This window comes from Cornus florida, unplaced genomic scaffold (genome assembly GCF_030987335.1).
Source record: "Cornus florida cultivar Cherokee Brave unplaced genomic scaffold, ASM3098733v1 CherokeeBrave_3.0.0_Hap2_Chr05, whole genome shotgun sequence".
Lineage (NCBI taxonomy): Eukaryota > Viridiplantae > Streptophyta > Magnoliopsida > Cornales > Cornaceae > Cornus > Cornus florida.
Window position 1 is genome coordinate 78776512 of NW_026775575.1, and position 72089 is coordinate 78848600.

General features: G+C 38.2%; 5 protein-coding genes, 1 long non-coding RNA gene and 1 pseudogene across 6 annotated transcripts in view; 1 reads left to right on the forward strand and 6 right to left on the reverse strand.

Annotated features, from left to right (window-relative positions):
• Nucleotides 1-8189: 8189 nt before the first annotated feature.
• LOC132307008 (protein NRT1/ PTR FAMILY 2.7-like) lies at nucleotides 8190-10829 on the reverse strand (annotated as a pseudogene).
• A 1590-nt stretch (nucleotides 10830-12419) lies between these two features.
• On the reverse strand, nucleotides 12420-17830 carry LOC132307009 (protein NRT1/ PTR FAMILY 2.7-like). Its single transcript, XM_059804659.1, has 4 exons — nucleotides 15511-17830; nucleotides 15194-15411; nucleotides 13817-14355; nucleotides 12420-13716 (listed from the first exon to the last, which is right to left on the reverse strand). Exons 1-4 carry the CDS (start codon nucleotides 15635-15637, stop codon nucleotides 12876-12878), a joined length of 1725 nt encoding a protein of 574 aa, XP_059660642.1. The 5' UTR covers nucleotides 15638-17830; the 3' UTR covers nucleotides 12420-12875.
• Nucleotides 17831-19653: 1823 nt separating this feature from the next.
• LOC132307010 (protein NRT1/ PTR FAMILY 2.6-like) lies at nucleotides 19654-20440 on the reverse strand. The gene has a single exon (XM_059804660.1). The coding sequence runs from the start codon at nucleotides 20190-20192 to the stop codon at nucleotides 19743-19745; it is 450 nt and encodes a 149-aa protein (XP_059660643.1). The 5' UTR covers nucleotides 20193-20440; the 3' UTR covers nucleotides 19654-19742.
• Nucleotides 20441-22143: 1703 nt separating this feature from the next.
• Nucleotides 22144-27990, reverse strand: LOC132307011 (uncharacterized). Its single transcript, XR_009482152.1, has 3 exons — nucleotides 27457-27990; nucleotides 26411-26458; nucleotides 22144-22466 (listed from the first exon to the last, which is right to left on the reverse strand). It is a non-coding gene; the product is annotated as an uncharacterized LOC132307011 (long non-coding RNA).
• A 16364-nt stretch (nucleotides 27991-44354) lies between these two features.
• On the reverse strand, nucleotides 44355-47223 carry LOC132307012 (protein NRT1/ PTR FAMILY 2.7-like). Its single transcript, XM_059804661.1, has 4 exons — nucleotides 47079-47223; nucleotides 46773-46990; nucleotides 45564-46102; nucleotides 44355-45236 (listed from the first exon to the last, which is right to left on the reverse strand). Exons 1-4 carry the CDS (start codon nucleotides 47212-47214, stop codon nucleotides 44396-44398), a joined length of 1734 nt encoding a protein of 577 aa, XP_059660644.1. The 5' UTR covers nucleotides 47215-47223; the 3' UTR covers nucleotides 44355-44395.
• An 11222-nt stretch (nucleotides 47224-58445) lies between these two features.
• On the forward strand, nucleotides 58446-60065 carry LOC132309528 (uncharacterized). The gene is made up of 2 exons (XM_059807826.1): nucleotides 58446-58908; nucleotides 59044-60065. The coding sequence occupies exons 1-2, from the start codon at nucleotides 58446-58448 to the stop codon at nucleotides 60063-60065; spliced, it is 1485 nt and encodes a 494-aa protein (XP_059663809.1).
• Nucleotides 60066-70623: 10558 nt separating this feature from the next.
• Nucleotides 70624-72089, reverse strand: part of LOC132307013 (protein NRT1/ PTR FAMILY 2.7-like) — a 3469-nt gene continuing 2003 nt past the window's right edge. Inside the window, exons 3-4 of the mRNA XM_059804662.1 lie at nucleotides 71665-72089; nucleotides 70624-71590 (exon numbers count right to left, since the gene is read on the reverse strand). The exon at nucleotides 71665-72089 is cut by the window's right edge and continues 120 nt beyond it. Of these exons, the coding sequence (XP_059660645.1) occupies nucleotides 70750-71590; nucleotides 71665-72089 (1266 nt within the window). The 3' untranslated portion in view covers nucleotides 70624-70749. The remainder of the gene's footprint in view (nucleotides 71591-71664) is intronic.

Consider the following 72089-nt stretch of genomic DNA (forward strand, 5'->3'; position numbering starts at 1 on the left):
CCTTATGAATTAAATCCTTTAATTTGAACCATTATATGATTTGAATTAGGCTTTCTTTACAAGCATGTTGTGTAATTAAAATATGAAATTTTGTAGCTTATACAGAAATGATGTGTTATGTGTTTTAAATATTGAATTTGAGCTCTTATAAATGGTGTTTGTGTTTATGTGCATAAAACTGAAATTCTAGTAATCACAATGGTTGAATTGTTATTGTTTACAAGCTGAAAATTATATATTTAGTTTACCTCAATTATGGGCTGTTTTGTTATAAGTTTGGTATTGTAATATGGTTTAAAAACTGAATGGTACATTGTCATTGAAATATGCTACCATGATAAAATTGCTGCTAAAGTATGTTCATAGAATTTCTATATGTTTTTTTGATTTTTTTTATGTCTAATATAACTTACATGTTGTATAGATTAGATGACAACATGCTTGTGTTGATTTCTTGAAGGCTGTGATAGTATGTCATTGTGAAGCTTGCTGCCATGATAAATTTGTTGCCAAAGTATATTTATAGAATTGAATTTCGATGTGAATAATGATGTGGTATTATAATATTGTGACGCATGTGTCAATCATGCATTACATTGGGAAGCAATGGGGAAAAACTGATTTTGTTAAGGAGGAGTTTTGGATAGAAAGCAAACTGAAATTTTGGGGAAATGTTTTGAACTAAAGTTTGTGAAAACTGAGTGGCAAGGAGTTACCTTGTGTCTGTGTCGTTAATGGGACCTGAAGGGGACGTAGGGAATTGCCTTGCACATAGTTGAGTTACTAGGCCCCAAACGACGCTAAGGAGTTACCTTAGGTCAATGATAGTAACCAATCCTCCTTTTGTGGTGCCGGGGAGTTACCTCGATTCGGGTTACATTAACGGTTTGACGATTGAGGCATTGGATGGGAATTTTGTAAAACGGGGAGTGACATTACATTTCATTACATTGCACTTCATTGCACTGTATTTAATTATATTTTTAGTTATTTTTCCCGGGCAAACATGACCTTTACTTATAGCTATTATTTGTGTGGATTCACATAAGTATTAAGGAATGCGATTTAGGCAACTTTTACTGAGCCGTTGTGCTCACTCCATCATTATCATATCCTTCCGCAAGCTTAAACGGATTTGGACTATCATTTATGGATTTTCTTTTGTATCACTGTATATGTTGTATTTATATGAAGTCTTGTATATTTTGATCATGTGATAGTAGTAGTACCAGTCTTTAAGGCATGTAATGTTGGACTCTAATGACTCTAGGTTTAGATAAATGTATTAAAGGGATAAAGCTTATCTATTCAAACCAATTATTGTCATTTTATTTTCATTTTATATCGTAGGTGACTAATGGAAGGTAGATCTTGAAATATACGTTTAGGACAGGTTTGGGGTGTTACAGCTTTGAAATCGAGGGGTATCACGGGAGTTGATCTCTTAAAGTTCTGAAAGTAAGGGTAACCCAATCTATCATTCAAATGTCAAAGACTTTATTACTCCAACCCTCCATTCTCAGAGAACTATCCATTCCATCCCGATTGCTTCTCTCTCTCTCTGTGCTAAATGATTCTGTAATGTTTCCGATTTTCGTCATTTTTTATTTTCTGGAATTTTTTGATTTTTGGAGGGTATTTTCGTCTTTTCTCGTTTTGCGTGCTAGACACCGTGGAGTGTGTAGGGTGTGTTCGAGAGCTGCTTGAGGTATTTCATTGAGTTCATGAGTCTTTGAAATGCAAAGGTTGCCATTTCGGCATTTTTCCGTTTTTTGGGCCCGAAGGTCCCGGGTAAGACCCGCAACCGGAATTATTGCGTACGGGGATTTTATTTTGGGTCCATTGCATTCCATGCATAGTTATATGGTTGTGTGTCATTTTGTTTGGTTGTAATATAAGTAGCCTATATATATGGATTTGTGGTGGAAATTAATGTTAAAAAGAAAAAAAGAAAAAAAAAATTTGGAGGGGGCCCACCATCACCCATTTTAGTGGTCATGAGACCATGTTTGGTCTTATTTTCTCCCCTTCTCCCGTAAGCTCTCTCCATCCTCTCATTTCTTCACTTTTTCTTTTTCCTTTTTCTTTATAACTTCAATCTTTGATTTCTCTCCAACCATTTGGAGATTTTTGGTGCCATTTGCCGCAAAACGGAGAACACATCAAGATCTACACATTGATGTAAGCAATTTCTCATTTGGCCAACCCTAGAAATTTTGAAATTTGGGCTTAATTTGGGGGTTTTCTCATTTTTGGAGGCAAGGGTGTTCTAATCCACTCAATCTTTGATTCTTGTGACTTATCTTCTTATAATTGATGTACAACATGCTAAAATTGGGGTAGTTCTTTGATTAATTGCTATAGTGTAGTATATAAATATTGTGTATCCATGTGAGCTTGCATGTAAAAGTGATTTGTGAGTTTATGGTTGTTAAATTTTAATTGAGAATCGTGCTTAAATGGTTGTGTTTTTAATTCCATATGTTTAGTTGCTGAAATTTTGGGCGTTAGTAAGCATGTTATATTCTAGTAGAATTTCCTTGTTAAACATTGTAATACCCCTAATTTTAAAAAGGACTTAATTGAAATTTAATTATTGTATTTTAGGTATTTATGTGGATATGTGTTTATGTGAGTTCATGTTATTTGTTTAATTGTTAATTGTTTAAATTGGTAATTGATTTTCTTTATGGTTATTGAATTATGTGTTTATGTTGACGTTCGTTAATGGGTTAAATTAATTTGTTTGTTTGACTGGCATTGTCTGTTTAATTGAAATTATAAAAAATAAGTGACTTATCTTGAATGGTTAAATAAATTATTTCAATTAAGATGTTTAATTTATTAAGAATGGGATTGGATGGTATGGAGTAAATGGGCACGGTTAATACCCATGGATGTGTACATGTATATATGGGTATATATGTATATGTGGATTAATAATTATTATTAACAACTGAATTATATTTGTATTCATTATATAGGGTGTAATATAATTCTAGGGTTTTGTATATGCTTACGGGTTAGCCGACTTAGTGTAGCTTTATTTTATTTTTCTTTTCCGTCTTCCCTAAGAATTAAAATTAGGTTTTCCTTAAGCCTATATAAGTATTACATTAGACGTCGGCTTACGGTTAGAAATCATTAAACCCTTGTGCACAAATAGAGAGTGTTAAGAAATAAACTAAGAGAAGGGGATAAGGGTTTTGACCAAAGAATTAGGCTGGACCAAGGATGAAGGTTGTGGGCTGTTCAAGGGTTAGAACCAGAGCAGAGGAGTCCTTGACGGCAATCACGATTGCTGGAAGAACCTAGGAAGAAGATGGTTAAGGTTTCAATTCAAAACTAAGAGATAAGTTCTTTTCTTTCTCTATCCCGTTGGCCTGTGTTCTGTACATACCTAGATAGTCTCTAGGGTTTTAATTAATCATTAAATGAATCTTGCATGTTTATAATATGTTAACTTGATCATCTATATGTGTTTATCTTGTCTGAAATAATTCTTCCAACTTTGGTGTTCGTCGTCTGTTTTAAAGCATATAAATTTGTACTGTTTTAATTATTGTATTAAGTCTCACTGTAATAAACAAAGGACTGGGATAATTCTAGATATATAATAGACTGTTAAGATTAGTTTAGATGAAGCACAGTAAGGTTGGAAGCGGCCGGAGATGAAGCAGATGGTCGAAAACGGAGGAAAAGTGGACCAGAGCTCTCAAAGGAGGAGAGAGCCGGCTCCAGGAGGTTGGGAGCCGGCTCCCCCCTTCATAGAGCTGGCTCTAAGGGCTAGGGAGCTGGCTCTAAGGTGCATAGAGCCTGCTCTGTTGATTAGAAAGTAGGCTCCCTTGGTTTGGCCTTGTTTGGTTGCGTTCCGGAACTGTTTGGACACTGTTTTGGGCGTGTTTGGGATTCTGAATTGTTTCAAGGACTGGACTGAGGATTTTAAAAGTAATTTCAAGGGATTTTAAACTCCCTAATTTCATAATTTGATCCATAGAGCAAATAGAATAAACAGTATAAAAATAAGCAACTTTGCACGCTACTAACGGATATGAAGGACTGAATTGTTTAATCTTGTTTTAAAAATTTAAAGGATTGTAGCATGGACTCTAAACATGATATTATGTTGTAATTGAACCCACAGGGCATAATTTATCTCTATATGCTAAGGGTTTTCACCGAGTGGAAGTTTTAAGCAATGCCACACACAGTTGACGGTTGTAAAGTATTTAGTTGCTTATATTTATTTTAGCAACCTAAATAACTGGAGTAGAATTTTTAAAGTTATTTTGGATGCATGATAGGGTCTTATACATATTAGATTATGTTATGTTTCTCCTGAATTTAATTGAAGAATTAATTACATATTTTCTATCAATTATATGGATGCTAGTCTGGGTTTTAATTGAAGAATTAGTAAATTATATTCTGTCAATTACATGGATGTATACTAGATTTTGAATTGATAAACTATTAAATCTTGTCTCATCAATTACATGGATGGATTCTGGATTTTAAATTGACGAACGATTAAACTTTGTCTCGTCAATTTCATGGATATTATTATAGGTTTTTAGTTGATGAACTGTTTAAATTCTGTTTTTATCAACTATATGGATTATGTGGATTTTATTTGATGTACTGTTTAAAGTGTTGCATCATTATAGATCATATGCATTATATGCACCGGTATGGGACGGTGGCATATAGAGGGACGAATTAGATCAAAACGCTAATTCCTACCCATTCATATATATTGAATTGATTAAGTAAAATAGTTAAATCTTACATCGTTTCATATCCTGTCAACTAAAACAGTTGAACGACATATTGGATGGTTGTTTATATTTCTGTATTAGGAAGGATAGGGATTTGATTAAAACATTTAAATCCTAATTATATGTCGTGTCTGGACGACGAACAGTTGACCAACACAACATTGCATTTGGATGGAATTTATATATATATAATTTATAGTACCGCGATATGTACTTGAGTCTCAGGATCGTTGGTTAGGGAGTGTATATGCAGTAGAATGCGTAGCTGGCTATGTTGGTTGAGGTATACCTTGTTAGGCTTAGGTAGTCATGCCCACTCAGGTGCGTTTTGCATGTTGCCTTCTATTCAGGTTAAGACCCTCATCATAGTCCAGTGAGAGTCTTGTAGTATGGATATATATATATATATATATATATATATATTTACGGACTAAATAGATATGGTTGAGGCATCTAGGATGTATCTGCATATCGGGTCTCTGTTTGAATTGCAGTTAGGATAGAACTTATTCATGGGCCTGACCCACTATTATTTTTTAGGTAATAGACGGTTCGTGGGCCTGACTCATTCTTCCGACGACGTAGGAGTTTTCTTCATGGTTTAGCATTGGATTTCTTTCAGTTGTTGTTTCAGTGTTGGACTTTTATTAGAGATCCACTAAATGGATTCCCGAGTTGTATTAGAAATGGAGAAGTTGAATGTATCGGAATAGTTTTTTATTTATAAAATTTATTCTAAAGTTTCAGTTCTGGATTATCATTTTAGTTTCTTTTCAGCAATTTTATTTATTTCTGTTTATCTTAAGTGTATTATGTGTTTGTTTATTGCTAATTGGTTTGATATCCTCGGGTAATTAGGCGTGGGCCTAGCCAACCTGCATCCGGAAATCCAGGGGTATCGCAAACATGCTATATTGTAAGATTGAATTTTATGAGATGACGGCAATTTGTGAAGCATGAAGCATTTACACATCCATTGGGAAAGAAAAAGGGAAAAAATGTTTTAAAGGCAAAGGAATTGATTGGGGGGAAAAATATTTTCTAAAAGTGTTTGCGAAAACCGGACGCCGAGGAGGCACCTAGTGGTCCGTGGTATTAGTGTAGTCTAGAGGGGACTAGGGAGAAACCCTAGCGTGGTTGAGCTAACTAGGCCGGATGCGATGCCTTGGAGGTGCCTTGTGGTTGTAGATAGTTAGCCAATCCTCCTTTCGTGACGCCTTGGAGGTGCCTTGGGTTGGATTACACTAACGGTTTGAAGGTTGAAACGGAAATGTTTCGAAAATGGGGAGCGGCATTTGCATGACATTGCATTTCATTAGCATTTATGGTGTGTTTTGGATTTGATGACATTTATTATATACTTATCGTTGTGGTTGTTGATATGTATTCACTATGGTATGATCTCGTTTACTTTTTGCTTATTCCTTGCGTAGATTCACGGGGTCATAAGAAGTGTGTCTTAGACACTTCCTACTGAGTTTATGCTCACCCCTTTATTATTAACGTTTTCAGGTTTGGGAAAAGAAGTGGCGAACTATAATCCACCACAAGCTTGGTCGAGTTGAAAGAGACTTAGACTTCTTTTGTGCTTGATGTATATACTACCCTTTGTTGTAAATTGTATTCGGTGTCATTTTGTATCTCATGATATAAGTAAATTTTTTGAAATCCATGTAAGGCCTTAAGGCCATATTTTGATGTATTACGGACCTATTTAAGTTTAGATATTATAGTGGACACATGTATGGTTTCATGTGCATGTATTGGTATCTAGTTGTGTTAATTTTCATTGTTATATATATGATTTTGGGGATAGGTTTAGACTTTAAATAAGGTCATCAATGGACCTAAGGAATGCCCACATGTATGTGTATCAGTTTTAGGCCTTTCTGGGTAAAATTTTTAGGTTATGGACTTGGGGAACCAGTACATCATTCTGGAACCGGTTCAAGGGGTGTTTAGTTTATGTTTAGGCATTCTGCCCATGTGAAACCGGTACCAAGTTTGGGAACCGGTTCAAAGCCTCCAGGGGGCTTTTTGCCCTCCACAGTTTTATCAGCTTTGACCACTTAACTTCGTACCGTCATAACTTCTTCGTTCCAAATCCAAATAGGGTCATTCTTGAGCCCATTTTCAAGGATTTTAGGTTAGCTTTCCAATGAAACCAACCTCATCTTCAAATTCCATTCATGTTAAGAGTTATAGCCATTTTAGTGGAACAGTGTTGGAATTTTCCTTGGATCGGTAAAAGCATTTTTGGAAAATCGTGTCCAATGACCGTAGAACCTCATCAAACATAATGGAACAACTAAAATGGCTATTTTAACTTCATTTGACTAGTTTAAAGGCAAATTACCCTCTCATATTTTAAAATGACCATTTTACCCTTAGTGTGTCCTGGGGTCCCGTTAAAGACCCAGTTAGCGATTCGGACCCCCGCTTCGGGTTGTTACAGATTCCCTCACAATGGATGCCATCTCTTCCCAATTTGGGAATCAATTCAAATTTAGTTTGATAATGCTTTGATAGATACATTAATCAAACATAAAATGAATTATTGGCTTGATATTATAAACAAATCTTAACAAAAACAAATTTGAAAGCAACATATGGTAGTGAATAATGTGAATAAATTCATATTAGACCCGCCATGGCTACGATAAGTATGCAAACTTTTGTTTCTCTCTCTCTCTCTATATATATATATATATATATATATATATATATATATATATATATGAGTTTTCATTTATATGCATATATTAGTGTTAGCGACTGTGATATTGGATTTGAGATGTTTAAGAAATGAGATGAGAAATAGGGGTTGAATACCACAATATGCATACATGTATAGATGAGATTATGATACAAATATGGAAGTGGGAAAAGTATATACATATAGTTAAGATTATGCGTCTTACAGATGAAAGGGAAATAGGGGTAGTTTTGTCCAATTAAAAAGGTAAAGTTGAGGCAATATAGTGTTTTAAATGTGAAAAGTGAGGTCAAGAATGTCTTTTTAGTTAGGAGGGGTAAAATAGTAATTTTGCATGGTGTCATAGTACTTTTTTTTTTTGTTGATGGATGACGGTTGAGGCCATATGCCGCCATGGCCCCCCAAACTTTTTTGAAATTTTATTTGTACCCTCAAATATCATTCACTTTGTCGATATTGTTCTAAGTGAATTCTAACCTTTTCTTTGAATCTTCGTCTGATCTAATCCTTGATAAATAATATACAAGCATAAAATTGCTCAAACTGTTTTTTGCTTCTAAATGAAATTTCTTTATTTTTTCTTAACCTGTCAGATCTCTCTGGTAAAACACTTGAAATGATCCACCATGCCAAAAACAGAGGCAAAACATAAGATGTTTCTCACACTACAGATTTTAATTGTTATTTAATGAATGTGAAATCAATGAATGTATCACACGATAAATAGATATATATTAGCAGTACGTAGATACATTAAAGCCTCTTCGTTGTATGATCAACATCACTTGTAAGAGCTAGAACTATCATCCCCAACCCTCTCAACACTTCTATACTTGTACGACCTTGCACATGCTAAATAATAACCAAAGTTCAACACCCCAACCACAGCCAACATCCAATACATATTATCTAGCTTCCCATTGTTTATATTATCCGGTAACCATTCGGTTACCCTCTGAACCAGATCAATCACGGCCGTACTTAAATAAAAACCTATCCCAATAAGCATCGCGATCATAGCAGTTGCGGTGCTTTTTAAAGACACCGGAAATTCCTGATAGTACAATGTAACTTGTGCCGGAAAATGAAATGCTTCACCAATGCCAACAATAACCAGCTGTGGAAGGAGCCACAAGGCCACCATTGGCACCATGGAACCGGGCTGGTCTTGGACATGGTGAGCTCGAGCTATCTCAAGCCGCTTGGACTCCACTAGGGCTGACACAACCATGCCAAGTACATTTAGCATATGGCCGAGCCCGATACGTTGGAGGGGCGTCGGAGATCGACGAGTTAGCTTTTGCCACATGGGACATAGGAATCGGTCAATGAGGGTGAGAGAGATGGAGCTGGAGATTATTACAAAAACTAGGATGGACCCGGCAGAGATTTTGAAATGAGGTCCAACGTGACGGTCCATGGTTAGAGTTTGGAGAATTACTAAGCTGGATTGAATCCCAATTGTGGTGCTTAATAAAATACTAGTGGACCATAGTGGGAATATTCTGATTAAAGTCTTCAGATCTTCTACTTGTTGCACAGTGCATAGCCTCCATGATCTTGTGATTGTTCCATCTAATGGTATGTCCTCCTCTGTTTTCAGTGCTGCACGATTTAAGCACCTGACACAAATTAAAATGAAGAACATAGCATAATTATTGTTAATTGAATCTAATGTTCTCTTCTATTAGCTTTTTACGTTACCGTTTTGAAACACAAACATATATTAAAAAATTAAGTAATAATTCAAAATGTATCCTTACTTGAAGCTTTTAGTTGGCGCTGTTGGCATCATCCTTTCCATCTCATCACGATCATTGTAATAATCCTCACTTCTGGATGAAAGAAAGACCTTCCTCTTTCTAATGGCGGCAATGAAAACCTGAGCTAAATCCAAGAAAGGGCTCCCTTTTGGCTAAGCCAATTAGATTAACCACGGCACATAAGACAAACCCCATTGTCCAACTCACATTATCCTCAACATAGACAATAGCTGTTAGGCTGACAATTGAAGAGGTGTACATGGTGAAGAAGAACCAATTAAAGAAGATTGCATGATCCGTGGAATCATCAAGTTGGTTCGCTCCCATCGTTGCAATAGTGAAGCGTGTGCCCCCGACACCTACTGATACAAGTGCTATACCTGCATACAGGACGGCGAATTGGCTTTTTGATGGGGTTGTGCACCAGATCGATCCAATTTCACATGGTGGAGGTGTCAAGGAATCGAGTGTCGCCGTCAGGACTAAAAGGACAATCCCCTGCAAGTGTTGATGTTGACTGATAATGGAAATTATATGATACTTGTTAATTTTGTGGTATTTATTTGGACAATAACAATTTAATAGCTATAACCACAATTAAGGAAAAACATGTCAAAAAGAACAAAAGGAACTACATATGCTTGAGCTTAGTGATGAAACTAGAACCCCATATAATTTTACATACACTTCATTACATGAACCAAACTAGATTTAATTCTTAGTTCAGTTTCATGCTTGATTAGTGCAGTTTCTTATTAATAATTGTCCCTTTTTCCTCTTATGAAACATTTATCATCTCTCATATGTATGGAATAAGCAACTAATTTTTGGGTGAAGAATTTAAAGATATTCTTACATGTAGTGATTTTGGGTTACAAAAATATTGTTATTAGTTCTTAATTATTTGCAGTTTCATGGTTTATTAATTAGTCCAGTTTCTTAATACTCTGAGGTGCATGAATTGTTATCTTTTTTTTAGTTCATAAAAGTTAAATATTATAATTAAAAGAGCAATATGATGAATTGATGATTAGTAATTTAGTCGTGAGAAGAAAGTGAATATATCTGATACCATATATTATTTTCACCACTTACCAGCAAAGAGATGAAAGAGGAAATGGAGATGACACAATAACAGCCTAAAAAAGAGTCGGCAATAATGGCTCCGATGACCGGAAATAGACTGTTGCAGCCATGAACCACGTTAACAATTTGGGCAGCATCGATGCTCTTCACATTGAATTTCCCAATAAGATAAACAATAAGATTCGCCGTCGCACCCTGAGAGGCTAGTGTCAAGCCTGCCATTGTTGCTGCAATATTGAACAAAAAGACCACGTATAAATATGTTGGTGCAACGTATAATATACACACATATAGTTGAATATGAGATGAGAGAGACCTATGATGAAGGGGAATGTGAACCAACCGCCTCGTTCGCTACCGGAATCTGACATCTGCACTTCTGCATCGCCGGAGATTGTGCCCTCCAATTTGCTATTCAGCTGTTGTGATTGTGTAGCAGCCATTTCCAGTGTACCACTCAAATTAATTTCATGGGTAGGTGTTATCCTCTTTACCATATAACGTGACAAATACTACCCCACCCACTAGTGGTCCTCTTTTTGTCAAACCAAAGATTCGAGTGTCTCTCTCTCTATATATATATATATATATATATATATATTTATTTATTTATTTATTTTCCTGATTCAAATAGATATTTAAATTATCGCGTTTGTTGAACCAGACAATCAATGTGACTTCGATGGATTGCCAGCTGCAAAGATTCGTTATAGACGGATGGCTATTTATTTGAATTAAAGAAATGCTAGAAAAGCTGATCAGAAAAGCTAACTAGTGTCGTAATATTAATAATAATACAAGGCATTTCTTATATCACACATATGTATAATTCGGCAAAACCTACACTCACTCGCGTCACGCCCTTTGTCATAATTGTACTATTAGATGCATAGGTTGACCTGAAATGACAATTTTTCCCACCAATATAATAACAAGATTTTATTGAAAAAACTTAGTAAAATGAAATGACCAAACCAACCCTTGTGCAATTCAACACTTCATTCCATTGCCCCACTTATTCTCTCACCCCTATCACAACACCTAACCAGTCGTCTCAGTCGCACCTCACCCCTGAAGATGATTGTAGCCAAACCCTTAGAGCATTCCAGCGCATGGCCGATTTGTACAATATCTAAGTCTCTGTAGAATCAAAGCTTCTCTTGTGCGCATTGTACACTTGCGGTCCCCATCACACATTGTACACTTGCCACTCCAAATGTGTGGAAATGAGTAGCCTCTGACAGATGCAAAAAAAGTGGATGTTGTATATATAAAATGAAAAAGTAATAGTGTGTGGTGGTGTAATTGTATATATAAAATAATAAAAGTGATTGTATATAATGTAAACCGTAAACAATGGTGCATAATGGAGTTTTAAGTTCTTCAAAATAAGTGTAGAATTATGTCAGCACAATTGCTAACGTGGCATCACACTTTTTGTAAAGTGTACAATGTAAATAAATTCTAGTACCGGGAATGCTCTAATCATTCATTGTCTTTCTCTCTTTTTAACTTCAAAACAAAACACGATCGAAACACTAAGGGTCGAAACCCTAAGAAAATTTATCGACCAAAACCTAAAGAAGATTCATCTATCAAAACCCAAAGAAGTGTCGTATCAATCATTGTTGGTTGCATCTTAAGTTTGCTTAGTGCGTAGAGAGATACGTACATGAATTGATAATAAATACCCTATCTACAAAGGGAACTTTCTAAATTGTTTTTCACTCTCTGAATGCATCTCTCATCTCTCACACGAATTCCATCTCTTCCCAAGATGGTAATCAACTCAAAGTTAGTTTGATAATGACTTTGACAGATACAACCAAACATAAAATGAGTGTGTGGCTTGATATCATAGACAAATCTGAACAATAATTAAATTGAGTGCAGCATATTGTGGTATATAATGTGAATTATTTTAAATTGGGCCCGCCATAGCTATGACAAGTGTGGGTCTACAATGATCCACATTATTTACAATGATCTATGTAACTTGGTCAAATAATCAACAGGTTATGCCACACCAATAACAATAGTCCACAATTTATGATCAACAATTAAAATTATCACGTCATTAGCATACTTCGAACATAAAATCGAAAAAAAATTATCCTACATACTATACAATTTATTTTATTTATTTATTTATTTATTTTTTTCGCGACAACAGTTAGTAGTGAGTTTGGAAAGTAGAAATGAACCTAGGATTGATAGTGGTGGCCACACTGCCACACCTCATGCTTTACAAATGATGTGTCAAAAACAGAGGCAAAACATAAGATGTTTCTCACACTACAGATTTTAATTGTCATTTGATGATGTGAAATCAATGAAGGTATCACAAGATAAATAGAGATATATTAGCAGTACGTAAATACATTAAAGCCCCTTGGTTTTGTATGATCGACATTATAAGAGCTAGAATTGTCATATATATATATATATATATATATATATATATATATATCTATTTATTGAGGAACACAGTGGGTAGTTACATTAAACCTCCTTCATTTTGTAGGATCAACGTCACTTGTAAGAGCTAGAATTATCATCCTCAACCTTCTCAACACTTGTATACTTGTACGACCTTGCACATACTAAATAATAACCAAAGTTTAACACCCCAACTACAACCAACATCCAATACACATTATCTAGCCTCCCATTATTTATATTATCCGGTAACCATCCAGTTACCTTCCGAGCCAAATCAATGATGGCCGTACTTAGATAAAAACCTATCCCCGCAATCATCGCGATCATTGCAGTTGCCATGCTTCTTAAAGACACCGGAAATTCCTGATAGTACAAAGCAACTTGTCCCGGAAAATGAAAAGCCTCACCGATACCAGCAATGACTAGTTGTGGAAGGAGCCACAAGGCCAACATTGGCACTGTGGAACCGGGCTGGTCTTGGAGTTGGTGGGCCTGGGCTATATCAAGCCGCTTGGACTCCACTAAGGCTGACACAACCATGCTAATTACACATAACACGTGGCCGAGCCCAAGACGTTGGAGTGGTGTCGGAGATCGATGAGTTAGCTTTTGCCACGTGGGGCATAGGAATCGGTCAATGAGGGCGAGAGAGAAGGAGGTGGAGATGAATACAGTAACTAGGATGGACCCAGGTGGAATTTTGAAATGAGGGCCAATGTGACGGTCCATGGTTAGAGTTTGGAGGATTACTAAGCTGCCTTGGACCCCCATTGTGGTCCATAAGAAAATACCTGTGGACCATAGTGGGAAAATTCTAATTAAGGTCTTCAGATCTTCTACTTGTTGCACACTGCATAGCCTCCAGGATTTTGTGATTGTGCCATCTAATTGTACGTCTTTTTCTGTTTTCAGCGCTGCGCGATTTAAGCATCTGCATTAAAAGATTAATTGTTATCTTTGGATTTTTTAAGAACACTACATAGTATAGCATAATTATTGTTAATTGGATGTAATTCAAAATGTATCCTTACTTGAAGCTTTTAGTTGGTGCAGTTGGCATCATCCTTTCCATCTCATCATGATCATTGTAATAATCCTCACTCCTGGATGAAACAAAGACCTTCCTCTTTCTAATGGCGGCAATGAAAACCCGAGCTAAATCTGAGAAAGGGCTCCCTTTTGGCTTAATGTGACGATAGTAACGGTTTCCCAGCAAAAAAATGGCTAAGCCAATTACATTAACCGCGGCACACAGAACAAATCCCATTGTCCAACTCACATTATCCTCGACATAGACAATAGCTGTTAGACTGACCACTGAAGAGGTGTACATGGCGAAAAAGAACCAATTAAAGAAGATTGCATGGTTCCCGGAATCATCAAATTGGTTCGCTCCCATCGTTGTGATAGTGTAGCGTGTGCCCCCGACACCTATTGATACGAGTGCTATACCTGCATATAGGACTGCGAATTGGATTTTTGACGGGGTTGTGCACAAGATTGATCCAATTTCACATGGTGGAGGTCTCAAGGAATCCAGTGTCGCTGTTAGGACTAAAAGGACCATGCCCTGCAAGTGTTGATGTTGGCTGATAATGAAAATTATATGCTACTGGTTTTGTGATACTTATTTGAACAATAGCATTTTATTTGGAGAGAAAATAAATAAATAAATTAGATATACCTTGAATGAACGAATTCCAATAATTACTAGGGTCTCTTCATCATGTTTTTTTAATGTGTTTGGATACACATCAACCTAGAAAGTATATTACCAGCTTGTCCGTTCTAGTAACATTTTCTTGCAAAGAATAATTCACGTATGGACTGAATAACTCTGAGGTTAATTGAAGCTTAAATTTAATAGCTATAACCAAAATTAAGGGAAAAAAGACCCATATAATTTTACACACACTTCATTACAGGAACAAAGCTAGAATTAATTCTTAGTTACTCGCAGTTTCATGGTTGATTAGTACAGTTTCTTATATTTAAATGTTCCCTTTTCCTCTTATGAAACATTTATCACATATATAGTGCATGAATTGTTATCATCTATCATATATATGTATGGAACATATAGATAGAGTAAGGAATTCTACTTTTCGGGTGAAGAACTTAAATATATATATAATCTTAAAAGTAGTGATTTCGATCAGTTTACAAAATTGTTGTCATTAGTTCTTGAAGTATTCGCAGTTTCATGGTTGATTAATTAGTACATTTTCTTATATTAACTAATATAATATGTTTTTCATGAATACAATCAAGTGGACAAACCTATCATTTTTTAGTTCATAAAAGCTGAATATTATAATTAAAAGAGAAAAATATGATGAATTGATGACTAGTAATTAAGTAGTAAGAAGAAAGTGAATTTGACACTATATATTACTGTCACAACTTACCAGCAAAGAGATAAAAGAAGAAAAGGAGATGACAGAAAAACAGCCTAAAAAAGAGTCGGCAATAATGGCTCCGATGACCGGAAATAAACTGGTGCAACCGTGAACCACGTTATAAATTTGGGCAGCATCGATGCTCTTCACATTGAATTCCCCAATAAGATAAACAATAAGATTCGCCATCACTCCACCAGAGGCTAGTGTCAAGCCTGACATGGTTGCTGCAATATTGAACAAAAACACCACGTATAAATATGTCGCTGCGACAAAAATATAATATATATACACACAAATATAGTTGAATATGAGATGAGAGAGACCTATGATGAAAGGGAATGTGATCCAACCGCCTCGTTCGCTGCTGGAAACCGACATCTGCACTTCTGAGTCGCCGGAGATTGTGCCCTCCAAGTTGCTATTCAGCTGTTGTGACTGTGTAGCAACCATTACTGGTGTGCTACTCAAATTAGTCTCATGGGTAGGTGATCCTTTACCATTAGTCTCATAGCAACCACTAGTGGCGTACCTTCAATCCTACTCTCTTTGTCGAACCAAAAATTCAGACGGGTGTATTTAAATAATCATGGTTGTACTGGCTGATGATGAATGTGTCTCAAAGCAGTAAAATAACATGGCTGTATTACGTGGAAAGATTCGCTTTGGACGGCCGAGCATTTATTTGAATTAAAGAAATGCACCATCAATCTTTAACTAAAAAAAAAACGGTGCACCATCGATGTTAAATATACGAGAATACATGTTGCATGTTGCATTGAATTATAATATAAGTGTGCACCATCGATGTTAAATATAGGAGAATATATTTTGCATGTGGCATTGAATTATAATGTAAGTAGAACATCATGTCTTGTTAGGAAAAAATTTAACTTCCTTTGACCCACTCAATAGTTGATTATTATTGAGAGTTAAAATTTTAATTTATCATGTGCAGTGAAAGTATTATCACATCAATACAAATATATGTGAAGCTAATAATCATGCATATTCATGCACAACATAATATTTTACGTAATTCACCGAACTCTAGGGTTACATTCATGAGAGAGAGATTTTACTATTATGAATCAAGAAAGAAAATATACAATCACATATCAAAACCCCACTCACTCACTCATCATCTTTTTTGAGACTACATATATACACTCGGGAATTACATATACTCTCCCCTCTCCTCACAACATTCATCCATAAACCCCTTACATTTTTTCTCTTTGTTCTTTCTCTCTGAACCCCTCGCACCCATCTTTATTTATAAAATATTCGAAACTGTTTGGTCTTTTAAACATGAAAGGTGAGGTCAATAATGTCCTTTTAGTTAGTAGAGGGGTAAAATAGTCATTTTGCATGGTATCATAGTACTTACATATGGTGCGAGCGTAGGTTTCGGCAAATTATACATCAGAGTGACCCGTCTAGCCTATATAGATATTGTTTGTTTTGCACAATATTTCTTCAATTTTCAAAGTGAAAGAGTATGTATATATATATATAAATGTCAAGAACTTCTCTCCCAAACAATGTGAGATTTCACAATATCCCCTTTTGGAACTAGGGTCCTCAGTGGCCTTACACAACCATAGTTAAAAAACAGAAAACCAAAACAAAAACAAAAACAAAAAACATCTTTATTTCAATTATTTTCTATCGGGCAGGGGTACTAAACTGTCGCACAGTCCTACTCTGAAGTAGCCAATAATTTTTCATCATTAGACAATGTATTACATTGTCCACAATCTGGTATGTCCAATAATTTCTTCTGGATAGAATTACAATTTCAATAGAGGTAAATGTAATTTTTAAGTCAATAAAATAAAAATAAAAATAAAAAAACTCAAGTATTTATATTATAACTCAGCAACAATTTCCCTTTTTTTTTTCCCTTCATAATTGTATATCCCTTTCGCCGATAAATCATAAAAATACTGTTCACAATGATTACAAGAATAACAATTGGTTTGATCAGTGAAAGAGTGTGACAGCATCCCACTAGTAACTTGTCTGCCCGGGGGCTTGGCAGTGATGGTAGGTGCTTGAGACTAGCATTCAATCGATCAGTGTTCGATTCTTATCAAGTATTTCAATTTCTCCGACTTACTCGGTGTATTCTTGGGTAAGGCTCTGCCTAGGTAAGTTCCTGATGCTAAAAAATAAAAAAATAAATAAATAAAAAACTTGTATGGTCCATTTCTGGTCGAGCCAGGACACTTACAGGGCAGCAACACAAGCCTTAAAAATGGACAGAATATGACATTCGAACCTTTACTGTGGCGTCCTTCCACCCAATCCGTCTGTTATCTTGCAATCTGTAATCGTCTCCATCTCTGAAACTTTGGGATCGATCATCGAACGGGTTCCTCTTTAGAGCTGGCCAGTGAATGGATCTCCTCCCAGCTCCAAGTCACCCACCACCTATGTCTCCAGATTAGTCGATCGCCGGAGTGATTGAGCGGAGTCCCTCTTGATTGCTCCTTGCTTCGCCGTTCATGGCCTCAGTCCAGCGGAGTTCCATTCAGAATAACCACTGGTAAAGGATACAACTAGCCGTAACTAACAGCTGTTTTCAAGTTCACAATTAGTGCAATTGTTGGGTCAGGTCGGTAGTTGCTCAATTTATTATCATGCTTTTAGTGGACTTGTTTTTATTAGGGCTATTGCATCTAGGCCCACGTTGGGCCCACTCTGTATATATATACTATTTTCGTCCCTTTTTAATTGTCCACGTGAATCACAGTCTACGAGGTGAACAATTAAACTTTTTTAATTATCCATGTGAATCACAGTCTACAAGGTGGACAATTAAAAAGGGAGTATAATGCTTTAATGTTTGAAAATACTTAAATATATTCAGCACATAGCGAGAATTAGGGCCCTATCGTCTTAAGACTCGTGTTATATGCTTGAAGTGTCACCTTTTAACACTGCTCGACACAAAAATGGATAGACAATTTACCAGTGGGATGATGCGGCACTTTTAACTCACTCACCCAACCAATTGTAATCCTTTTTTAATGACCCTGATCAAATTTTGCACTCTTATCGTTACATAATAAGTGTCATGTGAATTACGGTTCTCAAAACATGACAATTATTATGAGAAGAAGAAAATATTATTCCTTCTATTTCAAACAAAAAATGTCACAGTTTTTTTTTTGATCTATCCCAAAATAATTGTCACTATTATTTTTCAAACAATATATTTTACATCCTTTCATTTATGTCCTTGAAGTTTAAAATTTCAAATTTGAATATTTAAAACTTTGAGGAGCAAATTAGTAACTTTTCAAGGGACAAGGCATGTCCCACTTGTCCTCTAAAAAATTTCTACTCTTCAAAAGTGACATCTAAATTGGAACAGGAGAGTATCTATTGGCCGGAGAAATATATATCCATACAAATAAACAGAGTGAAAAAATGATAAATCGAGGGACAAGAGTGTGAATACTAAAACTTCAACGGGTGCTGGTCTACATATGGAGAACTAGTAAAAATTTTGTGCCGCACACATTTCAATAGGGTGGATGACCCCACGCGGCAAAAGCTGGTTTTGTCGTTGCGCTTGAGCCCACACCTAGAATGCCCATCTCTTTGGCAGTGGCAGTAGCAGGAGAGGCAAGAGTTGCAATCACTGACTCAAAGCCATTCTCTCGCCCCATCTCATGTTCAGAAGAGGTAAAATAACGGTATAGAAGAGAATTTTGATCCATCTATCGATATCAGCGAGTCCCGATTAATGTATTGCTATATTTTGGAACACCAAATAGAGGCTTAGATTTGAATTTAAAATAAATTTAGTTAAATTTTAGATTAATTTTTTTTAATTTTAAATTTAAAATACCGATTAAATACTCTAAAATGCAACATATATGTATATATTCATTGCGCTACAAATCCATATGCCAGCAACCCAGTAGAAAAAGGTATCATAATACCATACATTTGTTAAAACATAGTATGTTTCTCACAATACTACTGATTTTGTTATTTAATGATGTGAAATCCATCAATGTATCACAAGATAAACAAGTATACATCAATGTATCAAAAGAGTACTGTGGATATAATCTCTTTATAGATGCCTGATGTCAGGGGCAGATACAGGGGTAGGCAAAGGTGGGCTGTAGCCCATCCCAAAATTTTTTTTTTACTATACTATTATATTAACCCAGTCCAAAAAATTAAAAAAAAAAATTAATAATATTAGTCCACTCCAAAAATTCAATGAAGTCCAAGTAAACTCAGCCACCATACTAAAATAAAGGTCCAAAGTATTAATGTTTAATGTTAACCCACCCCACCTAAAAATCCTGAATCCGCCCTTGCCTGATGGTGAATTTGATTGCGCTACAAATCCTAATACCAGCAACCCACCAGAGAAAAGTATCATAATACCAAACAATTGATCTATCATGTCAAAACACAGTATAATTCTCACTGATTACTGATTTTTGTTATTTAATTAGATAAACAAATATATATTGAGGAACAGTAGGTAGATACATCAAAGCCCTTTCATTTTTTGCTATCAACAACATCACTTGTAATAGCTAGAATTATCATCCTCAATCTTCTCAACATTTCTATACTTGTACAACCTAGCACATACTAAATGATAACCAAAGTTTAATACCCCAACTACAGTCAACATCCAATATACGTTATCTAGTCTCCCATTAGTTACATTATCCAGTAACCATCCAGTTACCCTCCTACACAAATCAATCACGGCCGTGCTTAAATAATAACCTATCCCCATAATCATCGCGATCATTGCAGTTGCCATGCTTCTTAACGACACCGGAAATTCATGATAGTACAATGCAACTTGTCCCGGAAAATGAAATGCTTCGCTGATACCAACAATGACTAGCTGTGGAAGGAGCCTCAAGGCCAACATTGGCACCGTGGAACCGGGCTGGTCTTGGACTTGGTGGGCCCGAGCTATATCAAGCGGCTTGGACTCCACTAGGGCTGACACAGCCATGCTAAGTACATTTAGCACGTGGCGAAGCCCAATACGTTGGAGTGGTGTCGAAGATTAGCTTTTGCCACGTGGGGTAAGGAATCAGTCGATGACGGTGAGAGAGATGCAGGAGGAGATGAATGAAATGACTAGGATGGACCCAGCGGGGATTTTGAAATGTGGCCCAATGTGACGATCCATGGTTAGAGTTTGAAGGATTACTAAGCTGGATTGGACTCCTATTGTTATGCCTAATAAAGTACCAGTGGACTAAACTTTCATTTTTGCTCTGTTTGATTCCTTTTTGGACTAAACTTCCTTCCAAGTCCTATGCATGATTTTTTCCATATTTTCAGAAGGACTAAGACATTCTACACTCTATATAAACCTTGTCATATACATAGGTTTATTGGTGGCTTTTGCATAAAAAATCCAGATATAATTGAGAGCCTTTTAAGAGAGATTTTTATTCAGAAAATTAATCTAATTTTTCTGATTTTATTTTTGATAGCACACACATAAACATAAGAGTGATTTAGTAGTGTTGTTCTCTATCTTATCGGAATTGGAGTATAATTAAAGATTCAGAAATTCCGAAAAGTAGAATTCATTCGTTCTTCGTCAAATTCAGATATAGAAGAAAAGGAGTGAAGTGATCACACTTTGAAAGGGTCAAAACATTCATAGAGTGTTGTTTGATCTACCTACAACTCTTCTACAGAGATCAAGAGTAAGTCTGAGGTCGAGAGCTATTGGACGGGGGAGTCGCAAAGTCAGGGATTGTCAGCGATTGATTTTTTATAGAACGATAGGGTGTGAGACTAAATCAAAGTTCGGTATACTTTGTTTCAAACATAGTGGATCGTTTATCTCAGGACTGCTTAGTCCAACGAGGTTTTTCTTGTTACAATTGGTCTATTCTACAAATTGGGGTTTCCTCACTAAAATCCTGGTGTCATCTCTCAAACTCTATTTACTTTACTTGCACTTTTATTTTTGCTTTATGATTTGATTTTAGTTTTATTTCTTGGATAAAAGAGCAAGTTGAATTTATTAACCAATCCTCTAGGTTATCTATCCATATTATATTCCACAACAATTTCGCTGCATGCAAACTCAACACACAGGCCAACCCCTATTGCCCAACTTACGTTATCCTCAACGTAGACAATAGTTGTTGCACTTACAACTCCAGAAATGTAGAAGGTGAAGAAGAACCAGTTAAAGAAAATCCCATGATGCTTGGGATCATCAAATTGGTTCGCTCCCATTGTTGCTATAGTGAACCGTATGCCCCCGACACCTATTAATATAAGTGTTATAATGGCATATAAGACTGTGAATTGGATTTTAGATGGAATTTTGCATAAGATTGATCCATTTCCACATGTTGAAGGTTTCAATGAATCGACTGTGGCGGTAAGAAGGAAAAGGACCATTCCCTTGAAGTGTATATCATTATGTTAGCTTTTGATGAAAATGTGATACTGGTTTTGTGGTATTTATTTATTTGGACAATAGCATTTGAATAATTCTTTTCATTCGATGACCCAGGTTTATGTGGACTTGTTACAAGAGAGATCTGTCTCACATCAGATCCGTATGAATGAGTGATTGGGTATAAATGGGTAGGTATTCAGCACTACCCAACAGCTTAAACTTTTGGATAAATGGCCCCTTGCAGTTGGTATCAGAGCTAATAAATTCAGTCCTTAATTTAGTGTCACGCCAAGTACCTAACCCGGAAGGCGTCCAACTGAGCCACCCGGGTAGGCAGAGTGGCCCTACCGCAACGAGGGAGTTACAAGTTCGGGTGTGAGAGAATGTTATAAGGGGAGATTTGTCCCATATCGGATCCGAATGGGAGAATGATTGGGTATAAATGAATGGGCATACAACACTACCCAATAACTTAAATTTTTGAGTAAATGAGCAAACATCCACCCATTATAGAACTCCACCATATATATACTAGCATTAAAAATAGAATTATATTCTAGGAACTCTTCATTATGTTTATTTTAATACATATTTTTTGTAACAACTCGAACCCGTAGGTCCGAACCGTTAACCGGGTCCTTAACCGAACCTGAGGTCAACTAGTGATAGCACCATTCTTTCCTACGTCAATACATATTATACGTGTCATTCCGGATTTATTAAAAAAATAAGTAATAAGAAATAAATAAATAAATAAATAATAAAATGAGATTAAAGCTACAAGGTATGTCAAAACGGTCTACTAATCCATCGAACCTTGTAGAGGAGCGTCGTCCGCCACTTGTCATCCGTGTCCTGAAAAAAATATTAAATATAAGGATTAAGCAAATTGTTCAGTAGGTGGTGCCTAAGACACACCTCTTGTGACCTCGTGAATCCAAACAATAAATAGAAATAAGAAACGGGGTCATACTATACCGGGAAGGAACACAACATTAATTCCAATTCCAAAATAACAACGTCGTACCATGATATGTGATGCCATGAATGTCGCTCCCCATTTTCAAAATCACTTCCATTCATCATTTTTCAAACCGTTAATGTAACCCCCTTCGGTAACCCCTCAGCGACGAGAGAATGATTGGCTATTGTCCCTGACCCTTGGTACCCCCGCGGCGTCATTTGGGGCCCAGATAGCTCAATCACGCTATGGCGATCTCCCTAGTTCCCTCTAGGCTACATTAACGCCACGGACCCTCGGTACCCCCTTGGCGTCCGGGTTTTCTCAAAAAGTTTTCTCAAATTTCTTCCCAAAATCCCCTTTCACTTTCATTTCCAAACACTTCACCCCTTTTATTCATGCCCAATGCTATGAAATGCATGTAATATATTTCTCCAATAATATAGAACAACAAAAAGGATAACAAACTCCACTTTCACAAAAGACCGACCACTCTCACCGGAATACACCTGATACCCTGTCACACACTACTCACCAATCATCAGACCATGGTCACCCAATCTCATCAGAAATGAAGTGAACTCCTTGCTCACAAGGAGGAAAACTGACTAGAAACACATATAGGACTACGACCACAACTCTAGGCGACCTCACCACAAACGGACCGTCATACACAATCGACATCGGAACCTCACATACGCTACCCCACAACACCCATGCTAACCAAAACCAATCAGATAAGAGCACCAACACTCACGTCACACAAACACAAGGAACAAGACTCGTGACACCAATCACATCAACCTATGACTCGTCAAAGGAAAAAAGTGCCTATCTAGCAACACCGCTCTCACTAGCTCAAGAAACTAAGCTGTCCCCAATCACTTCAACTGACACGTAACCCCATCACCTATCTGACAACACACGACAAACAACTCACAATCCCTAATCCATCCTCGGATCATACCTGAAACCATCCTGCGCATCAGCACTAAACATCACACCATGGCATCATAACACCTCCACTGTCATTCATTCCAACAACCGTTCAAACCTATTATCCCATCAGACCTTCAAGTCATTACTAAAAGATTTTTCTCCAAACATCCTTAAGATAATATCATCGTAAACAAAGAACAAACATAACTCTTACTACTCCTTATAACAACCACTATTTACCACTAGAAAAGAACATCCACACGGCAATGCCATGCCAACAAATCCTCAAAAAAAAAATGAGCATAAAAATCCAAAATGGTCAACACCCAAGTGTCTCCTTAAAACCATCAATAATGCGATTAATCACCATTGTCTTCCTGAATACTAGGATCACCCCTAAACTAACTTGCTCTACAATACAGGAACCTCAAGTACTGATACCCCTATAATCATCCTTCCCAAAATAACTATACAACTCCAATCCCTTGGAAACAACAAGTCTCCACTACCAACCGTTCTTTCAAAAGTGATACTAACTCAACATGAAAACACACATCACTCATGATACCCGTCACTATAGTCAACAACCCGCTACAAGAAAATAGGAATCCTACGCGGCAACGCTACAGGAACAATCCCTAAGAGGGACAACAGACACCATGTCAAACGGTCAACCATACAAATTACACTCTACGACAATTACCAAACAATGGTCTCTCATTGGTATCAAACTGGACACTCAAGTCATACCTACGACTAACCTATCTGACCAAACAAAAGGGTATATAACTCTTACACCCCCAACACTATCATTTCCTAACCAATCGCTACAATTACCATCCAACACAATGGAATGTCCACATCGATTTCATCTGAGTTGTGTGCCCGCAGCTCGCCCAGTGTGGTAGCCTTCTGGTGCCACCTGCACAGGCTCACGCACACCCACCTACAGTGCCACAAAACAAAGAAATCAAATAAAACAGACCTCAAGCCCAAGAGGTCATTCCTCATCTTGGCTCAACACAATCTGTGACCAACACTCTATGGTCACCAAACAACACCACATTAAACTTATGTCTTTCTCACTAGAAATCAAAACAAAAGGTGCAACCTACTTATCTCGTCGCCAACTCAAGATCAACCTTAACTCATACTCCCAAAACGACAATCTAAGAGACAAACTTTCAACCTTAAATATCAGTGAACTTCTAAATAAAAACCTAAATACAACCCTTGCTTAACCCGTATAACACTTGAACCTTACAAGTCACACACTACATACCACTTCACGTTCTATGATATCTAATCAACTTTGCTTACATGAATGGTGTAATACCCCTAATTTTAAAAGGATAGTCTCGGCATTTTATTTATTATTTTATTGTATTTTTGGGTGATTTTTTTCTTTTTTTGGTTTAATTGTTTTTATTTATTATTTGATTTAATTATTTAAGTGTTTTAATTGATTAATTGGGTTATTTAATTGGAATTAATTGTTTAAGTGTTTTAATTGATTAATTGGGTTATTTAATTGGAATTAATTGGTTAAGTGTCTTTAATTATTTAATTGGATTTAATTTAATTATGTTTTAGGTTACAGTTAACTTTGGGTTGCAATTCACGTATAGGTAAGCCGCACTATGGTAATAGAGATAGTTTCATGGGCCGGCTAGGATTAGAATTAGGGCTCTTTCTCTAATTAAACAAGGATTAGGGTTTAGGATTTTTACGCCTATATATACATAGTTATAATCTGTATTAAGGGTTGGAAAAACCCTACTCACGTAACATAGATACAGAGAGTTACAGAGTGAGGTTTTGAGAGAACAGAGCAAGTTTGTGAGTTCTCAACTAAGGTTTCAAGGCCAAACCTAGGAGAAGGAAAGGGCAGAAGTATTAGGAGGTTAGACATTATTGCAGTGGTTGCCGAAAAGTTTAGAACAACGGCGATAAGGTTTTGTTTATAAAACTGTATAGGCAAGTTCTTATCTTCCTCTTTCCCTTTTGGCTTGTGTTCTGTGCACCTAGATAGTCTCTAGGGTTTAACTAATTAATAATTGAAACTTACGTGTTTAATATATGCTCTGATACCAACTGTGATACCCGTGTCTCGGATCCGTGGGGTATCACAAATGGATCCTATGACTCACACACCATACCCTACTAATCCAACATCCCAAGAGCCCATTCACTACACAGAGGAAACACAACACAAACTCTCGCCCGTGCAAGAAAATGAGGACTTCCGTCCTGGAAGACGTCTAAGATCAGACCCTTCCACCGTTACTAGTCTCTAGGGAAAAGACTCCTAATGAAATAACACGTCCAGATCAAACCAGACTTAAAAGATTGTGTTATTCACATCACCCATGCTCACAATGCTAAGACCTTTCCCAGTTGTAAGGGATAACTCGCAGAACTAATACAACATAAAAACGCGCCTGCTAAACAATTACATACTGAAAACATAACATCTACTCTTGGATCATTTAAGTCAGTGTTACACACAGACAACATATAAGCTTGTGATTCATGTAAGGAAATAAACAGGTAAGAAAGTAAGCATGCTTCGCAAACATTTAAACACTTTAACACGTAGCACATAATCATGCAATTCAACTTCCCAATGCAAACCTAAATAAACCTCTACCCGTCGTCCTAATGGTATTCGAACCATCACTCTGATACTAAATTTGTAACGACCCGAACCCGTAGGTCTGAACCGTTTGCCGGGTCCTTAACCAAACCCAAGGTTAGCTAGAGACAACACCATTCTTTCCTACATCAATACATATTATACGTGTCATTTCGAATTTATATAAAAAAATAAGTAATAACAAATAAATAAATAAATAAAATGGGATTATAGCTATAAGGTATGTCAAAATGGTCTACTAACCCATCAAACCCTGTGGAGGAGCGCCGTCCACCACTTGTCATCCGTGTCCTGAAAAAAATATTAAATATAAGGGGTGTGTAAATTGCTCAGTAAGTGGTGCCTAAGACATACATCTTGTGACCTAGTAAATCCAAACAATGAATAGAAATAAGAAACGGGGTCATACTATGCCGGGAAGGAACACAACATTAATTCCAATTCTAAAATAACAACGCCGTACCATGATATGTGATACTATAAGTGTCACTCCCCATTTTCAAAATTACTTCCATTCATCATTTTTCAAACCATTAATATAACCCCCTTCGGTAACCCCTTAGCGACGAGAGAATGATTGGTTACTATCTTTGACCCTTGGTACCCTCGCGGCGTTATTTGGGACCCAGATAACTCAATCACGCTAGGGTGATCTCCCTAATTTCCTCTAGGCTACATTAACGCCACGGACCCTCGGTACCCCCTTGGTGTCCGGGTTTTCTCAAAACCGTTTTCTCAAATTTCTTCCCAAAATCTCCTTTCGCTTTCATTTCAAAACACTTCACCCTTTTTATTCATGCCTAATGCTATGAAATGCATGTAACATATTTCTCCAACAATATGAGCATAAAGTAATTTCATATAATACAATTTAAAATACTCCTTCATAGTAATTTCTAGAGAAATAGTAGACACCGCAGGCATGAAAATTAACATCCAAGCATGTTTTTCACATAATTTCATCAACACATATAAGCATAGATTTCAATTACAACAATTATATCATTTTTAAGGCAAGTTAATTCAAATAAAGCATGCTTCACAAGAAATTCTAAAAAATTTATACATGCTTACATATATCATTTCTAGCAATTAGTAATACAATAGGCATAGGAAATCAACACTTAAGCATGCTTTTCACACAAATCAACATGTATATATAAAATCATGAATTTTATACATTACAACAAAATCATTCTAGGATAATTATCATCAATTAGACAAATTAACAATAATTACATGAAATTAACTCACAAAGAAACAAGAAAATGTGGGTTAGAAACCCCTACCTCAATCTAAGCCAAAAGCCCCAATTTTCACCTCAAACCCTCAAAATGGGTCTCAATTTTTGGACTTCTTAGAGTGGCCAAAAGCTGAAATTGCTGGTATGGATTTGAAGATCTTGTTGTGGGTTTCGATTTGCCGTAAACGGCACTTAAAAATTCCGACAAATGAGGGAGAAATCAAAGCTTGAATTTGTAACAAAAAGAAAAAGAAAAATAGAACCAAAAGGGAGCGAGAAAAATCATAGTAGAGAGAGAGAGAGAACTGATGGCCTGTAAATGGCCTTTAGGTGATGGTTTAATGAAATGGTGGGGCCCACCTATTTTTCTTTTCTTTTCTCTTTTTCTTTTATCTTTTAATCTACACCACACATATACATATGTACACATTTAATTTACAACCACTTAAAACACAACAAATAAAAATAAATATAATGCATATGGACCTAACTAAAATACCCGTATGCAACAATTCCGGTAGTGAGTTTCACACAGGACCGTTCGGGCCGAAAAATTAAAAAATGCAAAAATGATTACCCTTACATTTCAAAGAGTTTTGAACTCAATGGAATGTTCCAAACAACTCTCGGACACAACCGGCACACCCTGTAGTGTCTGGTTCGCACAACGTGAAAAGATAAAAATGACCTTGCTACGACAAAATTTTTGAAAAAATGAAAAATGGCAAAAAATTTGAAAGAGACAAATTTTTGAAAAAATGAAAAATGGCAAAATTTTTTCCCTAGCTGATACTCACACCCCAGTCAAAGAATTATTTACACTCAAAAAGAGACAAATCTTAGATTTAATACTTCATGAATACCAAAACCGAGTGATTTACTTACTTGAGTCAACTCATTGAGATCTGTTTAGTTTAATACACTAGAAAGTACATCATGCATAGTACCTGCTTATTGTACTAGTTACATTTTCTTTGTAATTTATCCCAATATATATATATAACAAAACATTATCTCTGTAAAAAGAGAAAACTCCAACGTGTGGAATGAATTCTGAGGTTAAAGCTTAAATTTATTGGTTATAACGAAAATTAAGAGGGGAAGACAGAGAGAGAGAGAAAAAGAAAGAAAAGGAATTCAAGATGCATGAACGTAATAATGAAACTAGAATCTCATATAATTTTACTTACGGGAATATTTAATTGGTGTTTTAGATTTGGGATCGCAGTAAGTTTAATTCAAATTTTGTATTAATTTTTTTTTTTCAATACCAAATTTATGGTGCCGATTCGATTTCGCGAAACATAACATTACACATTTTAATTTATATGAACCAAACTAGATTAGTTCTTAATTATTCGCAGTTTCATTTGATTATGAAGTACAGTTTCTTATATTGAATAGCCCTTGTTTTTTCTTATGAAACATTTATAAGAAAGTGAATTATTATCCTCTCTCATATGTATGGAAAAAAATATAGAGTAGGCAATTAATTTTCAGTTGGGGAACACACAGGTATTGTTAGTAGTAGTTTAAGTTGCAAATAAGTAAGTCAACACAATCAAGTGCACGTACAAACCTGTCTTTTTTTACGTAGTTCATAAAAATTGAATATTATAATTCAACTAGCAATATAATGATTTGTATCAAGAAGAAAGTGATCGAAACTGATACATATATATATATATATATATATATATATAATTGTCACCACTTCCCAGCAAAGAGATAAAAGAAGAAATGGAGATGACAGAGAAGCAGCCTAGAAAACAGTCCGCAATAATCGCTCCGATCACTGGAAATAGACTGATGCAACCACCAACCACGTTAGAAATTTGGGCAGCATCGGTGCTCTTTACATTGAATTTGCCAATGAGATAAACAATAAGATTGGCCATCACACCACCTGAGGCTAGTGTCAAGCCTGTCATAGTTGCTGCAATAGAACAAAAAGACGTCTTAAAAATATGTCTGTGATATACACATATGGTTGAATATGACATGAGAGAAACCTATGATGAAGGGGAAGGTGATCCAACCGCTTTGTTAAAACCGGAATCTGACATCTGCATTTCTGAATCGCGGGAGATTGTGCCGTCCAAGTTGCTCTTCAGCTGTTGTGACTGTGTAGCTGCCATTACTGTACTACTGAATTAATTTGATGAATGGTGATCCCTTTATATAACGGGAAAAATACTACCCCACCACTCCACCACCGATGGTGAACCTTATCTTTTTGTTAAACCAAAGAATCACATGGATATTTAATGTGGCTCAAAACATTAAAGAAAATCGATTAGCTAATGAAGAATCACTTTCATATCTTTTTTATGTTTTTGTGTGGCACTAAGTTTTAATTAAAAGAAAGAAAAGTATTGTAAAAAGAATACAATACAAGTGGGCATTCTCTAAAGAGAAATTATTAGATAATTTAAGATCATGTGATCGATCTCGATCAATCATAAGTTGTCATGTAATTAAGTATGTCAATTATTTTTAATTTTTTTTAATTATGTGATGATCAGCCGAAATCACATGATCTCAATCATCTACTAATAATTTCTCTTATAAAAAATACAAGAAACGCGGAAAGAACAAAAGCGCAAAAGCTATGACACAAGGCTTAGGGAAGCCAAGAATCATGATTATTTAGGAAAACATATGGAACAAATGCAAAGGGCACCCATCATATCATTGGATAACAGATTAACTTAATGGTGGATCCATATGTGAAGATGCAAGGAATTCATTTCCATTTTCTCTCTCTAGAATTCTTACACTTCAACAGAATGAATCTCTCTCCCCATTACTTCTCATATTTATAGGTATTTACAAATATTAATGGGTTGCTAGATCTGGGCCCGTTCTTCTGTGGGCTTTGGTCATCTTCGATGGGCTATTCGCGTTCGGCCCATATGGCAGTATTTCTTTATGGGCTGGACCCAGCTGCTCGGACCGGATGCCATGTTCGCTGGTCATATCCGGCCCATATCACTTATGGCCTCCTCAACTGCCCCCATAATTACTCCCTATTTAATAAGAGGGTAATTATCAAAGGCGTCTCATCATGACGTTGACGGCTCAAGACATTCTTATGGGGGAATGGACGGTCGGATCCGGAATCAATGTTCCGAGATTCGATAAACTTCTCGCCTCCCTGACGCTTCGGCCCTCGGGTCCACTTCGTCTTTACGAGGCTCTAGAATGTCACTTCATGCCTTTTTACCGTCTCCATCTCTCTCCATCATCAGTCAAATCTCTCGCTTGTCTTTTTAGAACCGTGCTAAGTTTCATCCGGTAAAATTCTTCAAGAGTCACTCTTCCAGCGATCTTGCAGCGTTCTTTGCTGCTTTCTACCCCAGAGGTTAGTCTTGTTCCTTTTTACTTTCGGTAGACTTCTTTTACACTTTTAGATCCTTCATTCGCTTTCACTATGGTTGTAGATCTAGATGTTCTTCGTATGAGACTTAGACTTCCTAACGACATCCAAGTTAGGGTTTGCCCTAGGGATGTTAATATTATGACCGGTGCCGGCCTTCTTCCCAGCGAGGTTTTATTTACTAACCTTCAACTAAATGTCGTTAGGTTCCCTCTGCATCCCTTTTTTAACTATGTTTTCAATAGACTGGGGATATCCCCTCTGCAGGTAAACCCAAATTTCCTTAGAATCATATCCGTTATGTTACTACTGATTCGTGACAGAGGTCTGGATCTTGACCTCATAGATCTTCTTCTTTGCTATAAGGTCAGTAAGATCCGAACTGAAGAGCCATTCTACCACCTTTACCCGATCGACAAGATGTCCATATGTACGGATACAATCAAATCTGAAAAGGTTGTAGGGATAACATTGTGAGTGTTAGTGGGGCCTGGTCTTCGCCGGCTGCAGAGGATTACCCAATCCCGAGCGCCTTTAGCGTCTGTTCTGTCTCTTCATATAAGAAATTCAAATCTCATAAAAACGATTGTCCCTACGAAACATGTGTTCCTCGCTTTTGTACTTTCTTATGTCACTCCTTAGACATACCTTGTGATGACTTGAGCTACAGTGTTTGCAGGGATAGGAGTAATTACTTGAAGAAATACGTTCTGAACGATATTCCTTCTTGCTCAGACCTCCTCACTTCAGACAACCTTCTAGCGCTCTCATCCCTCGGCTATACAATGAGCAGGCTTCAGATTCTTTCCTTTGGTAGGAGGAAAAATCCTCCCCCAGCCACTACTGCTGCTGGAGCAACCTCCTCTCCCGCATCAGCCTCTTCTTCAGCCACCATCTCTGACACTATTCCGAGTGTGGTGGCTATTGATCCTGTTGTTAGCACCCCTGCTACCAACCCGAGCACATCTCCACAGATCACTACTACCGCTGCTGCTGCTGGGGGTGTTCGGGACAAAGAGTGAGGTAAAAGACCTCATCCTGACGGTGGAGTCAACCTCGAGGAGGAATCTCTTACAAGGAGGACCCGAGTTTCTGGGCCGAGCGCTCTCTTGCATCCCCCAGTCAGAGCTCCTGCCCCCTCCGAGCCTGTTGCAGCTGCTGCCTCTACTTCTGCTTCAGCTTCTGCCTCTGCTTCTACTCCTGTTTTACCACCATGGGCTCCTCGATACACCCGAACGGATGGGACGTTCGTGAAGCCGAATGAGACCATGATCAAAGACGGCCAGACCGCCATGGCGTACTATAGGAGCATGTGGACTCCAAAAGACCTTGAGGCAGCGAAGGGTCTGTCACAAAAGGATGTGTTCAGCCGCTTTCCCCAATCTGCCATGGAGGTGACTTTTATTTTCTAACTCATGAATCTTCTCATAATATTTGCTCTTGCCTTCGTCCGACCAGGCGATCGGTTTAACCAGAATTCATGCATATCTATGCAGACTTTGTTCAGTATGATGGCTATGCAGAAACAGGTGGAAATGGGGAACGCCAGGGCCCGTAAATTCTCTGATAGCCTGGATATGGCTAATAAGGAAAACAATATTCTTGCCAACAAGAACACCGAGATATTGGCTCGGCTTGAAAAAGCTGAAAAAGAGAGAGATGCTCTGAAGAAGGAAACCGACTCTCTTCAGGATGAAAAAGATGCCCTTCAGCTTGAGAAGAGTGTCTGGCAGACTGAGCGCGATTCAGTCAGAGATGAAAAGGCAGAGCTCCAGCGCCTTCTGGCTGACGAGCAGTCTGCTCGGATGGCATTTGAGAAAGAGCTCTGGACGAGCGCAACGCTCTGATTGACACCATTAGCAGAGTGAATGGTGGCATGTTGGCTCTTCATGCTTGGTTTTCAAGAGTTGGAGCTCTTAGATATGCTCAGGGATTCCGAGATGGTTTTTCCGACCGAGTTCCGGCTGACGGCCAGACCAGTTCAACTTCGGATGAAATTGATAAGGATCTAGGGATTAACCCTCTGGGGGTCTATGTTGACCCAGAATCCACCGCAGCCGAGCACATATTTGATGAGTGTCAGGAGATTGCTTCCTCCAGGATCATTACAACTCCTTCTACCGTTCAGCCTCTAATCGCTCTTCCTTCGTCAACTATAGTATCTCCTATAGTCACTGCTGATGTTGGGCCCCAGCAGAATGACTCTGTTATTCATCTCGATTCCCCACCTCATGAGGGTGAGAAGGCTAATGGGAACGAGGAGGCGAGTCAGCACAACCAGGAAGCTGACGGTACTGAGGCAGCTAGCTAGGGTTCTTCAGATCCCTCAATTTCATACTCTTTTGTAGTCATGTGATTTGAATGCTTCACTTTTTGTAACCTCGAAGCTTATTATGAATGAGACGATAAGACTTTTTGTACTATGCTCTGTTCAAACCCACTTTTAATACTTTTTCATATTGACTTTGCCGTGTGAGTGAGTGTCTAGCGCTCGGCCTGAATGCCACACGCCACTTGGCTTTTTTATTTTTAGCAAGTGTTTGGCATTCGGCTCATGGTGCCAGCTGCCACTTATCTTGCTTAAGTGCCTGGCGCTCAGCTAGAATGCCACTTGCTACTTGGCTTTTTTTATTTTTAGCAAGTGTTTGGCGTTCGGCTCATGGTGCCAGCTGCCACTTGTCTTGCTTAAGTGCCTGGCGCTCGGCTAGAATGCCACTTGCCGCTTGGCTTTTTATTTTTAGCAAGTGTTTGGCGTTCGGCTCATGGTGCCAGCTGCCACTTATCTTGCTTAAGTGCCTGGCGCTCGGCTAGAATGCCACTTGCCACTTGGCTTTTTTATTTTTAGCAAGTGTTTGGCGTTCGGCTCATGGTGCTAGCTACCACTTGTCTTGCTTAAGTGCCTCGCGCTCAGCTAGAATGCCACTTGCCACTTGGCTTTTTTATTTTTAGCAAATGTTTGGCGTTCGGCTCATGGTGCCAGCTGCCACTTGTCTTGCTTAAGTGCCTGGCGCTCGGCTAGAATGCCACTTGCCACTTGGCTTTTTTATTTTTAGCAAGTGTTTGGCGTTCGGCTCATTGTGCCAGCTGCCACTTATCTTGCTTAAGTGCCTGGCGCTCGGCTAGAATGCCACTTGCCACTTGGCTTTTTTATTTTTAGCAAGTGTTTGGCGTTCGGCTCATGGTGCCAGCTGCCACTTGTCTTGCTTAAGTGCCTAGCGCTCGGCTAGAATGCCACTTGCCACTTGGCTTTTTTATTTTTTCATTTTTTCATCCTTTTTTTTTTTTTTAACCCCTTGAAAAGGAATGCTATTTTTATAAATCTCAGGAATTTGCACGTTCATACGTACTTGATTGAAAACAAACAACATCCGATAAAACTGAAACTTAGCTTTTATTGATAGTACCTCTTCAGAGACGTAGCATTCCAGGGCTTGTTAACCAACTTTCCTGTCATGGTTTCTAATGTATATGCCCCCTTCCCTATGACTTTTGCAATTCTGTATGGGCCTTCCCAGGGTGGCATCATTTTTTTTACTATTCCCACCTTTCTTTTCAGAACCAGATCGCCAGGGGCAAAATCTCTGTGTTTCACTCTTTTGTTGTAACTATTCGCCAATACTTGCTGGTATGATGCAAGCCTTATTGCTGTAGCGTCCCTCTTTTTGTCTATTATATCGAGGTTTAATCTTAACATTCTGTCGTTCTGACTTTGACTCCATGTTAAGCTTCTGATAGTTGGGACCAAGTGCTCAACCGGTATAACCGCCTCGGTACCATACGCCATTGCAAAAGGGCTCTCCCCAGTCGGCCGCCTTGGGGTGGTTCTGTAAGCCCATAGGACGTTCGGGAGTTCATCCAACCACTTCCCTTTATGGTCCTCCAGCTTCTTCTTAATGCAGGCGAAAATTGTTCTGTTTGTAATTTCTGCTTGTCCATTGGCCTAGGGATGACTTACTGCAGCCAACTTTTGATTAATTCCATACTCCTCCAGCAGCTCTCTTACTTGCTTGCTGTCGAGGTTCGTGCCATTATCCATGACTATTGACCTTGGAACGCCGAAACGACAGATAATATGACTCTAGATAAATCGTCTCACATGAGTCTGAGTCATGCTAAGATATGGTTCTGCTTCCACCCACTTAGTAAAGTAATCCGTGGCCAGTAGCACATATTTGTTCTGAGCTCTCGCAGTTGGTAGAGGACCGACCACATCCATCCCCCATTGCGCGAAAGGCCATGGTGAGGCCATTACGTGCAATTCCTCAGGTGGTTGGTGGATCAATGATCCATACCGTTGGCATTTATAGCACCTTCGAGAGAACTCCTCCACATCTTTTGACATGTTCGGCCAGAAATACCCTTGTGTCATTGCTTTGTGCACTAACGATCTTCCCCCAGAATGATTTCCACATACGCCTTCATGAATAGCTCGCAACACCTGCCGAGCCTCTGTGGGGGTAACACACTTCAAGTATGGGCTAGAGTAGGATCTTTTGTACAGTTGGTTATGCACTATGGCGTACTTTGCAGCATTCTTTTTTATTTTCCTAGCTTCATCGCTTTGCATAGTCAGAACACCATCTCGAATATAAGTGATGATGGGGTCAATCCAACTCGGTTCATACGGTATGACATTGACTTGCCAAGGTTCAGAGTCTAAAGGTTCTTCAAAAATAGATGGCTGGGTCAGTATTCCTATTGGAATCATCCTCGCCAATGTCTCGCCAGAGCTCAAAGCACTACATGCTAACCGATCAGCATCTGCGTTATGTTCTCTCGGTAACTGTATGAATTCAATCTTTGCAAAGTCCTTGGCTTTATGCAGAACGACAGAACGATATGCCTCCATCATGTCATCCTTGGTCGTGTACTCACCATTTACCTGCCGAACAATCAACTGTGAGTCACTATAAACAGTCAAACTTCTGACATGTAGCTCTCTGGCCAACTTTAACCCATTCAGCAACGCCTCGTATTCCGCTTCATTATTGGTGGCTCGGAACTCAAGTCTGAGTGCTTGACTCAAAGAGGTACCCTCTGGGGTTTGCAGTTTAACCCCAATTCCTGCCCCCATCTGATTAGAGGAGCCATCCACATAAAGTTTCCAAGAGCCGCATCTAAGGTCTTCTTCCGTATCCTTAGAGTCACATTCTAGCAGGAAATCGGCTACCGCTTGTCCTTTGACAGCCGTTCTCGGCTCATACGTTATATCAAATGAGCTTAACTCTATGGCCCATTTTGTCATTCTGCCCGAGAGTTCTGGCTTGTGCATAAGCACTCTGATTGGAAAAGTTGTTAGGACAACTATAGGGTGGGATTCGAAATAATGCCTCAACTTTCTTTTTGCGTTTACGAATGAAAGTATCACCCGTTCGGCCTTCGAGTACCTTCGTTCTGCCTCGGTCATTGTCTTACTGACATAAAACACCGGTGTTGCACCCCTTCCTTGCAACGAATCAGAACGGCACTTGTCGCAACACTAGATACTCCGAGATATAGATATAATTTTTCTTCTGGATCCAGGGCTGACAGGACTAGTGGATTCTGCATATATTCCTTCAAATGGGTTAATGCTTGTCGTTGTTCATCCCCCCAGACCTGTCTTCCATGACTCCGGATCGTGTCAAAGAACGGCTTGCAGCGGTCTGACAACTTAGAAATAAATCGACTTAATGCAGCTATTCGTCCTGTGAGGGCTTGCACTTCTTTGATCGTCTTTGGCTCGGCATTCTTAATCAAAGCCTTTGTTTGAGCAGGGCTAGCTTCGATGCCTCTGTGATTGACCACATGTCCTAAAAATTGACCGGAACTCACACCGAACGAGCACTTGGTTGGATTGAGCCTCATCCCATATCGCCTCAGCACATCAAATACATCTTGCAGATGTTTCAGATGATCATCCTTCTTCCTACTCTTTACCACCATATCATCAATATAGGCTTCCACAATCTTTCCTATTTGATCCTTGAAAATTTTGCTAACAAGCCTTTGATAAGTTGCTCCCGCGTTTTTTAGTCCGAAAGGCATAACTTTGTAACAGTATGTCCCTCGCTCGGTAACAAAAGAAGTTTTTTCTTCATCTGCCGGGTCCATAGGGATCTAATTATAACCTGAATAAGCGTCCAGAAAGGTTAAACACTCATACCCGGTGGTGACATCCACTATTTGATCAATCTTAGGCAGCGGGAAGCTATCCTTCGGACAGGCTTTGTTCAAATTGGTGAAATCAATGCATACTCGCCATTTCCCATTCTTCTTCTGCACGACAACGACGTTGGACAACCAATCAGGATAGTGCACTTCTCTGATGAATCCCGCATCGAGCAGCCTATCAATCTCCTCGGCTATAATCTGGTTACGTTCTGGAGCAAACCTTCGTTGCTTCTGCTTTACTGGTTTGAAATTGGGATTGACATTCAAGGAATGACAGGATACAGAGGGATTAATTCCAGGCATGTCTAGGTGACTTCATGCAAATACATCGGCATTGTGAGACAAGAAGTCAATTAGCTCCTGTTGCTCTTCCCTGGTCAGTCTTACTCCTACTCTGGTAGTTTGCTCTGGCTTGGACTGATTGATCTGCACATCCAGAAGGGGCTCTTCGGTCAAGTCAACTGGCTCCTCCACCCTATTCTGCTTGGGTGGAGGTTCCTATAATTGCTATCTTGGGCTCGCCGAACGGATGGGCGCCTTCCCTTTCCCAACATATTTTAGTGTGACGGAATAACACTCTTTGGCTGCAACCTGATCCCCATGAATGTCTATCACCTTATTTTCATCGGGTCCGAGGCACCTCATGACCTGATGTAGAGTTGAGGGCACACCTTGGACTCTGTGAATCCATCCTCTTCCCATCAGGAGATTGTACGAGGGGTGAATCTCCACAACCACAAAAGTTTCCATAAGAGCTCGTTCTGCAGCTTGAACTTTTACTTCCACCATACCGATGGGCTCCACCCTCTTACCATCAAATCCTAACAGGGGATTTCCAGTGGGCTTGAGCCTCTCTGGCTTAATCTCGAGCCGATCAAATGTGTCCATTGGCATGACATTCACACTACTTTCGGGATCAATCAGAACTCTGCGCACCAGGCAGTTCGCCACTGTCAAGCTGACTACCAACGGATCTTCATGGGGGATTTGAATAAGCAGCAAGTCTGTCCTGTCGAACTTTATCTGTATCGATGTGATCTGTTGGTGCAAAGTATTCACACTGCTGACCCTTTTCTTCATCTGCGCCTGCCGTAGGCGCGTTCGGAGTAGCTCATCTGAGTCTTCGCTAGGCTCGGGTCAACCGTGAATAACATTGATTATACGAACTGGCTGTGAATTGTGGGAGCTTTGCTTCTGACTTCTTTTTACTTGCTCCATTGGTCGGTTCTGCTCTATCGCCGAGCCTTGGACATAACTCGCGAACTCCCCTCTAGCTATCAACATCTCCACTTGCCTTCTCAAATTCCTGCATTCGTTAGTCTGATGACCGAAATCGGAATGGAAAGCACAATGTTTAGTCTGATCCCTCTGTTCGAGGGGTTGCCTAATTGGCAGTGGTGGATGAAACTTATCTTTGTTCTCCTGATATAGCCTCGCCAGAGTGACCTTCAACGGAGTGATTAGCTCTTCCTCCCTGGACCTCTTTTCTGCCTTCCAGGAGGTCTGACGTTGCGGCTGAGCCTGCTTCTGCCTGATCTTTGCCTTAGACTTTTCCTCGGTCGACACGACCGACGCTGTAAGAGCATTGGCTGCCTCCTCTTCTTCCAGGCGCACAAAGCCATCGGCTCTTTCATTGAGTTCATCCATAATCGTTGGCGTGTTCACTACCAGACTGGTATGGAACGGAGTGCCACGTGTCATGGCCAACTTGAAGGCTTGAACCGCTGTAGAAGGGTGGCATTCAATCACCATACTCTTAGTGAGGTTAAACCTGGTGGGAAAAGCCTGGAGACGTTCATCTTTGTGCTGTTTCATTGTGAATAGGCTCGAGATGTCCTTCGGCGGACGCTTGTTCCCATAGTACTGGCTTATGAACCGATCGCATAGGTTCCGGAAGTTATCAATTGAGCCCCTAGGCAAGTTCTTGAACCAGCTAAACGTCGGTTCGGCTAGACTTGTAGGGAAACATTTGCACATTAAAGAGTCATTCTCCGTATTCAGAGCCATCTTCAACTGGATATGGTACACATGATCGATCGGATCGGTTGTTCCGTTAAACAGAATAAAGACTGGCATGGCAAACTTCCTTGGATGCGGAACATTCAGGATCTCATCAGTAAATGGTGAATCAACTGTCCGAGCTGCGGATCGGAGTGCTTCATTCTCTCTCTGGAGCCCAGCGGTAGCTCTATGAGCTACAGATGAACCGCGATGAGTGAGTGTAGCCATGAAGGGCCGGTAAGACGGATCGAATGACCGTTCCTCAATGAGCTCTCTTTGCCAAGGCGATACAACTCGGCGGCGATCAACCTCTATCACTTCCTCTCGGTTGAACCTTTCCTGATGCGGATCGAAGGTCATGGCTTTGTTCTGTCTGATCTGCTCATGTCGCGGATCAACGTGAGTCGATCCTTCGTGATCCTTAACTCGACGAACATTTGGCGGCAAATCTGTTGGGATTTATATGCCCTGGCATAGCAAATTCCTATCTGGATTATAGTGACATATGTTCCTGACATATCTGAAATATTTATGATTTATATAATTGGTGAATTCAATGTATCATGTTTCGATTCACTATGAGATTGATAGTGTCCATGTAATTACAAGAAATATTTATATATATGTATGTGATGGCAATCAATGCATGATATATAAATAGTAATTATAAATTGTTCATAGTCAGTAATTATGGATGGACTCATAATTAATTAAGACTTGAACTGGATCCGCGTTAGGTTGAGATATATTGCGAGAGCCGTCGTATGCAATTACTCCCTATCACCGTCATGGCATTTGACTCTTAAGCATGAGAAAAGTATAGACTCTTTTATTAATTAATAATTACTTTGATTTGTTCGGCGGATTCTTCGGGATCCTTAGACCGACACTTTGGGTAATTATGTAACTAATAGTTAGAGGGTTATATTTTCAATATTTGCATCATTGCTACTTGTGTTTCTTTTGTATTGATTATGGTTGATCACAAAGTAAATTCGAAGGCCTTCGTCTGTTTTTAGACAAAATGATTTATTATATATATATTTATTTAAATTATTATTTTTGTCAAACAAATGTTTTATTGTGATCGAGTCAGAAATAATCAGAGGTACCAAATTAGATATATTAATTAAGTAGTCGGATTGATGGCTTTATTTATCCGATAACTAATTATGCATAGAGGGGTCAAAGTGCAATATTGACTTAGAGGTTATTTATTATTTAATTGGAGTTCAATTAATTTCTTTTAGTGGAGTAGAAATTAATTTATGAATTAATTGAATTGGGTCCATGGACCGGGCCAATTATTAATTCATTGTAGCCAATAAAATAATAGGCCTAATGGATTCTCATTCATAGCCCAACTTGATATTGGAATCATATTAGATTTGAGACATATGAATTAGAGATGGAGAAGGATTTGTTGTTTCCTTTTCTTTATTTTTATGTTGCCTATAACTATACATGGTCTATGTATATTTTAGGGGGTGATTTTTAATGAGAATGAAAAAGGAATTTATTTTCTCTATCTAAAAAATTAGGGTTTATGTTCTCATCTAATGGAGGCTCCCACAAGCTTAGTTTTCCAAGGTTATTCATGGAGGCTTATGAGTGATTCCTAAAGGCAAAACAATTACCAAGAAGATGGATATCCAAGAAGAAGGCATCTTGCTAAGGGATCTACAATAAGTGAGAACATTCACTTTAGAGGAAAGTTTTAAAGGTTTACTCAGACCTTTGATGTAAGTATTCAATCTGTTAATTGAATGATACATCATATTTTATTTTTTGCATAAAAGTTGTCTCTATGTGATGAATCAAGATCTATGAATTAAAATCCCTCAAAAAGTTTTTAAAACTAGCACGTTTCCCAACAAAATCGTCCATCCTCCTTTCATCACGGTGGAGAGCTGACTGATTGTTCTCGTCCTGCTCGTCTTGATGTGCGATATTAGATTGAATACCTCCTTCACCAGCCGGAAGTGGACGCGGAACCGCCGGCATTTGCTGATGCTGCATTCCAGCTTTCAATTCTTCATTCTCTCTTTTAAGAGCTTCGATCAAGTTCATCAACTCCACAAGCTTCGTTTGCTGGACAGCCTCCATCGGATTGGAGCTTTCACCTATCATTATTCCTGAACGGAGTAAAGGCATTAATCTCAAGTTCTTGAGTAGATCTGAGCTTCGTGAGGGCGAATTTCTCAGATCTGGACTCGAATTCTCCGAGTTATGCTTACGGTTGACGAGATCTAAATTCTCTGAATTCTAAATCCATCAGATCCGGCCGCAATCGAACAACTCGTTGTTGCGTAGATCTGAAGCCACTTCCGTCAAAGCAACAGAACTAAAATTCCTCCAGAATAGGTCACAATCTCTCAGATCTGGATCCAACTTCCAAAGATCGAGTTTCGTTTTCACGAATTAGTCTGAATCTACGCGATATTGATCAATGATCAATCAATCTTCAACGATTCTCACAGACGGCGCCAATTGAAGATGTAAGGAATTCATTTCCATTTTCTCTCTCTAGAATTCTTACACTTCAACAGAATGAATCTCTCTCCCCATTACTTCTCATATTTATAGGTATTTACAAACATTAATGGGTTGCCAGATCTGGGCCCGTTCCTCTGTGGGCTTTGGTCATCTTCGATGGGTTATTCGCGTTCGGCCCATATGGCAGTATTTCTTTATGGGCTGGACCCAGCTGCTCGGACCGAATGTCATGTTCGCAGGTCATATCCGGCCCATATCACTTCTGGCCTCCTCAATATGTCTTCACTGTATAGACAGTCTCTATTTTTTTGAATTAAAGAAGTGGTCAAAAATCCATTTCAAGACATACCATTAGAAAAGTGCGTACGTAGTATTGTAATAATAAAAATACTCCTTAATGGGTTTGTTAGGTCTTCAAAGCTAAAAACACTCGTCACCGCCACCGACGCAATAAGAGAGTGGTAAACAAAAAAAAAAAAATGAAAAAAGAAAAAGAAGAAGCTAGTGATGTATTTTTAGGGCCAGAATTCTACAATGGTGAATGTCAGGTCTCAATTTTAACTTTAAGTGCCGCACTCGGGGCAACGCTTTCAGGCGCAGACGTTGTTAAAGACCACGTGTATAACTTATCGGGCTCAGAGTCTTTTACTATTGGTTTTGATTGAAAGAGTTGAATGAAGAGCTAAAGAGAGCGCTAAGGACACAGCAAACGCGAGTTATTGGTCTGCTTGATTTGTAATTATGAAAATAATTTTTTATTTTGAAAAAATTATATAAAAAACTCTTTTTGATTCGATTTTTTAAAAATTATTTTATAAAAATTCAGTTATAAAAATGCATATTTTCAGATAAGCATAAAAAATTATTCTCTAAAAATAATTTTTTATTTTTTAAGTTATTGAAAATAATTTTTAGAGTTACAAACTAAATATATTTTTATCTTTGTTTAATATATATATTCAACAAGTGTCATTGTGAACATTATACTTTCACCTTCACAATGACCTAGTGATGGTAATATATTTAAGAGCGAGGGTAATATTATTACATCCAAATGGAACGCATGTAACATTATTACAACAAGATGCAACACAAGCAAGATCATTACCTTTAGATTAATTTGGAGTGTCAGGACTTCGCCTTGACTAATTTTTAAGAACCCATGAAGGGCGCATTCTCAGAAACGACTGAGTAAGTCACAGAGTATTGACCGTGGAGGCATGGCTCCAAGAAAATTGTTTGCATTCGGTGAGAGACGAACCTTAAACTTAATGCTTCATTGAGCAACAGGATCAAGTGACCTTACCACTTGAACCAATCTCTTTGAATTGACAAGATAGGCATGCAACACCATTTAATTAAGAATACAATGTTGAATGTATTGGATCATTGATACAATGAGTATTGTGTCTTTGATATAATTAGTATTCTTTTTAAAAATAAGATATTGCATGTGTATCAAAATAATGCAACCCTGATGCATTATAAATTAACGAGACCCTCTTATATATAAGAGAGGATTCTTTTGTTATGTGTGTGTTGTGTCGTGTTGTGTAGTGGAAGAGGATGTGGAGGTTTATATTAAAAATAACCTAGATGGGTGATGAATGGGTTTTACTTGTTACCTTATTTAATTTTTTCTTATTTTAATTTTATTGAAATCAAACTCACAAAGCAAAAATAAAGTACAAGTAAAGCAAATAAAGTTTTAGATCGAGATGACACCAGGAATATTTTTAGTGAGGAAATCCCGATTAGTGGAAATCAACCAATCGCTATGGGAAAATCCTCATGGACTATGTCGTCCAGAGCAAAATGATCCACTATATTTGAAACAAAATATACAGATTCAGGCTAACACCATATCGTTCTACCAAAAACCAATCGCTGACAATCCCTGACTTTACGACTCCCCCGTTCAACAGCTCTCGACCTTAGGCTTACTCTTGGTCTCTGTAGAAGGATTGCCGGTAGATCAAATAATAATAATAATTATTTAAAAAGTCTTTGCAAAATAGGAAGTCAAAACATGCAAACAAGGAAAAAAAAGTTACCAAAATCTACTGAAAACCTTGAACCAATTCAGCCACCTTAAACCAGTTCAAGTTGGCTAGTAGCAAATTATTGCAAACCAACTTTGACACTTGATCTTGTTCTAAGAAACTTGAATCAGTTCAAGTTGGACAGAATGTAAACTTTTTAAAAACTCAATATTAAACCTTTAAGTGTCCTCGCACATCCTCTTACCTTCCTAAAGCGTTGTTCTCATCGTCCCAGAGTGTATTAAAGTATGAATACGATCACTTCTTCAATGCCGCTTCCGATTTTAATTCTTAACAAATCGAACTGAAAATTTACAACTCATTTTGACAATGCGAAATTTGCCAATTACAAATTTATATCCCACAAAATATATATATTTGCTCCCAAGTTAGATATATGAAGTGAAAAAGAAGGGAAGCATTCTTTCTACCAGACTCAAGGAGCTAAGACATAGCATTTGACGGAGATTTACTCCATGATCACCGGACTGCAAATGTTGATCTATTACGGTCATACACATCTGTTTGTTGGGATTTCGCATGGGCTTTTAATGTTTCAATTCCTATTCCCATTGTGCCTCCGTGTTTATTGTAGTTAGCATTGGGCTAACTCCTTATGGGCTGTACTCTGATCTCCTTTATTCAATTGAAATTTAATTTAAAAAAAAAAAAAACTTTAAACCATGATGATCGTGAGAAATGTAGAAAGTATCTAATCAACTTTAAAGAATAGTATCAAAATACCATAAAAATGATCTAACATTTCAAAACCAAAGTCAAAACATGCATAGTATGCTTCTCACAATACTACTGATTTTGTTAATTAATGATGTGAAATCCATCTATTATCAACAAGTGTATATTGAGGAACAGTAGGTAGAAACATCAAAGCCCTTTGCTTTTTATTATCAACATCACTTGTAAGAGCTAGAATCATCATCCTCAACCTTTTCAACACTTCTATACTTGTACAACCTTGCACATACTAAATAATAACCGAAGTTTAATACCCCAACCACAGCCAACATCCAATACATATTATCTAGTCTCCCATTATTTATATTATCAGGTAACCAACCAGTTACTTTCCGAAACAAATCAATCACGGCCGTGCTTAAATAGAAACCTATTCCTATAATCATCGCGATCATCGCAGTTGCCATGCTTCTTAATGACGCTGGAAATTCCTGATAGTATAATGCAACTTGTCCCGGAAAATGAAGTGCTTCGCCAATGCCAACAATAACCAGTTGTGGAAGGAGCCACAAGGCCAGCATTGGCACAGTATAACCAGGCTGGTCCTGGACTTGGTTCGCTCGGACTATATCAAGCCGCTTGGACTCTACTAGGGCTGACACAGCCATGGTAAGTACATTTAACACGTGGCCGAGCCCAAGACGTTGGAGTGGCGTCGGAGATTGACGAGTTAGCTTTTGCCACGTAGGGCATAGGAATCGGTCGATGAGGGCGAGAGAGATGGAGGTGGAGATGAATGCAGTGACTAGGATGGACCCAGCTGGGATTTTGAAATGAGGCCCAATGTGACGGTCCATGCTTAGAGTTTGGAGGACCACTAAGCTAGATTGGATCCCTATTGTGGTGCTTAATAAAATACCAGTGGACCACAGTGGGAAAATTCTGATTATAGTCTTTAGATCTTCTACTTGTTGGACAGTGCATAGCCTCCATGATCTTGTGATTTTGCCATCTAATTGTATGTCCTTTTCTGTTTTCAGTGCTGCGCGATTTATGAACCTGCAAGAAAGACACTTTCAAATTATGAGATCTTTGCCATGATTAATTTTGTAGCAAACATCACTAATGTGACACAATAGAATTACAAGTGTTCATTTTAAAGTTTAAAAAATAAAAATAAAAATGATACAGCTAGAAGAATAGTACTATTTTGACTTCTAGAAGAAGTAAGTGTGTTTTTTAGGATGTCTATGAAAACATCATGAGTAATACTGCTTTTTATGAACCACTTCCTGATAGTCTACTTTTGAGTAATTATTGCCAATTGGATCTTAATTATCTTCTCTTGAAAAAACCTACATGTAACATTCATACATGTATCCTTACTTGAAGCTTTTAGTTGGTTCCGTTAGCATCATGCTGGTCACCCCATCATGCTCATTGTAATAATCCTCACTTCTGGAAGAAAGCAAGACCTTCCTCTTTCTAATGGCGGCAACAAAAACCTGAGCTAAATCCAAGAAAGGGCTCCCTTGTGGCTTAACGTGACGATAATAGCGGCTTCCCAGGAGGAAAATGACTAAGCCAATTACATTAGCCGCCACACACAGGCCAAACCCCATTGCCCAACTCACATTGTCCTCAACGTAGACAATAGCTGTTGCACTTACAACTGAAGAGGTGTACATGGTGAAGAAGAACCAATTAAAGAAGATCCCATGATGCTTGGGATCATCAAATTGGTTGGCTCCCATCGTTGCTATAGTGAAGCGTGTGCCCCCGACACCAATTGATATGAGTGTTATACCTGCATATAGGACTCCGAATTGGATTTTCGATGGAATTTTGCACAAGATTGATCCATTTCCACATGGTGAAGGTCTCAAGGAATCGACTGTGGCGGTTAGGAGGAATAGGACCATGCCCTGCGAGTGTAGAATATATTTCATGATATTTATCATGAAAAACGTTAAATATCACGAAAAACATGGTAACACCCTTTAATATACAGTATACTTGAATACCATCATCGGTACTAAGTGCTTGTGTTACCTGCTTCTTGTACTGGCCGGTAAATTTTTCTTTGTAATTTGTCCCCAAAAAAGTAAAAAATAAAAAACATTTTCTTTGTAACAAAGTGAATTACTCCTATATATTATCTTCTCTCATATATATATGTATGTATAGTCTATAGACATCATATTGGACTACGCAATTAATTTTCAGATGAAGAACTCGAAGATGTAATTTGTCCGCAAAAAAATAAAAATATTTTCTTTGTAACAAAGTGAATTACTCCTATATATTATATATGTAAATAATCTGGGACTACGCAATTAATTTTCAGATGAAGAAGTCGAATATATTCTTAGCGGTAGTGATGATATCAGTTCATATTTCTTAAAGCTGCTTCAAAACACTGCATTAAAGTTACAAATAATTAAGTCAACACAATCAAGTGGACAAAGCTATCTTTCTTTTTTTACGTAGTTCATAAAAATTGAATATTATAGTTAAATAAGCAATATATATATATGATGAAGAGTATCATGAAGAAAGTGATCGAAACTGATATATAATATTGTCACCACTTACCAGCAAAGAGATGAATGAAGAAATGGAGATGACAGAGTAACAGCCTAGAAAAGAGTCGGCAATAATGGCGCCGATGACCGGAAATAGACTACTGCAACCGTTAACCACGTTACCAATTTGAGCAGCATCAATGCTCTTCACGTTGAATTTCCCAATAAGATAAACAATAAGATTCGCCATCGCACCACCAACGGCTAGTGTCAAGCCTGCCATAGTTGCTGCAATATTGAACAAAAAGACCACGTAATAATATGTTGGTGCAACATATATATACACACATAGTTGAATATGAGATCAGAGAGAGACCTATGATGAAGGGGAAGGTGATCCAACCGCCTCGTTTGCTACCGGAATCTGACATCTGCACTTCCGAATCACCGGGCCTTGCGCCGTTCAATTTGCTATTCAAGTTATTCAACTGTTGTGACCGTGTAGCAGCCATTACTGCACAACCGGGTTAATTTGATGAGGAGCTAGGGTGATATATCCCTTTAATATATAAGGTGAAAATACTACCCCACCACTCCACCACTAATGGTGCACCTTCTCTCTTTGTCAAACCAAAGAATCACATGGATATTTAAACAACAGTGATTGTGCACCGAAACGAACAATGTGGCTCAAGCATTATAGAAATGGATTAGCTAAGGAAGAATCACTTTATGCATTTATTGTTATTATTATTATTATTATTATTATTATTTTTTTTTTTTTTTTTTTTTTTTTGGGGGGGGGGGGGGTGGGGGGGATAAGTAAGCTTTTATTAAAAGAAAGAAAAGTATTATACAAACCATACAAGAGGCATCCACAAGGAGTTCCGATGCTCTGCTGTAGTAGCCTTTACTTCAAGCAAATATCCATAATTCAAGATATATATATATATATACCATCAGTAAAGCTAGCTAGTGTTGTAATAATAATGATACCTCTTGCCATCCACCATCAAAAGAAATTATTCTTTCAACAAGGGTAAATATTTAGTGTGCTGGTGTACCGATCAACTAATTTGAATCGTGCATGCATAACACGTTGAAGTATGCATCGTATGAACGGTTCAGAATAATCCGATGCATCAAGCACGGAGTACACTGAATATTTATTCCCAGACTTAGTTGCAAGTTGCAACCAAACGATCAAAAAGAAACTCACTGCAAAGAGAGAGAGAGAGAGAGAGAGAGAGAGAGAGTATGTGTTATTTTTAGAACACGAATTCTACATAAAATAAAATCCATATAGGCAATTAATGATATTGCAAACACCTTTCAATTCATGTCAGGTGCATGCAGAAGTTTTTAAAGATCACTGCGCGCCTTTTAGTTTTGCTTTTGATTGAAAGAGTTGAGTGAATAAGTGCTTACACGATGTTTGCTTTAAAAACAAGGGAAAGAAAACTGAAGTTAAAGACACAAAAAGAAGTGGAGGTTAAAGTGAAATGAGAAGGATAAATATGGTACCAAACCCAAACAAAAAAGAAAGACAAATATCGTATAGGCGGTAAATTAATTTTTTTATTTTTGTGTCATGTAACAACTATATTGACAATGAAATGAGATAATTTAATGACAAATCTCTCATGCACATTTTGAAAGTTGTGAGTTCAAATCTCCTATAGACTATTTTTAAAAAAATTAAAAAATTAAAAAAAAACTACAATTACCTAGTGCAAGTGCTCCAAGAGGCCCGACACCTGATGCAACCCACACCTAAAAAAAATGAAAAATCATTGTCCCAGTTATATTCTATTAGACAAAGGTGCTATATTTACTCTGAAGTATTCAATAATTTCAGCCTCATTAAACAAGGTAATAGATTATCGGTTTGTGGACACTAAGATATTCAATAATTTCTTCGTGAAAGAAAATGATATATACAATTTTCAAATCAATAAAAGAAACTTAGGTAACAATTACCTTTTCTTTTTTTAATCACATATTTTATTATCCCTTCTGCTAATAGATCATAAAAAGATTTGATCACAATTGTTAATTAATAAGTATTAACAATTGGTTTGGTAAATGATTAAGACTGTGACCATCGTTCCACCACTAAATTATTGCCTGGTCCATCTGGGAGTCGAGCCAGTGACACTTCAAGCAGCAACACCAGTCTTACAAATGGGATGGAATAGTAAGTATATGGTAGGCGCTAATTGTCACCGTATGTGCAATTGGGATGGGAATATTATATGGTATATATAAATTAGTAGTTGGAGAGCTGACATCACATGGCGTTGCACACACATAAGCATTTGCCTAATTAGTGAAGCCAACTCGTCTTTGTTTTCATGTTTATATATATATAGAGAGAGAGAGAGAGAGAGAGAGTACAAAAGCTCGAGGAATCGCGGGTTATGTTGTAGTCCAGGAAACCAGGTGACGATACTGTGTTAAAAAATACAATTTGTGCGGCTTGTTAAAAATTCCAATTTTGATTACGTCTAAACGCAACACAAGTAACATTATTACAATAACAATACAAGTAAGATCATTACCTTGAGAGCAAGACATGCAACACCATTAAATTAAGAACACAATACTATTACATCAAAAATGTTACGCAACATTCTCAACATAATAGTTCTATTTTTCGATATTATGCTATTGCATGTATTGCATCATCAATGCAATGAGTCTTGTGTGTTGATGTAAAGACGATTTTATTTTAACATTTTGGATGTCATAATATTGCATAAATTGCGTCATTGATGAAATGAGTATGGTGTGCTGTTGATGCAACGAGAATTCCTTTTTAAAATAAGATATTGCATGTTTATCAAAATAATGTAACTTTGATGCACTAAAAAATAATAATAATGTAACGTTCTTTCACAAGAGAAGATTCTTTTGTTATATATATTCGCTCCCCAGTTGAATATATAAAGTGAAAAAGAAGGAACCCATTTTTCTGCAAACTTAAAAACCATGATGGTGGTGAGAACTGTAGGAACACAAGCAGCCCACTAATCAAAGTGATGGAGTAGCAGCCTTGACAGCAAAATGCACTACGGTACAACATCACTCCTAACATGGCCTCTGGAGAGCTTTGTCACAGTATAGGGCCTTGACAACATAATGTACTACAGCACAACGCCACTAGCTTGGTTGCAAATATAATCAGAGTGATTGGAGAGCTATGTCACAGTATAGGGCCTTGAAAACATAATGTACTACAGTACAATATAACGTCGCTAGCTTTATTGCAAATATAATCAAACGGATTTTTTAATCTTAAACATGACATCCAAATAAATTAAATCCTTTACACTTTAACCATATTAGTTTAGTAAAGTATTACTCCCTCCGTCCCACTTTAATTGTCGCCTTCAAGAACCGTGACTAACAACCTTTAGGAAATGTGAGTCACGGTTCCAGAAGGCGACAATTAAAGTGTGACAGGTGGAATATTTAAAAATTAGTATACTTTAAATCAAATCTGTTAATACTATCGAATGGTAATAGAAAAAATAAGTAAATTTTCTAAAATAAATGAAAGAAAGTTAATTAAATAATGTCCGTACGATTAGATCTTACGATTAAGATTAAAAGTGAGTATGTTATTCCATATTCACCGGAACAGTTGAACACCTATATATATATATATATATATATATATATATGGCCTTTGGAGAGCTTTGCCACAGTATAGGGCCTTGACAGCAAAATATACTATAGTACAACATGTTGACACCCATTTTGGCATTTGGGTTGTAGACCCATCTTCAGTCCAATCATGGGTCCATAAACCAAATGTCCTTGGCACCCATTTTGGTAATTGGGTTCTGGCCCTAATTGGATTTGATGGACAGTGAAGCAAGTAGTAGTATGGGCCGTGTAAAACCTGTAAAACAATGATGTGCTGGAGGACTGGGCCAAGAAGATAATGGGCTGAAGCATGTGACAATGAGATTGGGCTAGAAGATATTTTGGTAAGCAATTGATTTGGTCTTCGGCTGGGATAATACAATACAGTTAGAATGTTGGGCTTCACACATTGCATGGATTGTGGTTGGTTTGGATGACATGGCAAAAGATGGCAAAGCTACATACAAAGGCACTGCAGATAGGATAGAAGAAAATTGAATTGCAAATATATTATATAGGAGTTATATATTTATCTTATATTTAAATGGAGTTAAGAATTAGTATTTAGTTAGGATTAGTTAGATTTGAATAATTATTTAGATGTATTAGAATACAACTAGGATGCTTGTATTTAGGTTTTTGTTTACTATTTACTCTATAAATAAACAAAAGGGTACGCTGAGAAAGAGGTCCAGCACCCTCAGAATCTTTATTATTATTTGTTTGCTTTCTTAAGCTTTTCCAAGAATAACATCCTTGTTATTTCTTCTTTCTATATTTCTCGATCTCATGTTCTATCTATTTCTCTCTTTCCTTCTATCTCTCTCTTTCTCTCTCTTTTCTTGCTATATCTATTTTCTTCCTATTTCTATTCTCTTGATACGATACTATAATTTATTCACTATAAAGTCCTTTAACTAGGCAATTTTGAACCCAAAGAGGAATTTTTCTGTTCCCTTTTTCCTCGCAATAGCCTGAAAGTCAACTTGCTCAAAGGGACTAAAGTTGACAATTTATACTTGAACCACACAAGTGGTTCTGGCACGCCCACATTACATCAATTTAAGATCGGCTCTAACCAGTCGATTTTAGCGTCAACATTTTTGGCAAGCCCAATAGGACCCATCAAGTGAGCAAATTATAGTAAAGATGCCTCCAAAGCTAAGAAATTCGAAAGGTGTGACTACAGGTGACAATGCTGAAGAGGAGAACCAGTAACTCAGCGTTGGTGATGATGCCGACTCATCCATTCCATCTGATCTTCCTTTGGGTCGGGTACTGGAATCGATTATGCAGAAAATTGATGCCCAGCAAGCACAGATCGGTGAAGTACGGTCTCAAGTGGGGGAATCAAATCAAATTTTGGTTTCTCAGATACATGAGATGAGGTCGATGACTGGAGAATTAAATCAGATGATGTACACTCAAATGGATAAGATGAATCAAAGGCTTGAAACCAGTATATCGACTAATCAAAATCGACATGATCAAGCAGAAGCATCTCATATTAATGAGTCCATATTTCAGCGTATGACGGCACCATTAATACATATTTCCCAAGGGCCTCGAACAAGCATCGTATCGCCAAGTGCAGGACTTGGTATTACTATCGGCAGTGTGCCGAATCATACACTCGGCATGCCAATAGGGAATCCACCAATCTTATCAGATCCGCCGGCAGTAAATACTGTACCGGTGTACCAGCCACTAATGAATGATCAGCATAATCAGAATATGCAGCGTCCACATGTGCAGTTGATTCCACCAGTGAAAGATCAGCAAGAAATGGTAGGCAACCTAAGCCAAGGTAGAGCTAATCCATTGATACCTCCAGCGGCTGTTGGGGGCAAGTGAATGCCGATCATCAAAGGAAGCGGGTTAATCCATTCATTCCGCGGCACCAAAATGATCCTCCAGGAAGAAATGCAGGGATTGATAGGGCTCAGATTTTGGCTTTAATACAGGCTGAAGTAGCACAAGGTCGCAGACGTGCCCGGCCAGTGATCGACGGATCGATTTCAATTATAAATCAACCCTTTTTGCAATAACATAAATCATTATAAAATAGGGCTATTGGTCGGGTAAGTCGAACCACTGGGACTGCTAGTTTAGGCAACTTAGGTATCTAGAGTCATTTTTAGAATGATAAAGGGGGTTATAGAGGATTTGTTGGATTGTCACTAAGATTATGAATTGAAAATTGCATAAAACATTAATGCTAAGAAGTAAAGAGGCAAAGACAATTAAAAAGTGACTAGGGAAGTGAATCCACTATCCATCAATAAGTATGCTAGGAAATGATTTACTTGGGGAAATACATATACATATAACCGTGGAATGCAACAACACCACATTGATACATTACCTTCAAGAAATATATAAAATCAAGATACAAGAATAACCTATCAAGGCTTACATGTTTTGGTTACCTAAACTAGGATGCAACCTTAGACATGATCACCAAACCATAGATTATCAAGCCCTTAATCTCATAATAAGAGCACATGAAATAGAAATCAAGAAGAACCTATCAAAGAAAGCCCTAAGCAATAGATTATCAAAATTCCTAAATATCATACCAATAAAAACACTTCCATGAACTCATCTCCATTGTCACTATGAAAATGTAGCAATATAATCATGAGAGAAAAACAATCTGAGACAAGATATTTGACTCAAAATGATCATTTATAGATAATGAGATTCATTACATCATATGAATTGCTCTAGTTCATGGAAAAGTTACATATATACATCATACCCCAAATATAAATCAAAACATAGTAATGCTTACAAAATAGGGCTTCATCACCTCCCTAGATAGGAATTAGTTACCCATAGGAGCAATGAAGGGAGAGGAAGAGATGAAGAAGAACTCCATTTTCGCCCTCCAACAAGCTAGAACTCCAAAACTCCTCAAGAATACTACTTTCTCTCTCTAGAACTTAACCAAAAATATGAGATATCCTCCAAAAATGAACTTCCCCTCTATATACACTCAAAACCTACTCCCCATACTCAAAATCCCGAGCTCTCCCCTCTGCATGAAGCTAGACCACACAAAAGAAGGATAAGGGGACCAAAATGCTGAAATTCAGGGGCAGTTGAACTGCTTACTGCAGTTCCGCGGGCGCCCGCAGAGGCTTGGCTTCGAGAGGTTGGCACTGGCTCGTTTGGTGGGTACCAGCGGGCACCCGCGGGAGCTCGCGGGGGCCTCTGCGAGGGCTCAGCAAGGCTCCGCGAAATGGGGCACAGAGTTAAGGGAATTGGCGGGCACCCGTAAAAGCTTGCCACTGCAGCTTTAAATCAAGGCTTCTCGTAAGCCTTTCCGAGCCGGAGCACTGACGCGACTTCCACTATGAACACTAAGCCACGAACTTCACAAAAACGGCGACTGAAGAGGTTAGGTCCCGAAGATGACTCCCTGACAAAGCGCACGTATTTTAACAGAAAGTTGTCAAAATCGCTTCTTTAATCATTCTCGGGAAAAATACCAGAAATCAGAAAGAAATACACAAATGAATTAAAACTGTACATTATCCTCTAATAATTGACTTAACTAATGCAAGAAAGGGCGTTTGAATATGCAATATTCGGCGCTTATCAGCTAGTATACAGAAAGCCCTATCCTGATCATGTCGATGCTCATGAGTTGCCAAGAAATTATCGGTATCCCAATTTTTCTATGCATAGTGACGAAGAAAATTTCTCTACAGTGCAGCATATTGCAAGGTTCACCACACAATGTGGAGAAGCTGGTCCTACCCTTGGTTAAGGATGAGGTTATTTTCTAGTTCTCTAGCCGGGGCGGCGTTTGAATGGTACAGTAACCTACCGGCCAATTCTATTTAGACTTGGGATGAGATGGAAGAGGCGTTCCATACCCAATTCTACCGAACAGAAACAGAAGCTACACTGGCAGACATATCTCGATTATCTCAGTTGCCGAGCGAATCGGTTGAGACTTTTGTTGCAGGTTCAGAAAGGTTAAACTCAAATGCCGAGTAAGTTTGCCAGAACCATAATACATCAAGTTGGCATTGAATGGTCTAAACATTGAACATCGTAAGAGGTTTGATAGGGTTGAGTTTCAAGATCTCTTTGATTTAGCAGACAGGGCTTCTCGGTATGAGGAAATACTAAAAGAAGAGAAAGAAAGGAAGAATTCTTCTAAGGGTACTTGATACAAGGACCCTAATTATGAGGTATTCTCGGCAGAAGTTGGAGATGAATTAGAAGTTAAGTTGCAGAAGTCAATATTAAAAAGCCATACGTTTGTGAGGCGTTGGTTAAACCTAAACCAACCACGGGGGGCAATTCATCAACATCAACATCAGCAGCAAGGAAAGGTCCTGCCGATACTAAGAAAAACTATTCTTTCGAGTTATCGAAAACAGACCAAATCTTTGATCACTTGATGGCCGATAAAATGATATATTTGCCTAAAGGGCATAGGATTCCATTGGCAAGTGACTTGAAAGGAAAAAAGTATTGTAAGTATCATAACTCTTGGAACCATGCTACTAATGATTGTACTGTTCTACAAGGTGTGTTGCAGAAAGCTATTGACAAAGGTACTTTAAAATTCCCGGTGAAAACTTTAGAGACCATGAAGGTGGATACTAATCCATTTCTTACAATCACATCTACAAATGTGATAAGCTTAGCCAAGCGAAAGAATCGACAAAAGGCTGAAAAGATATCTGGTGAGTTTCTTTCATCAACTGTGACACCTGAAAAGATGGCAGAATTGCAGAAGCAATTAAGGGAGGCTCAGTTAGCCTTAATTGACCATGGTTGTTGCCCAAAAACAAAGGAAAGCAAAAACCAAAGGAAGATGTGCCAATGGAGGTTCAACCAAAGAAGAAATGAATTCTTGAGAGGCTTATTTTCCCATTGAAGCCTGGGGAGGAGACTCGGCAAGGTGGTCCCAACAACAGCCATTTGAAAGCGGGAAAGCCAACTCAGCAAGTTGGTATATCTAGCCGATTTCATTCCCAAAATCGGCATCCTAGTTTTAAGAGGCAGTTGCCAGTTCAGTCAGAAATTTGGGTACAGAAAGGAACCAATTCATATAGAGTACGAACTGTGAAACCAAGGACAGACTCAAGTGAAGATAGATGGACTCGAGTTAATCATCTAAAATTCCCTAAAGCTCAACAATATCAGAATGGGGGCCTAACTTGATCTCAGAAACATAGGGAACAAAGGAGAATGGCTGAGGAAAAAAGGAAAGCTGAGGAAGAAAGCAAAGTAGTGCAAGCCGAGAAAATCGATATTCCAGAAAAAAAATGAACCGGATAAGAAGCATCAGCCGACGTGGCCCAGACGCAACAATGAGTTGATAATTCAGTTTGACATTTTGCCAGATGAGATGTCATGTAACATGGCATTTGTATTACCAGCAATGTTCCAGGCTCCATCGGCATCAAACGCAAATACTAAGAAGAATGAGAAGGAAACTCAGCCGATTCGGAATTTATCAATTCTTTCTTCAGAATCGGCAGAGAAAGTGGTTTTTGAAAAACCTTTGTTAGCAATGCCTCAACAACTCAGGCCTTTGTATGTTAAGGTATGGGTAGAAGGTCAACCTATTAATCGAGTCTTGGTAGACAATGGCTCGATTCTGAATGTTATTCCAGCAAACACATTGAAGAAACTCAGCAAGAGTATGAAAGATGTTATTCCTACTGATGTAGCAATTTGTGGTTTCAACGGAGGCTCTACTAGCACTAAAGGGATCCTCCCCCTAGAAGTAGAAGTAGGAGGTAGGACATATTTTGCAGCTTTCTTTATTATTGAATCCATGGCTTCCTATAATTTGTTATTAGGCCGTGACTGGATTCATCCAAATATGTGCATCCCAACATCATTACACCAGATGCTGATTTTTTGGGATGGAGATAAGGTGAAAATAGTGAATGCCGACGATAAGCCATTTGTGACAAAAGTGTACTCGGCAGATGCTGTTTTGTATGACGAAGAATGTGTTCCTATTCGATTTATGGGAACAGGAGCCGATAGAAGACCAACCTCGGCAACCATGAGAAGAAGTCTTGCTAATCATGAAATCGGCGAGTTGCAGCAGGAGAATTCTAGGCCGAAGGTAGAACTCCCTCGGCTTACTATAATTGAAGAAGTTGTTGATGGAAGTGAAACTTGAAAGGGAAGCGGCTCGGCAGCAGGCCTTTAGGGCCGCTTGCATTAGGCTACAAGCATACATAGCCGAGAAACGGCTAGAAAAAGAAGCAATAATAGAGCCAAGACCATCGGTTAACCTTACTGAGATCGATCGGTTCAGTAATGAAAAGTTAGATGCAATTCAGTTGGAAGACTTGGAATTGGCACCAGCTAAGCTCGATGATCTTAAAGCAGAAACTTAAGATCCATTAAAGGAGGTGAATTTAGGCACTAACGTAGAGCCTAAACCAACTTATATCAGTGCACTGTTAGAACCAGAATTGCAAGCCGAGGTTATCGGTATGTTAAAGCAATACAGTGACTATTTTGCTTGGAATTATGAGGAAATGCCGGGTTTATCCAGAGATCTGGTGGAACATCGGCTGCCCATTAAAGATGGCTACAAGCCATATAAACAGCCACCTCATCGAATGTCTCAAGAGGTGGTAGATAAAGTCAAAGTGGAAATCGAACGATTGTTGGATGCTGGCTTCATTCGAACTACAAGGTATGTTGATTGGTTATCAAATGTAGTCCCTGTTATCAAGAAGAATGGAAAATTACGTATATGTGTTGATTTCTGAAACATAAACCTGGTAACTCCAAAAGATGAGTATCCAATGCCGATTGCCGATCAGCTAATTGATGCGGCTGCAAAGCACCAGATTATGTCTTTTATGGATGGACACTCAGGCTATAATCAGATTTATATAGCCGAGGAGGATATTCCAAAGATAGCTTTTAGGTGTCCTCGATCGATTGAAACTTTTGAATGGGTGGTAATGCCTTTTGGGTTGAAGAATGCTGGTGCCACATATTAGCAGGCCATGAATTCTATTTTTCATGATATGCTCAGTAAGTTTATGGAGGTGTATATTGATGATGTAGTGGTAAAATCCTTAACAAAAAAGAGCACTTGGTTCATCTCAAAGCATCCTTTGAGAAGATGAGGGCTCATAAGCTAAAAATGAACCCAATAAAGTGTGCCTTTGAAGTATCGCCAGGAAACTTTTTGGGTTTCTTGGTTCATCAAAGGGGTATAAAGATCGATAGGAATAAAGTTAAGACGATTATTGATGCTAGTGCACCGAGAAGCAAGAAACAGTTGCAGAGGTTACTTGGGTAAGTGAATTATCTTAGGAGATTTATTGGTAATACAGCTGGGAAATTACATGTGTTTTCCCTACTACTCAAGTTGAAGCCGATGGAAGAATTCAAATGGGATGATACACATCAAAGGGCATTTGACCAGATTAAGAAATACTTGTCAAGTCCTCCTGTCATGATGCCACCAAGGGAAAAATGGCTGATGAAGTTATATTTATCAGCTGCTGAAGAATCCAATAGAGCTATGTTAGCACAAGAGAATGAAGCAGGAAGTGAACAAGCAATATATTATCTCAGCCGAGTTTTAACTCCAGTCGAGTGTAGATATACACCGATTGAGAAATTATGTTTGGCTTTGTATTTTGCAGCAATGAAATTAAGAGTCTATATGTTGCCTGTTTTGGTTTATATTATTTGCCAAACCGATCTTATAAAGTATATGCTATCAAGGCCATTAAACACAGGCTACATTGGCAAGTGGGCTTTGGCACTAATGGAGTTCAACTTTGCATATGTTCCACAAAAGGCAATTAAGGGAAAAGCATTAGCGGATTTTCTTACCGATCATCCCTCGCCTTAAATTGAGTCACAAATATTTGATGAGCTTGACTCAACATCCATATTCATGACTCCATGGACTTTAACGTTCGATGGGTCAAGTACCAGTGAAGGCGCGAGAGCTGGTATAGTTATAATATCCCCAATAGGGAATCAAATTTTGTTTTCCTTCTTTTTGGATTTCAGGTGTTCAAATAATCAAGCCGAATATGAAGCATTAATTATCGGTTTGGAAATCCTACTAGAAATGGCAGTTAAAGACGTCTACATTGTAGGAGATTCAAGTTTAGTGATTAATCAAATCTCAGAAGACTTTAGATGTTTGAATTGGCAATTAAGACCATTTCATTCGTTGGCAACCCAATTGGTCAACCAATTTCACAATGTGACTTTGGAATACAGACTAAGGGCCATGAATAAAAAAGCTAATGATTTAGTACAGACTGCTTCAGGAGTCAAGGTGCTGAGTGGTATAAAGGAAAAGATAATGAAAATTACACGCCGATCTATTCCATCAGCTGAAACAAGAAATCAAGTTATGGAAGAAGTCTTTGCCATTGATATTGCCGAGTTGGATGATGATGATTGGCGAATCCCTTACATCTTGTTCTTGCAACATCCAACTCCAGAAGCCGATCGAAGAATAAAAAGAAGTGCAATCAATTATGTATTTATGGATGGAGATCTTTATAGAAGATCGGTTGATGATGGTTTGTTATTTCAATGCATTAGTAAGTTTGAGAGTTTAAAGATTATGGTTTAGGTAAATGAAGGGATATGTGGAGCTCACCAAGCCGGCATAAAAATGAGGTGGTTGATACGTCAATATGGATATTATTGGCCAGGAATGAGAAAAGATTGTATGACTTATGCAAAAGGTTGTATAGACTGTCAAAAACATGGTCCGATGCAATGGGTTCCAGCAATAAAGATGCAATTACTAGTTAAACCATGGCCTTTCAGAGGTTGGGCTATGGTTCTAATCGGCAAGATCAATCCTCCTTCATCAAAGGGTCATCATTGGATTATTTTAGCTACCGATTACTTTACTAAATGGGTAGAAGCCGAGGAATATGTATCGGTAACTCATAATACCGTTATACAGTTTTTGGAGCGACATATCTTTCACCGATTTGGATTGCCGGAAACAATTGTTGCCGATAATGGATCTATTTTTCGAGCAAATGAAGTATTACAACTTAGCCGTGATATGCAGGTGAAAATGGTAACTTCAACACCCTATTATGCTCAAGGGAATGGTCAGGCCGAGACTTCAAATAAAGTTATTATTGAAATTATTGAGAAAACGATAAAAGACAAGCCGAGGCGTTGGCATGAAACCCTTTCAGAAGCTTTGTGGGCTTATAGAAATTCGAAGCGGACAAGTATTGGGATAACTCCTTATCAGCTTACATTTGGCCATGATGCTATACTGCCGATGGAGTTAAATGTGAAATCGGCAAGAGTAGCTTTACAACACAATCTTATACCTACCGATTACAACAAAGCTATGCTTGCTGAGTTAGAAGATTTGGATGAAGTCCAGAAACTTGCTTTAAACCACCTCATGGTCCATAAAGCAAAAGTAATGAAGGCCTACAACAAAAGGGTGAAGTTCAAGTCATTTGTAGAGGGTGATATGGTTTGGCAAACAATTCTTCCACCTGGAAAGATGGATAGAACTTATAGAAAATGGTCACCCACATGGAAAGGCCCATACTTGGTTCACCAAGTATTACATGGAGGCGCTTACAGGTTAAAAGATTTAGATGGTGAAATCCATGAGAGACCAATAAATGGAAGATACCTTAAAAAATATAAGCCAACTATTTTTGAGCTCATGGAAGAAAAGAAAAAATTCCAGTAACTCAAGATAGTGTGGATTGTATTTTATGCAAGGTATGTAAAGATAAGATTTGCTCCTGTGATAAATAAGTAGTAGCATCAATATATTATGATGGCTAGATTGTTCAAAGAAAACCACATTACTTCCCAAAAGATGCAAATTATTTGAAAATCACATTACAGATCCATAATAATTGTCATGAGATAATAAAAATTCAAGGTTGGTTAAAGTTCTGATGAAATTTTTCAAATTGGACTTTGAAACTTGCCCATGATACTCTGGTTTGATCGAGCTTTGCTTCTGCCTGCTTCTTGGACTGCTCCAACTTTGGCATTTAAGTCTGTTGTGCTTTGAACTTGGGGGCAGCAACTTCTACTTCTTTCTTTAGTTCTGCCACTTTGTTGTTGAGTTGGGATTTGCCTTTTTGAAGCTGAGCTAGTTGTGCTTGAAGTTTTTTCTCCCTTGCATCCAGTTCAGCAGCTTCTCTTTTCAATGACAAGTGCAATTCTTTTCCATTCTTCAAAGATTGAGCAAGCAGTTCTTTCTCTTGGGTTTGAGCAGCACAATGGTTGAGAGCTTGAGTAGACTCGGCATAAGCAGTAATCATGGAAGGGACTTGAAGTTGAAAGTTTTTGAAGAGAGCTTGGTCACCTAAAGAGAATCCTGGGTAACTACTCAAAAAGAACAATGTTTCAGTTAACTCATTTCTGAATGAAGGGGCTAGAGGCAAGTCTTGCTGCACCATTTAGGACAGGATCTTAATGGCTTTTGTTATTTCCAGGGGAGTTTCAGAAGTTTTTTCAGATGGGATTTTAGGATACTCAAGATCCGGTAAGTCAAATACAGAATCAAACAGCGAGTCAAAGGTTGCGAAAGGAGAATTTGGGTTGATATTGACAGGAATGGTTGGAGTAACCGAGTCTTTTTGTACCTAAAATATGTTGGGTTAGCCATAGTTATAATGAGTTTACAGGAACAGGTCATAAAAAACATATATATATATCATCACTTACTTCATCAGAATCTCCAATTTATTCACCAATTAAAGTTGCAACCAGGTTAGGGGAAGACACTGGAGACCTTGGCTTTTGTCCTACTGATAATTCAATTTTGTCTTCATCTTCGACATGATCTGTAGAAATTTCCTGAATTGATTTCTGATCTGAGGAGATTGGAGCTTTCTGCAAATAATGCCGATTTAGTTATATTCAAGGCGTAAAAAAGGTAATATATATAAGATCAGGCAACAAAGAAATTACATTGGGAGATTCAGTAGTAGGTTTCTCTTTCTTGGAGATGACTTCATCATCATCCACTTCATCATCATCAATCAAATCAAAGTGTCTCTTGGCTTTTGACTTTTTGGGTTTCTTTCCCATGGTTTTCCTTCTTGTAGCTTTCTGGAAAAGAAGTTTAAGTAAGGGAATGGTATGCATCAAAAAGGATATATATGATTCAATTAGGAGTATTACCTGAGTGGCCGAAGATGGGGGTATACTTTGCAAAGGAACATAGAAATCAATATGAGTTTCTTTAGACTTGGTAGGTGCAGATTTCTCTGGTACATTGGAATATGTGCCTGGATTCATGTTACCTATTGTTAAGTGATCATATAAACCAAACATCAGTATTATGGAAAGGATAAGGGTAGAAAACTTACTTTGTCGAGAGCGAGATCTGGTCCTACTTGCAGGAGCTGTAGGAGGAGGACGAGTTGGTGCAACATTTGTTACATTCTCTTATTCAAGAGCGGTAGTAAGATCAATGGGTTCAATGGAATCCATACCTTGAAAATTGAGGGATATGAATTTGTAGGAACCAAGGAGAGTGGACACAAGTTGACTGGAATCTACAGTCCTGGTAAAATTGATATATGAAGCCCACCAGGTTTCGAAGCTTGGATCTATATGCGGTTCTTCTAGAAAGGACTTGTACTGAAATTCTTGAAGACGTTGGGTAAACCGATTGGTAACATCCTGAATCTGTTCACTGTTTGAGAGCTTAACCCCCTTATGATAATTCTTGTTGTAAGAAAAATAAGGAGGCACTGGGATCATTTGGGTCAATCCAAATTGCCGAGCTAATTGCGCTGGGTTGTAAAATTCAACCCCATTTCGGCTCTTAGGCAAATTGGGAGCAACGATATTGCAAGGTATATCTCTTGCAATCAAGAAATGGACCCATGAAGTGATATAAAGGTCAATCTGTTTAGGTGAAGACTCGGCAGTAGGAGGAAACAACCAAGATGGAGCTAGTTGACATTTGAAAAAAGGAAGGAATCGGGATTGAGTCCTGATCTTGCATTGATGATAGAAAAATTGAAAACAGTCATTAAAGGAGTGGTCTTTGGGTTTGACTCTAGCATACCCAAATGACAGCAAAAGATCATTAGGGGCAAGCCGAATGGGAAGAGCTAGTTTAGAAAAATATGCATGCAACCAAAATTGGTAAAGCCAAAGTGGTCTTCCAGACCTTGAAAAGTTGGAAGTAATGAGGTCGGACAAGCCTCTATATAAAGAAGCTAAGAGAAACGGAGCTAGTGCCATAGGTTTTCCTTTAGATAGGGTAATGGCCAGTTGGGTAAGGTCCTTGGTGATCTGAATGGCAAGGGCACACAACAAATATCTACATAACCACAATCGTAGAAACCCTATGTGTTGTTGTTCATCTACATCGATCCCTTCTTCCCCTAACATTTCTTTCAAGAAAGGACCATGTGATTGCACATAGGGTTTAGCCCCTTTTTGTTCTGGAAAATAAAATAAGGTCTCTTCATCCTGAAGGAGATAATTGATTTCATCTCCCCCAGGCCTTAACCCCGTTAAAAAATAGACATCCCTCAAGGTAAGAGCCATCATACTACAGTGCAAGTGTAGTGATGAGGTCGGTCAAAAACTGCTCTCCTTTCGCTGCTGATACACGATCCACCCAGTCGTTCCATTGGAGCATTGGTGGATGCCAATTTCTAACAGAGAGAGTTGGTCTGTCCCCTTCCGCTGTCAGATAGAGAGGTTTTGAGAAAGGAAGTTGTTGCTCAGCTTGGGGATAAATCAAGGATAACGAAGGAGGAAATCGATTAAGAAACGCTGGGCTAAGTTCCTTAGCGTTCTCTGTGATATCGATCAAGGTGGTGGCATTCAGGTCGGTTAGGGCTAGGGTTTTGATTACAGATTTTGTTATTTGGGTATGCGATGTTGCTTCGGGAGAGAGAGTTTCTAAAATCAAATCACTTTGCTTCTGTGATTTTGAAGCCATAGTTGCAAGAAGGATTTAGTTGCAGAAAGAGTTTCAGAGAGAGAAGAACTTTGATAGAAAGAGAGGATTTCGTTTGCAGAGTTTCGTTCAAATGAGAGAAGATACGTGTTCTTTGGTGGAAAATAAAAGGATCATCACAATGTAATTAATGACTGATATGATGGGTTAGTGTGATCGGCATTTTTGGGAAATCTACTCCTGATATAACTCAAGAGATTATATGATATGTGTGTTATGTCCCAACGCAATGGGTGTATTCAAATTTTGGAAGCCGAAGGGTTAAAACGGCTACCAAAATTGGGGGGCATTGTTGACACCCATTTTGGCATTTGGGTTGTAGACCCATCTTCGGTCCAATCATGGGTCCATAAACCAAATGTCCTTGGCACCCATTTTGGTAATTGGGTTCTGGCCCTAATTGGATTTGATGGACAGTGAAGCAAGTAGTAGTATGGGCCATGTAAAACCTGTAAAACAATGATGTGCTGGAGGATAGGGCCGAGAGGATAATGGGCTGAAGCATGTGACAATGAGATTGGGTTAGAAGATATTTTGGTAAGCAATTGATTTGGTCTTCGGCTGGGATAATACAATACAGTTAGAATGTTGGGCTTCACACATTGCATGGATTGTTGTTGGTTTGGATGACATGGCAAAAGATGGCAAAGCTACATACAAGGGCACTGCAGATAGGTTAGAAGATATTTAAATTGCAAATATATTAGATAAGAGTTATATATTTATCTTGCATTTAAATGGAATTAAGAGTTAGTATTTAGTTAGGATTAGTTAGATTTGAATAATTATTTGGATGTATTAGAATACAACTAGGATGCTTGTATTTAGGTTTTTGTTTACTATTTACTCTATAAATAAACAAAAGGGTACGCTGAGAAAGAGGTCCAGCACCCTCAGAATCTTTATTATTATTTGTTTGTTTTCTCAAGCTTTTCCAGGAATAGCATCCTTGCTATTTGTGGTTGGTTTGGATGACATGGCAAAAGATGGCAAAGCTAAATACAAGGGCACTGCAGATAGGATAGAAGATAATTAAATTGCAAATATATTAGATAAGAGTTATATATTTATCTTGTATTTAAATGGAGTTAAGAGTTAATATTTAGTTAGAATTAGTTAGATTTGAATAATTATTTAGATGTATTAGAATACAACTAGGATGCTTATATTTAGGTTTTTGTTTACTGTTTACTCTATAAATAAACAAAAGGGTACGCTAAGAAAGAGGTTCAGCATCCTCAGAATCTTTATTATTATTTGTTTGATTTCTTAAGCTTTTCCAAGAATAGCATCCTTGCTATTTCTTCTTTCCTCTTTCTATATTTCTCGATCTCTCGTTCTATCTATTTCTCTCTTTCCTTCTATCTCTCTCTTTTCTTCCTATATCTATTTTCCTCCCATTTCTATTCTCTTGATACGATACTATAATTTATTCTCTATAAAGTCCTTTAATTAGGCAATTTTGAACCCAAAGAGGAATTTTTCTATTCCCTTTTTCCTTACAATCGCCTGAAAGTCAACTTACTCAAAGGGACTAAAGTTGACAATTTATACTTGAACCACACAAGTGGTTCTGGCACACCCGTATTACATCAATTTAGGATCGGCTCTAGCCAGCCGATTTTAGCGTCAACACAACATCACTTCGTTGCACATATAATCAAAGTAATTTTTAATCTTAAGCCTAACATCCAAATAAATCAAATCCTTTACACTTTAACCATATTAGTTTAGTAAAGTACTATTTAAAAATCTAATTTCCTTACATAATTAAAAGAAAATTAATTAAATAATGTTTGTCGGATTAGATCCTATAATTAGGATTAAAATTGAGTATGATACTCTTTACTCACTGCAGCTGAACAACACTGTCTGTATGTATGTATGTATATGTGTGTGTGTGTGTGTGTATATTGGCAAACAAGCAGCCCACTCATCAAAGTGATCGAGTAGCAGCCTTGACAGCAAAATGTACTACAGTACAACATCACTCCTAACATGGCCTTTGGAGAGCTTTGCCGCAGTATAGGGTCTCAACTTGACATTTTAGCGGATAGTGTTTTCCTGGATAAAAATGGAAGGATATGATGGAATAATGAGCTGACTCAAGTTTTGTCTAGTTCAAATTCAATAGGAAAAAAATAAGTAAATAAATAAATAAAACTCAAACTCCACTCGTATATGTGATGTCACCGATGTGTTAGCAAATTTGTCCAAAATCCCCCCTTCTCTCTTCTCTCTCTCTCTCTCCTCTCTTTCTTTCAACTTGATATTTCAGCCTTGCGCACATGCTTCATTTTCTCCTAGATAAAAAAAAGGGTGTTGTGTACAAGTTTCTTAAAACTTGTTTATTATATTTTTTTACTTGAAAATATATGCAGTGTAATGTACATATGAAACTTATCATGATATAAAATACAAAATCATATTAGTGATGATCAGTTAAACTGGACCGAGCCCTACATTACTCAAGTTAGCAACTCATAAATCAAGTTCCCCTATATAATCTCAAGGAATTCTTAATATGAAATCGTATATATGATTTTTGTGTATTTAAAATTAATATGATGTCTTTAATTTAAGGGTTCCCTTGATATTTCAAATCATAATCCCTTAATTAGATCTTTCTTAATTCAATTGAATGTAAACCTGGTATCTATAAATTTTGAAAGTAATATTGAAAGAGTTGTGAGAGTTTTAGCCTTTTTTTCAACATTATCTTATCACAATTAGGCAAGTTTTGAAATTCTTATTCACCAAGAAATTAGTAATTAAAGACTATAAATAGAAATGGGTTTGATAAGAGAGAAAGAAACATGCAAGGGGCTAAAAGGTGAGTGTTGTGAGGAGATCATGAGAGAGTATATGTAATTGATGTTAATATAGACCAAAAAAAAAGGGTATACGGTGTTCTAACAGAAGAGTGAAAGAAAGAAAATAGTGAAATTGTGTGTAAAGTTTTGACATCTTTGGTTGTGTGTGTGTGTATATATATATATATTGAAAGATAAAGGTTAATTTATAGATGGACCAAAAGTGTAAATTGTAAGTTAGCCCAGTGTCACGATCCGATTCCTAACGACGCCATGAGCATAGAAGATACGCATGCTAGTTGGCTAAGAACATTCATTGACTGGGAATGGTTCCAGGGAAGGGGCGTGCAGGACCACAGGATGGTACCTCTTCAGAGTTCAGGCAAGTCGACTCGGTTCAGTTCGAGGTGCTTGTCGCTGGTCGTGGACTTGACTATAAAGAAGGGAGTTGGCCATCCCTGCACAAACTGGTCGAGAGCTGGAGCCGTTCCCCTGACGAGGTCATGGCAGGCCGAAACCAGTCAGCATGTATCTTGGGAGGGCAGGTCGTGGTGGGTGACCAGGGCGCTTGCGCGAGCTGAAGCAACGCCTTGGTGCCGCACGGGCCGTGCCGCTGCGCCAAATCTCTAGGCCCGTGACAGATGGTATCAGAGCAGGACTTGGGGAAAAGCACAGAGGTGTGCCCCCTTGTAGATCCAGGGGTCTTGAGAATGAAAACGGTGCACTGAAAAAGCGTCGGTGGGCAATCAATGCTATTGGAGGAGAGCCTCCATCTCCCCATGAAGATGCGTCCTTTGAAGCCGGAGGGCCGCGCGCATCGGATGGCCGGAGGGCCGCCCGCACCAAAGTTCTTGCAAGTTCAAGAGGCGTGCAAACCGTTGTGAAGGGCGGATATCAAGTCAGCCGGAGGGCGCTTGTTTGCTCGGGGTGTCGCGGAGGCGGCATAATGTGGGGTTGCGTCCCGAAGAAGTGGGCGTCCCTTTAGCCCGAAACCCTATCATTGGGCGAGTGCAGCCAGGGGTTGTACAAGGAAGCGATAGTGGGTAGCGAGCATACCACTTGGAGGAGAGAGACTTTGGAATGTTGGACGCAGCGGAGTCAGCACCGCACTGCGACGAAGGCGTCGCAGGATTTGGGTGGGGGAGAATGTCACGATCTGATTCCTAACGACGCCATGAGCATAGAAGATACGCATGCTTGTTGACAAAGAACTCTCATTGACTGGGAATGGTTCCAAGGAAAGGGCGTGCAGGACCACAGGATGGTACCTCTTCAGAGTTCAGGCAGGTCGACTCGGTTCAGTTCGAGGTGCTTGTCGCTGGTCGTGGACTTGACTATGAAGAAGGGAGTTGGCCATCCCTGCACAAACTGGTCGGGTGCTGGAGCCGTTCCCCTAACAAGGCCATGGCAGGCCGAAACCAGTCAGCATGTATCCTTGGGAGGGCAGGTCGTGGTGGCTGACCAGGGCACATGCGCGAGCTGAAGCAACGCCTTGGTGCCGCACGGGCCGTGCCGCTGCGCCAAATCTCTAGGCCCGTGACACCAGGCTAACCAAACAAGAGACCACCCAAAGAGTACGGGCCCAAAGCCAAGAACAGTCCAAACATGTAAACAAAGGGAAGGTTGAAACATGCAGATAATGCCTACTCCCACTCACCTTCAATTCCAGTTAGGTGGTTTGGCCGGTGGACGAATAACTGATGATGGGAGGTCCCATTCTTTGATAATACGCCTTGCATTTAGTGAATCCGTGAATGTTGTGGATATGAGCTTCAGCCTGATCATTTCTAGTGTTTGATGAAGTAGTGAGTTTTGGGACAAAAACTTCCTCTTAAAGATCCTTCTATTGCACTCCATCCATATATTGTAGACAAGTGCAGCCAAAGCAAGTTTTGAAGCTGAGTTGCTGTAGAATCCTGAACTGCATGCTAAGCCAGTGTTGTGATGCCCAATTGATAAGGTTAGGCCATGAGGATGGTTGGATGTGGAACTCACATCTTGCTTGGAAAAATGTCTACAAGGGTTTTGTGTAGTCACATTCAAAGAACAAGTGGTTGTGGTTCTCCAAGTAGGAGTTACAGAGGGTGCATAGTGTGGCATTGATGTGAGTTGTGCACCTTCTATTGAGGGTTGGGAGTTTCTGTTGTATAGCTACCCACAGAGTGAATGAGTGCTTGGGTATTGAATTTTTGGACCAAACTAAGTGAGTCTAAGGCAGGCTAGGTAGATAGCTGTTAAAGTGCTTCATTGTCTTTGCAATTGAGAATGTTTTAGTAGGGGATGGTAACCAGATAACTGTCTAGCTTGCTTGTGTGGGCATGGCAATGGAACATTATTGGCCTGCTGTAATTGGGGAAGTAAAATGGTGATGGCTGGTGGGAATTGCCACGTTGAATCTGTGGTTTTATATTTTTTTTTTCTTAATATATAACAGTGAAATCTCTCTCTTAATGGATGTAGGTAGCCCAAGTATTATGTAAAATATTGTGTTATGTATGCATGTGTATGATTTGTTATCTTTGTATATCCTTGAATGATGATGATAAATCCGTATTGTATGATGAAGAAGGAATTAAATTCTCAATAAAACCAACCATAGAGTGGGTTAGAGTGGGTTGGAGTAAGCTAATAACCCTAACAATTCAAAAGACGGGTGAGGTGTTAGAAATCAAACCTATCAATTAAATAATTAAAAAAAATCATAATCCAAAATACAAATATAGATATATATACATACATATATACGATATCACATTCAGAATTTCTTAATTCATGCGATTTGATGAATTTACTCCAATAATTCAGTAATTTCATGGGTGTTATAGAGTCTATTTAATTCATTTTTCGAGAACAATATTCTATTTTCAGAAAAATAAAATTTTAATTTGTTGTATTATTTAAAAAGCATTAACTGAAAACTTAACTAAAAAATACTTTTATAAAATTGTCTATTATAATTTTTTGAAAATAATTTGTTGTTTCTGAATGATGGGAACTACTTAAAAATGAACGAGAAGTGCCAAGGATAGTTGGCAGTGCCAATGTCCACCATCATTGTAAAAGTGAGATTACATTACATCACTTTCATCATGGCACTAGTTGTAATTTTTTCAAAAAATAGGATTATTAACAACAGATTCATCATTAAACTCACTCTTAAATATGGCATCATTTTTATAAAAAGCGTACATCACTTTTATTGTCACAATGGCACTAACTGTAAATGTTTTCAAAAACAAGGTTATAAATAGATGTGCGATAGAAAGTCAAAAAAGGAAGAGAATTTTTTATTTTTTTTTTGACCATTGTGGATGTACTCAAAATGAACCAAACAATTATGCAACTTATCAATTCAAATTAGAGGAACAAATTACAAGGACGCGTCCTTGGATTAATAATAAATATATATATTATAATTATTATTAAATTATATATAATGTTTAGTAATTAAAATAAAAAGTATCAATTGATACACAACAGTCATCTTCACGGGTAAGAATTTAAATATTACCGCATAAAAAAAGTCCATTTTTGATAGTCTAACTTTGTAAGAATGTGGTTTTTAATTCTTTTTATTATAGTGTTAAGAAATGATTTTTTAATATACTCTTTTATGATGGGTTCACGAATTACTATAAAAAAAAATAGTGCATTAAATTTTGAATTAAAAGAATTATTTTGAAACAAATAAAAATAAAAAGTAAGACATTTTTTATCGGGCTAATGAAATATTCCATTCCCCCCAAAAAAAATAAATAAATAAATAAAATTAGGGAATGCCCCACGCACGCATAGTGCCCGTGTCCCCTTGTCCGTTTGGCAAAGTGCATCTTGTGTCGTTGTCAAGCCAAGGATTCACGCGGATATCGTGGTTAAGCAATAGCATCAACTACGAATGTGACTTAAAACTTAAAAAGAATTAATGGTTAACCTAATGGGATACAGAGTGAATGGGGAGTGTGTATATGATCTTTTGGATGTGTCAGATCGCCCCAATAATGAAATGGTTTTCACAATTTTCAACCAGCCAATTTCAATTACAATTTCTTTTGCTTTAGAACCTATACGAGTCTATTTACATGGGACTTAAACCCTCTCAAGTACCTCTCTTTTTTTTTTTCTTTTTTTTTTTTTTTAAGCATTTTGTTGCTCTCTTTTATCGTTCGTACTTTAAATTTTTACTTGCAATAGTGCAATTTGCCACTGTGAGAGTGTGAGATACCGTAGATAAGACAATTTGATCATAAGCTCCAATTAAAGTATACTTACCATAGATGCTTGGAAATACGCTCTCTATAGATATCTGACGGAGAATTGGATTGTGCAACAAATTCATATTCCAGCAATTCATCAAAGAAAAATATCATAATACCATACGATTGATCTACAATATCAAAAACAGAATCATAACATAAGATATATATATATGTGTGTGTGCTTCTCACATGCAGTACTACTTATTTTGCTATTTAATGTTGTGAAATCCATCAATGTATCACAAGATGAACAAATTAATATATATATTTACCACTTACTTACCCAAAAAAAAATAAATACAAATATGTATAGAGGAATAGTAGGTAGATACATTAAAGCCCGTTTTGTATGATAGATCAACATCACTTGTGCAAGCTAGAGTTATCATTCTCAGACTTCTCAACATTTCTGTACTTATACAACCCTGCACATACTAGATAATAACCAAAGTTTATCACCCCAACCACAACCAACATCCAATACACATTATCTAGCCTCCCATTATTTATATTATCCGGTAACCATCCGCTAACTCTCCGAACGAAATCAATCACAGCCGTGCTTAAATAGAAACCTATTCCAATAATCATCGCGATCATTGCAGTTGCCATGCTTTTTAACGATACCGGAAATTCTTGATAGTACAGTGCAACTTGTCCCGGGAAATGAAATGCTTCACCAATGCCAACAATAACTAGTTGTGGAAGGAGCCACAAGGCCAACATTGGCACCGTGGAACCGGGCTGATCCTGGAGTTGGTGGGCTCGGGCTATCTCAAGCCGCTTGGACTCCACTATGGCTGACACACCCATGCTAAGTACATTTAGCACGTGGCCGAGCCCGATACGTTGGAGTGGTGTCGGAGATCGACGAGTTAGCTTTTGCCACGTAGGACATAAGCACCAGTCAATGAGAGTGAGAGAGATGGAAGTGGAAATGAATGCAGTGACTAGGATGGACCCGGCTGGGATTTTGAAGTGAGGTCCAATGTGACGGTCCATGGTTAGAGTTTGGAGGACTACTAAGCTGGATTGGACCCCTATTGTGGTGCTTAAGAAAATACCAGTGGACCACAGTGGGAAAATTCTGATTAAGGTTTTTAAATCTTCTACTTGTTGTACAGTACATAGCCTCCATGTTCTTGTGATTTTGCCGTCTAATTGTACATCCTTTTCTGTTTTCAGTGCTGCGCGATTTAAGTACCTACAATAGAAGATTGTTACATATATATCTTGAAGTGTGATTTAAATACTAGTCAACAATGTATATATGCTTACTTGAAGCTTTTAGTTGGTGTTGTTGGCATCATGCCTGTGTTCCCATCAAGCTCAATATTGTAATAATCCTCACTTCTGGATGAAAGCAATATCTTCCTCTTTCTAATGGCGGCAATGAAAACCCGAGCTAAATCCAAGAAAGGGCTCCCTTTTGGCTTAATATGACGATAATAACGGCTTCCCAGAACAAAAATGGCCAAGCCAATTGCATTGGCCGCGACACACAGACCAAATCCCATTGCCCAACTCACATTATCCTCAACATAGACAATGACTGTTGAACTTACAACTGAAGAAATGTACAAGGTGAAGAAGAACCAATTAAAGAAGATCCCGTGATGCTTGGGATCATCAAATTGGTTAGCTCCCATCGTTGCTATGGTGAACCGTGTGCCCCCAACGCCTATTGATACGAGTGCTAAAGC

Excerpts from the sequence above, each read along its gene's own strand:
- LOC132307010 (XM_059804660.1), bottom strand. The coding sequence starts at position 20,192 with ATGGCTGTGTCAGCCCTAGTGGAGTCCAAGCCGCTTGATATAGCTCGG.
- LOC132307012 (XM_059804661.1), bottom strand. The coding sequence starts at position 47,214 with ATGGCTGCTACACGGTCACAACAGTTGAATAACTTGAATAGCAAATTG. Across the intron at positions 46,103-46,772 it reads CTTCATTCATCTCTTTGCTG|GGCATGGTCCTATTCCTCCT; the intron begins GTAAGTGGTGAC and ends CTACACTCGCAG. Across the intron at positions 45,237-45,563 it reads GAACCAACTAAAAGCTTCAA|GTTCATAAATCGCGCAGCAC; the intron begins GTAAGGATACAT and ends TCTTTCTTGCAG.
- LOC132307009 (XM_059804659.1), bottom strand. The coding sequence starts at position 15,637 with ATGGTTGCTACACAGTCACAACAGCTGAATAGCAACTTGGAGGGCACA. Across the intron at positions 14,356-15,193 it reads CTTCTTTTATCTCTTTGCTG|GGCATGGTCCTTTTAGTCCT; the intron begins GTAAGTTGTGAC and ends CAACACTTGCAG. Across the intron at positions 13,717-13,816 it reads GCACCAACTAAAAGCTTCAA|ATGCTTAAATCGCGCAGCGC; the intron begins GTAAGGATACAT and ends CTTTTAATGCAG.
- LOC132309528 (XM_059807826.1), top strand. The coding sequence starts at position 58,446 with ATGGCAGTTAAAGACGTCTACATTGTAGGAGATTCAAGTTTAGTGATT. Across the intron at positions 58,909-59,043 it reads TAGAAGATCGGTTGATGATG|GAATGAGAAAAGATTGTATG; the intron begins GTTTGTTATTTC and ends ATTATTGGCCAG.